The sequence below is a fragment of the Ipomoea triloba genome, chromosome 6 (assembly GCF_003576645.1).
Source record: "Ipomoea triloba cultivar NCNSP0323 chromosome 6, ASM357664v1".
NCBI classification, from domain to species: Eukaryota; Viridiplantae; Streptophyta; class Magnoliopsida; order Solanales; family Convolvulaceae; genus Ipomoea; species Ipomoea triloba.
In genome coordinates, this window is record NC_044921.1 from 4,826,895 (window position 1) to 4,898,983 (window position 72,089).

The 72,089-nt window shown below is 34.5% G+C and overlaps 4 protein-coding genes and 1 long non-coding RNA gene across 7 annotated transcripts in view; 3 read left to right on the plus strand and 2 right to left on the minus strand.

The window, feature by feature from the left end:
* Positions 1 to 111, minus strand: part of LOC116023765 — a 2,475-nt gene extending 2,364 nt beyond the window's left edge. The window contains exon 1 of the long non-coding RNA XR_004099420.1: positions 38 to 111. This is a non-coding gene — a long non-coding RNA (uncharacterized LOC116023765). The remainder of the gene's footprint in view (positions 1 to 37) is intronic.
* A 24,980-nt stretch (positions 112 to 25,091) lies between these two features.
* LOC116022386 (3-ketoacyl-CoA synthase 10-like) lies at positions 25,092 to 29,511 on the plus strand. The gene is made up of 3 exons (XM_031263097.1): positions 25,092 to 25,670; positions 26,324 to 26,949; positions 28,738 to 29,511. The coding sequence occupies exons 1-3, from the start codon at positions 25,257 to 25,259 to the stop codon at positions 29,291 to 29,293; spliced, it is 1,596 nt and encodes a 531-aa protein (XP_031118957.1). The 5' UTR covers positions 25,092 to 25,256; the 3' UTR covers positions 29,294 to 29,511.
* A 10,990-nt stretch (positions 29,512 to 40,501) lies between these two features.
* On the minus strand, positions 40,502 to 44,938 carry LOC116023391 (probable disease resistance protein At4g27220). The gene is made up of 2 exons (XM_031264389.1): positions 42,149 to 44,938; positions 40,502 to 40,581 (listed from the first exon to the last, which is right to left on the minus strand). Exon 1 carries the CDS (start codon positions 44,936 to 44,938, stop codon positions 42,527 to 42,529), a length of 2,412 nt encoding a protein of 803 aa, XP_031120249.1. The 3' UTR covers positions 40,502 to 40,581; positions 42,149 to 42,526.
* Positions 44,939 to 48,868: 3,930 nt separating this feature from the next.
* Positions 48,869 to 53,471, plus strand: LOC116021654 (disease resistance protein At4g27190-like). 3 transcript variants are annotated; one of them, XM_031262111.1, is made up of 4 exons: positions 48,869 to 51,898; positions 51,982 to 52,189; positions 52,838 to 52,979; positions 53,284 to 53,471. In XM_031262111.1, the coding sequence occupies exon 1, from the start codon at positions 48,900 to 48,902 to the stop codon at positions 51,852 to 51,854; it is 2,955 nt and encodes a 984-aa protein (XP_031117971.1). In that variant the 5' UTR covers positions 48,869 to 48,899; the 3' UTR covers positions 51,855 to 51,898; positions 51,982 to 52,189; positions 52,838 to 52,979; positions 53,284 to 53,471. The 3 variants fall into 3 exon arrangements, with proteins under 3 accessions (XP_031117971.1, XP_031117973.1, XP_031117972.1); XM_031262113.1 differs by lacking the exon at positions 51,982 to 52,189; XM_031262112.1 differs by lacking the exon at positions 53,284 to 53,471 and having other exon boundaries at positions 52,838 to 53,221.
* Positions 53,472 to 55,873: 2,402 nt separating this feature from the next.
* On the plus strand, positions 55,874 to 57,039 carry LOC116023392 (protein FAR1-RELATED SEQUENCE 5-like). The gene is made up of 2 exons (XM_031264391.1): positions 55,874 to 56,022; positions 56,537 to 57,039. Exons 1-2 carry the CDS (start codon positions 55,902 to 55,904, stop codon positions 57,037 to 57,039), a joined length of 624 nt encoding a protein of 207 aa, XP_031120251.1. The 5' UTR covers positions 55,874 to 55,901.
* Positions 57,040 to 72,089: the final 15,050 nt, after the last annotated feature.

Consider the following 72,089-nt stretch of genomic DNA (forward strand, 5'->3'; position numbering starts at 1 on the left):
CCCTAATAATAAGAACAGAATTGAAACTTGTTATTACCCCGATCATCGTCCACATTCCCATCCTCAACAGCCAAAATCAGGTTCTCTCCTGGACTTTGGGAGAGATGGAGGCCCGTTCTTATCGTCAATATAACCCTCAAACTTAAAACCCCGAATCTGGCCGCCGAATCAGGTGGGGAATTTGGAGGCGTCAAACCGATAGATGGCGGATGCCGCTCTCTCCCAACTAGGAGCTTCTCGTAGTAGGCGACCATGTCATTGCCGAAGACGGATACGAGCCCCATCCCGGTGATGCCGACGTGCTTCTTTGGGTCTTCCTCCCACTTGGGGCGGCGGAGGCGGAAATGACGCGGAGACTCCTAGGGAGCGGCCTGACGGAAACTCCAGAGGGGAAGTGCGACATCATCTTCCGAAGTGGGTCGAGCAGCGACGGGCGGAGCGCAGTGGAGTTGAGCGCTTGCATTTGTCGTGGCGGGAGAAGGAGAGATTTTCGATGTGAACGAGGCGGATCTTATAGTGGTAGTATGCAAGACTGAGATGCGTGTATCCTGGCCAAAACATGAAAAGACCAAAAAACTCCTATATTGGATGGCAACTTGATGAAAAATCTAAATGTGGACTAAATGTGAAACACGTAAAATAAGGAAAAAGTGTCAAATAGGCCACTGAACTTATAAAATAATAGTGGTTGCAATGTGACCAAATTAAGTAAGGTGGACTAAAATTTGACACGCCCTTATAACAATAGGACCAAATTAAAAATGAAATTCAGTCTTATTTTAATTATTAGTGGATCAGTTGTTAGTTAGTGGGTTAGTGGTATTGTTAATTAGTGGGTTAATGGTTATGGTTAGTGGTTAGTTTCTAGGAAATTTGTTTATGTATTGCACTATAAATAGTTGTACCTAGTATGCAAAATCATCAAGGAAAATTCATTCTGAATATTGTGTACTCAAGTTTTTCTTTCGTTCTTCTTCTACAACTTCGCGAATATATTATAGATATATCATATTTAATATACTTTTACATTTAGTATCAGAGTCAGTCAACCTTCCAACCTCAAGATATTTCTTGTAATTAAATATGACAACAAATTTCAATATTGTATAGTCGGATCCCAAATTGGATGGTACAAGTACTCTTAAAAAAAAAAGTAGTTGCAACATACAAGTATGACATTTACTGACAAAGTTACATACTGAATTTTCACAATTTACATATTGAATATTCAATAGGTAAATTGTGATTTACATACTAAACGTTCACAATTCAAATTATGAACATTCAGTACCTAAACTGTGTATTTTGAACACGAATTTATCTTACCAGGTGGACCCGAGTCCATGGTATAACTATTGCTTTTATTTATCAACTGTACTATGTATAGAGTTGGGTCACTTGCTTTATTTTCTTCTTTGTTATTCATCAACTGTACTATATATATAGAGTTGGGTTGGGCAATTTTAGTAGAAATAATATAATGAATATGATGAGCAGCCTTAGCATTGCAATATTTTGTTCAGCAGTTTTCTTGGCTTATTGGGCCTGGAAAACCTTGAGCTGGTTATGGTTTTAGCCGAAGAAGTTGGAGAAGAGACTCAGACAACAGGGTTTCAATGGGCCTGGAAAACCTTGAACTTATAAGGGAGATATTCTCCAAATACACTGTGTTTCAGAAGCCTCCAAGTAACCCAATGATTAAACTGCTATCCTATGGACTGGCCTCTTTTGAGAAAGCTAAGATAAATGGGTTAAGCACAGAAGACTTCTTAATCCAGCTTTTCACGCAGAAAAACTGAAGGTGATTTCTTATTCTATCAAATTCATGGTTAACTGTGCTAAACAGATCGTTATTTTGTTAGAGATATTAGATACTCCCTCCGTCCCATTTTATGTGTCTGGTTACCGAACGGAGCTTGACTGAAATTATTTTTAATCCAAATTTTTATAATATTAAGTTTAGTATTCATATATAAAATTTATATTTTTAGAAACTACACTAAAAGTACTATTAAACACAAAAAATCAAATTTAAAAATAAGTAAAGAATATTAAAGAAAATAAACAAAGAAGAATAAGTTGGTTTGACCAATGAATAGTAAGTATGACAGATAAAATGGGACAAAGAAAGTATATGTATGGCTACTGTTAGTTTGACTAGGCTGTAACTACTAATATATTGTATAGGTATAGATTAGCATTTCCGATGACGTTGTATTATCTATACTCTCGTAGGATTGAATCAAACAACTACCTTTTACAGATTCACTTGGTATCAGATAGCAATAGGTTTTTCCTCACCCTCTCCACACCACATCATGTCACTCACTCCTCTGAACACACAACCACTGCCGCCTCCCCACCGGCTCCGGCCACCACCACCCCAAATTATCTTTTTATAATTTTATTAAATTTTATTTAATATTTATTTAATCATGCAATAAATAGTATCTAATTATTACCTTGGGTAAGGTGAACGTACCTTTAGAAACCCTCATCTGCAAGATGGGAGCCGGGTTATCAAATTTCAAAATAGTGGTTATAGTTAAGATACGTTACTGATAAGAACTCATTTTTAACTTCTTAAGTATAGTCATTTCTTTTTCAACCAAGTCGTTTGAGACTAATCAATCACATCGTTAATTAATTAAAAGTTTGACAAATTGAGATACGGAGCACCAATTGATATACCATGGACCCAAATTCATATCTTTAAGTATAGTCATTTCTTTTTCAACCAATTCGTTTAAGACTGATCAATTACATCATTAATTAATTAAAAGTTTGACAAATTGACATGCGGAGCATCAATTGTTATGCCATGGATCCGAATTTATATCTTTAAGTATAGTCATTTCTTTTTCAACCAATTCGTTTGAGACTGATCAATCACATCATGAATTAATTAAAAGTTTGACAAATTGACATGCGGAGTACCAATTGTTATACCTTGGACCCGGGTTCATATCTTTAGTATAATCATTTCTTTTTCAACCAATTTGTTTGAGACTGATATTAAATTAATTAAAAGTTTGACAAATTGACATGCGGAGCATCAATTATTATACCATAGACGATGATTCATATTGCATTGTGAATCCTGATACAAAAATTTTGTACCTTTAGTTAAGACATTCTGTACAGCTAAGTATTTCTATACATGTAAACAAATAACTTGATAATTGTTAACACATAATATGATATTTACACACGCACAGAATCTATTAGCTACATGTACAATCGTACAAAATATATCAACTACAAATACAAAATTTAAAGGCTATGTTAGGATACAATGTAAAGTATACCGGTCCATGGTATAATTTGCGGCGGAGCACCATGATGGAATATGCAAAGAGTAGTTTATTCGTAGATATAGCACAGTAGTTGATTGGTAGATATAGCACCGTAAATATTAAAATTAAGTCGGAAATGAAAACAGTTGGATGGTGCAAGCTTTTATTCATAAATGTAGATGTAATATACAAGAATTAGTAATCTAATGCGGTAGTTCAAGTGACAAATAAACTCTTTTTGTGAGAAAGAATTAGTAACTTTTGCGGATAATTTCACTCGGACCCATAAAAGATTAAGAAAGAAACCATGAATACATCATATCCCTCTTATTTCAATACTAGTTTTTGTACATGTGATGCATAGGAGTAAATGTCCAATGAATTATTATTATATTAAAATAATTCAAAAAACAATAACAAATTAAACGACATATATAATTTATATTATATTCTATGTATATGTATTTACAATAGATAGATGTTTGTCTAGTTAAAATATTGTAAGCGACTAATTTATATGTGATGAATTATATAATTTTCTCCAAGTTTTCTTGTGTTGATTAGGTATATATTACAATTGGCGAATATATAAATAATAATTAATAAATGATAGTTCACAGGAAAATATATTTGGTTGAATATAGTATTTAATAATTAGGTATATTATTTTGGTAAGTGATGTATTCAAATGAAATTAGGTAATTGATTGATTGATTAATAATTATTTAACATAATACTTAATAGCTTTTCAAAAAAAAAAAACATAATACTTAATAGTGTAGGGGAAATTTTGTTCAAAATTTTAACATAATGTATAACTTGACAGTACAATTTTGTTCGAAAATATTAGGTAATTGATTGACTGAAACTACAAGAAAATTGTCCATTCGTGAGAGATAAAACCGTCACTAAAAGTTCAAAAATCATCATAAAAGATTTTTAATGACGGGAAATTTACCGTCGTTATATCTTCCGTGGATAAAAACAATTAATGACGGGATAATAGTATATTTACCGTCACTAAAATGTTTTTTTTTTGTGACAAAGAATCCCGTCACTAATACAACTATTTACTAACATAATTCTTCTCATATATTCTTTTAATGATAGAAAATCCGATCATTAATATTACTATATTTTGTTGTCGAATATTATTTTTTTATTTTTAATTTGTATATATTGTTGTTGCTCATAGGGCTGTTAACGAATCGAACATACACGAACGGAGGCTGTTCGTGTTCGTTTCTTAAGGATTTTGGAGCGTTCGTGTTCGTTTGTTAAGGTTTTTGAAAATCCTATTCTTGTTCGTTTGTTAAGCGTTCGTTAGTGTTCGTTAACGTTCGCGAACACGTTCACGAACATGTTCGTTAACTTTAACGAACAGTTCACGAACGTGTTCGCAGACATTAACAAACATGTTCATTTACGTTCATGAACATTTAATAACCAAACACCTACACATGTTCATGAACACAATTTGTTCGTGAACAATAAATAATCTACATTCACCAACAATTATATGTGTGTGTGTGTGTGTGTGTGTGTGTGTGTGTGTGTGTGTGTGTGTTTGTAAACATGTTCACGAACATTATTAAACGAACACTAAATGAGCTTGTTCACGAACACTACTAAACGAACACAAACGAGCTTGTTCGCGAACACTTAGCAAACGAGCTTACCACTGTTCAGACTATGTTCGTTTATTAACCAAACTCTAAATTTTGTTTGTTAATGTTCGTTTACCTTAATAAATGAACATAAACGAACGCTTACCGAGCTCGAACACGAGTAGTTTGTCGAAAGCTCTGTTCGCTAACAGCCCTAGTTGCTCATTAAATATTAATTCTTGTAATATATTTTTTGATCATCGACATTGTACTATAACTATAGATATTGTATTAGTACTATAATTTTAACAATAATACAATCAAAGTAAAGTTATCAATATACTAAAAGACTTTATCATCCCTACCAAAATGAAATGTTTCACACAACTTTGTAAAGACTAAAGACTAAAGACAAAGAAACTAATTATAACAAATAGCTATAGTAATGTATCTATTGGCTATTTTGCCTCAAGTCTTTTGCATTTGAACTAATTTTGCCTCAAGTATTGCAAGAACAGTGGTACGCTCAAACCCCTGCTTATCATCTCACTTCCAGCTTCGGAATCACAAGCCCTTGTCTGTTGACTGCCAACAAAACCCCAAAATGTTTTAGTATAATCTTAACACATACAATTTCCAGGCTTAGAATTCATCAAATGATCTATCAATACATGTAACAGAGTAAGGAGAAGGGTGACATCTACTATGGCATATGATTAAACAAAAATTTTATATTAAGAATAATAATAATCATATAATGATAATACATATTGCACTAAGAATAATCTACAATTGCACATCTACAAACCACTGAAGAACATCCTGCAAAATTTGCAGCAATTGAAGCAGAGAATAGAATTAGCATTACCAAAGACAAGAGCAACTAACATTTCTTACTGGTTTTCTCTTAAAGAAATCATGATTGTACTGACCTTATTAATGAAAGAGTGATACCCTTGATTGAGTCTTGAACTCATAGTGGCCTGAAACTTCAAACAATTTGCTCTTGTTCAGCAGTGATTCTCTTAGGGAATAGATCAACAATTCCCACATATTCATGTTCAGAGAATCCTCCACAAAGACTAATCTTTTCCATTCTACTAGCCAAGTCCTCACTGCCTATATCCACTAACATTCAAGAAAATCCAATCCCATCCTACAGACAATCATATAGTTATGTAAAACTGGTATAAAATTTTCATAACCATATTTCTTCCCCTTTTCATCAAAAAGCTATATGGAATCAGATATAAACAACTAAGATGCCTAAAATAAACCAACTTTATATAATCATATCTGAAGAACTACACATCATACCTTGACTTGAAAAATAAAATAAAACTATAGATGAGAAATGATAAAATTATTTCTTACCTGATCACCAGAAAAGATAGCCCATGCCAGGGGTTTGTTGAAGAGAACACTTCCTCTAATCATACTCACTGTGCACCTCACAACCTAAACCAGTGAATAGGTAGCAGCTAATCCATTAATCATAAATCATTATTCCCCTCACATCAATCATTAGTTTAACTTATTTCTTTCGAGTAATACTGCATGATGAGCTGTAAATAAGTATGAAACTAGGGTGTAATAACACTACGAAGACCATGTAAAACAAGCTCTATTAAAAGAGTGTTAGCAAGACTTGAACCATGACAAGAAAAACAAAGTAAATGAGGCTCAGGTTCATCTTTTCATTATCAATAATAACAGAAGGCTAAACCTGCCATAGCTGCAAGAAAAACCCTACCACGCCAAGATGCAAGTCAGCTCAAAAATCTGAACTTTTATTTCACAACAAAGATAATCATCACAGCTTCATATATAGGGTTTAAGGGCAGGTTCACTAATCATGCCAGAATTTCCATATAGAAATTAAGGGCCCGTTTACCTTAGTTGTCAATACTCCATCCATCCCATTTTCCATATTACACTTCACGTCTACAACACACTGAAGATCAGAAGGTTGAATCAGTAGTATCACCTATCCATCCATCCATCATCGTCGTCTTTAACCAACAAAGGTTGTTTTTTTTTTTTTTTTTTTGAAAACAACCAACCAACAAGGGTTGTTGAGTATATCATTTCCCATACTTTTTAGGGAAAATTGGAGAGATCATTGGCTTAATTGAACAACAGAGAGAGGGAGCAACCATCCTTAGAAACTCATTACCTCTTTCAAGAGTTCACATAAACCTTCAACATAAAAATTACCAAACCAATCCAAATATAGAGCTTGAGAAACTGCAACTGTAATAAATAAATAAATAATACTCTGTAATTAAACGACACGATTGGTTCGCAGAATGGAGGCTCAGACCATCAAGTTACGATCGGGCAAGGAGAAAATGCGAGTCCGCCATGGCTGCAAACATCAAATGCTCGTGAGATTCACGGAGCCATGACTGTTGCCCCGCCAATATACGGGTCGGGTTATCTCAAGCCCAGATCAATTAGCTCAGAAGATATCCGACCAAATGTCAATGACAGAAGACTAAACCCGCTGCAGCAGCTTCGTCACCCGTCGGATTAGTCAGCAGATAGACACAGTCAAAAAAAATAGAAAATAAGATAATAAGAAACACTTACCTGCGATGAGCCAACTGGTCGGCGGCTATCGCAGGGGAGGCGGAGCCCTCGTCGGCAGCAGGTTCGTCGTCCTTCGTTGGATTTGGCAGCATTGTCAATGAAGGAAGCGAGAAGTAGCAGACTAGACAGAGTTTAGGGTTTCAAATTTCTTTCAGAAGCATACTGGATTTGGGCGCCCAAAAACAAAGTTTTGGTGGGAATGAATTTTTAGTGAAAGAATTTTAGACATCAATAGTGAGAGTAACAAGTAACAACATCATTTCTACCAATGGTGAGAGTATAGTTTAAAAATAAATATAAAATTAAAATTTCGTCACTAAATTATAAACTTTTAGGTAGACTAATTTTTAACCGTCACAAAAACTATGCAAATTATATATTTAGTGAGGGATTTTTTACCTGTCACTAAATTTTTGTCACTAAAAAGTGTTTTTCTTGTAGTGTGACTAATAATTATTTAATAGTGTAGGGGCAATTTTGTTCGAAAATATTAAAGTACAAAATACTTAATAGTGTAGGGGCAATTTTGTTCAAAAATATTAAAGTACAATATTTTTAACATAATGTATAACTTGACAAGCTGATAATTGTTTAGTTGCATTTATTTCCATTATCATATTTATAAGGCTAAAGTGTCATCCCACACCATAAACTATATTGGATTATTCATGCTGCACCTTGAACTTTCATAAGGTCTATTTCGATACACAAACCATTAATTTTTTTTCATCTAGCAATTTTTACAGGTTACCTACAAGTTATAGGTAACCTATGCTGACTTGGACTTTTTTTTTCCTTCTTTTTTTTTTAATTTTATTTTTGTTTTCTTCTAAACCTTTTCATGCCCAACAACCGATACCGGAACCGTAAAATAATAATAAATAAAATTTTCTTATATTTAGGCATTTAGCTACTGGCAGTAGCTTAATATATAAAAAAAAAATTATATTTAGCTACAGTAGGCAGTAGCCAAAATAATAATAAAAATATATATATAATATGGTTTTTATAATAACAAAACATATTATATATAATTATATATATTAAAAAAAAAAAAAAGAAATTCCGGTTGGAACCGTGAACCGACGGTTCAGAACCGGAACGAACTGCGGTCACCCCTAAGCATGTCGCCGGTGGGCTCGGCGCACGCTACCGCAAGGGAGGGGAGGAGCAGTGGATTGTGGAGGGGCTGTGGTGATTTGGTCTAGTGAGCACTGGCCCGGCGGAAGGCACAAGGGAGAGGCAGCGTGAGGCGTTGATTTTTAGGGTTTACTTAAAAATTTTGGGTTGACTTAAAAAGAAGATCCACATAAGCTAATTACATGTGACATGTCATCATAGTAACCTGGTAACCTGTGAAAAATGCTAGATGAAAAAAAATTAATGGTTTGCGTATTGAAATGGACGTTATGAAAGTTCAAGGTGCGGCATGAATAATCCAATATAGTTCATGGTGCGGAATGACACTTTAGCCTATTTATAATTATTTTACTTACATATCATTTAGTTTGGTGGAATATGGTAATTAATTCATTAATATTTTATTTTTAATTTTTTTTTAGCAAAAAAAGCTAAATTAAATGTGTAATTTATGACACGTTGAGAGTATTTTGACTGACATCTCTTTCATATAAAACTTAACTACAGTTCAACCAAGCTTCGTGAGACATCTTTACAGCTCATGAATGCTTGGAATCAAGATTTTTTTTTTTTTTTTTTTTTTTTACAAATTAAGAGGGTTTTTTCTATGTTCTTGAAGTTCTTTATTGTTTTTTATTTTCGATTTTTTTTGGTTTGTTTTTGCCTCCATATTTAGAGGCTAAGCTCTTAGTACTTAAATGTATGTTCAATCCAAGGATGAAATCTTGTTCTTAATTGTTTTCTTACCTTAATACAATTGTTTATCCTTTGAATCAATCATATTTTTCATTATCCTTGGGTTAATAATTGTTATGTTTGATGCATATCCTTGCGATAGATATATCCTTTGTATGTGTATATATATCACCACACGATTGAAAGGATGGAATATAACCCTTGAGAATTGAGATAAGATAACATCAATCTTTTGTGTTATAGTCAAATCTTTTTGTAGAACTCATGAATCTTTTATAAAATTTTTAAAGGTTTTAATTTATAAGAGATTCTAATTAATCAACATGAAAATTAATTGGTAATACTTTTGAGAAATAATTGGTAATACTCGAGAAAGATATATTACCATAATTTGGAGGTTTCAAAGTCTCAAAAGATAAGTAATTCTTAAAAAAAAAAAAAAAAAAAAAAAGATGATTCATAGGTTCCAATAGCCTTTATTCACTGGTTTATTTCTTTAATTGTGCTTTAGATTCTCTCTGCTCTTCTTCATTGTTAATAAGAAGAAATTTAGCAAACAAGAAAGAGGAAGTTTTACTAACGAATAAGATAGAGGGATTAATTAAAATAATAGAAAATTACACTTTTGATCCTATGACTATAAACGTCTTGTTAATTGTAATACTTGACTTTAAAAAATAATAATTTAGTTTCTTAACTATGCATTTTTTTAACAGATCTTCTTAGTCAAATCATCGGCCAGATTAGGCCCGAAAAATATAACCCATTTTTAATTATTTATAAGTAAGGGCAAAATGATCATTTTACGAGGTATTCTCCTTCCTTGCACCTGCTCGCCGGCTACACACTTCCAATGGTCATTAGAGCGTAAACTTCTAAAGAGAAAAAATTTTAGAAACTTTGCACGCATAAGTTGCAGCCTGCTCACGTGCAAGAAGGTAGAAGGATCCGCCATCCATGATCCCTCTAAGAACGCCGGCGACCCTGGCGGCTCAATCTGCAGCTTCAGATTAAGTAGTAATGATGACACCCACTCATTTTCTATGCCTGATTTCCTTGGACTTGAGAGAACATCGACAGATCAACTCTGTGCTATAAATGGTAACCACATTATGTTTTTAAAAAAGGGAAAATCATGCGCAGTAGTGGGCGGTGGTGGATGGTGGCGGCGACCAGCGACCCTCACCCTCTTCTTTCTTCTCGAACGACAGCAGCAAGGTGAGGGCGGCGAGCAGCTTCTCGGCGTCCTCCCTCTCGGGCGAAGCAGCGGGCGACGACTGGCAGTAACTCCCTCTTGTTCTCCGTCTCTCTTCGTCCCTCTATCCTTCTCGTCTCCCTCCCGTCCATTGCGGCAAGTAGCAACATGGACCTCCGTCTTCTCCTCCGGCGGACCATCGAAGCACGACAGCCGAGAGGCAGCCACCTCTTTTCCTTCCGATAGGGCAGAGCAACGAGGGCAAGGGTGGCAGCTGGAGCAGTGGCATGAGGCGGTGGTAATGGGTTACGTTTTTCCGGGAGCTTGTTAGATTTTAAAGTTAAGTGTTGCAAACTTAGGACTAAAAGTGAATTTTTCTCTTGTTTTAATTAATTTTCTATTTTATTCATTAGTCAAACTTACTCTTTCTTCTTTGCTAAATTTCTTCTTATTATTTTTAAATTTAGTTTTGTGTGTCTAAAAGAACTTTTAATGTAGTTTGTAAATATATATACATTTTATATATTAATACTTAACCAAATGTGATAAAAAAAATTGTTGTAAATAACTTTAGTCAAATATCATTAACCAAACTAGATGCATAAAATGAGACCGAGAGAGTACATAATTGATTTGTGATCATATTTTTACGAATGGGTAATAAAATCACAATTAGTACTAGTATTTATAGTCCTTGTGGGATATCGCACTCACTATTGGACCTTTTATCCTCAGAAATGATAGGTGCACATGTCTTAGGAATGAGCATTGTATAAATTTTGATGATGTATATTATCTAATGTATTTTAGGAACTCATACTCCCCATTTCTTTTCTTTGTAACGGTGAATATATAAATTATTCTGGTCACTCTAAAAACAGCACTTCGGTGGACCATAGTAGTAAGGTGATTGAAATAGTTCTTGTAGGGTGAATTTGTCATTCTTAAAGGATTGGCAATAGATGCAAAGCTTATGCCTCTCAACTACGAAGTATACAATTTTCTTGTGGAAATATAACATTAGACAAGAACGGGATGATGCAAGTAATAAGACAACTGACAATTGGAATGAAAAATAATAATAGGAAAGGCGGAGATGAATATGAACTTGGATTAGGTCTAGGCAACGTAATTGAATCGGGAAGATGTGAAAGATTCAACTGGGTTGATGACAGATGACTTTTAATTGCAAGACAGAATTTCTTAAGATCATACTACACTCTTAAAACACTAATAAAGGGCATTTTCATGAGTCATGAATGTCTAAGATGAATTTCATCAAACACTTTGATCTTGAATTCCCATGCTTCCCTTTTCTCAAAGGTGACGTATGGTTAATTAACCCATTAATTCTAGATTAGATAATCACTTCCTAATTTGAATTCAATCATGTTAATTAACATTATCAAAGTTATGTCTCATCTCCCTCACTCAACCAATTCAAGGTCACACCTCCATAAATCTAATCTACAATTCTATGTCCTTCCTAAAAGAATTACTCACATGTGATCATAGTAGAGATAACAATAGATTCCAAATCAAAAGAGTAATCCATATAAATCCCAAAGTATGAAATCAAAAGAGCAAGAAAATAAGCAAAAGTGCAATAGAACGAAATTGAAATTGACTTATCTAATTGGAGATGAGAATGTAAATCCAAGCCTTCAATCCTTGCTTCCAAATGTAAAATAAAAGTAAATCTAACTAGATCTTGAAATGGAATTTTAATTGAAATTGGAAAATGAATTCTAGAGTTCGACTAAGAAGATGAAAGGAAATTGTCTATCTCTACTCTATACTACTAACTAAGCTAATACTTAAAATCAGTGTTGCAAAAATTTCACCTAGGCGCCGATTAATCCTCGGATAGGCGTTGGGCACTGGTCGACCACTTAGCGTATCACCTAAAATGGTGGTCTACGCCGCCTAAGTTGTCTAGGCCACTTAAGCACCGCCTAGGTCGCTTAGGCGCTGACCTCCTATGTCTCTTAGGCGCCGACTAGACCTCCTAGGCACCGACTAGGCCGCCTAGTCGGCCAATTAACTATTGTTCTTCTTTTTTTAATGGGTTATTTTACTCAAAACAACATCGTTTTGAGCGAAATAATCCTAAATTGTACAAACTCTATATATTTTTTAGGTTAATATTTAATATTTTAGTTTAACTATTAAAGTATTATATAATTTATAATTATTAGTCTTTAAAAAATTGAAGATACTTAAACTTCTAAAAAATAAAAATAAAAATATATACTGGCGCCTAGGCGCCAATTAATCCCCGCCTAGGCGTCCTAGGCGCTCCACCGAGAGCTCGAGGAGCGCCCAACGATTTTTTCAACCATGTCTAAAATGAAATTGACTTCTCCCTTTTATACCCTCATATAGTAAAACTCTCTGGATCCTTAAGCCTCTTCGACATTTCCTTGCAGATCATCATGGTAAATCCCTCATGGATACCCCCTCTAGTTTCATCTTGTTTGTGATCAAGTCCTTGAGGTATTTTGCATACTTGAGCACAAGTGACAGTAAATCAACAAATGGTAGATCTATGTGCATCTACGTGAGCATCTTCATGAATTTGGAATATTTCTCCTCATCACTCGGCTTCTTCAACCTACTAGCTAGGAAAGGGATGTCAGGAGAGTAAGTGGGAACTTTGTATACCTCTTTCCCTTTATCCTTAGTAGAACCCATATCGTGGAATGTGGCATTCTCCTTATCTTCATTATTTTTTCCATCTTCTTTCAGCTTTTCATCCTTCTTCAATCCAACTTTTTCTTTCACCACAACTTCATCATCCACAACAATATCCTCGCTAACATGTTCATTAGACCTCTCCTCATCAACCTCAACATTAACTTTCCCCTCATCAACCAAAGACAGAACAATCACATCATCTAGTTACTTACCACTACAAAGGGTGATGGCTTGACCCTCTCCCTCGAGTTGTTTTCTATGTTGCTCAGGAGGGTACCAACCGTTTTCTCAGTTAGAGCCTTTTGAAATCTCCCCAATTACAACTACTTGTTCTTCATCGTAGCCTTTGTATCATTGTTGTGTTTATCTTGCTCCATCATCCAAGTGGCCATGATTGTCTTGCTACATCATCCGAGTGGCCATGAACTCCACCATAGAACCCTTAGGTTTCTGTAAATTGTTTTTGCGACCAAATTATTCCGTCGTGTACCAAAATACGACAAGCTGATAGACAACTGAATAGATTTTGTCACAAAACGTGATTAGCGACGAAATTTTTCCTATTCGCGACAGAATTTTTCCGTCACGACTCGCGATTTTTCTTGTAGTGTACATTTGTCCTCAAACGTATTAATTACGTTTTCTCTTATAAGTAAAAAACACTTTATTCCTAATTAGTACTGTATTACAGTTGATAGTATAAGTACTACAGTTACATATTAGCCCGACCCAATTACCTGTCTCACAAATATGGATCCATGAGATGATTTCACATGAGTGAGACCCTATTTAAATACATCCATCCAACGAAATACTTCTAAATGTCAAACTATGCAACAGTGCATTGTGCAATCATTACAGTCCACATAGTTGTATGGACCACGGTTCAAAAACACATAAAATACATTATTCTAACACTAAAAATAAATTATTCTAACATATAAAACACATTATTCTAACTCATGAAATATATTATCTTACTCCAGAATTTTCATTATTCTAACACATAAAATACATTATACATTATTCTAACTCATAAAATACATTATTCTAACACATAAAATACATTATTCTAACACATAAAGTACATTATTTTAACTCATAAAATACATTACCTAACCTCAAAATGTTCATTATTTTAACACGCGTGCATAGTAAAAAAGAAAATATAGGACATCAAAACGACGTCGTTTAAAGCCGTGGTCCACGCAATTTTGTCGACCACGGTCGATACAATAATTCGCCTGCATTGTGCTCGCCAACAGGAAACATAAAACGTTTTTCACAGAAAAAATAATGATAGTAATAAAAACGTTTGATTCTTTGAATATAATAGAACATTCAAGAGAATTTTAGGTGAGATTTTTATAGGAGTAATACATTATAAGATTATAACTTTTTCATATTTATTTTTATTTTATTAAATTAAATGTTTAAAATACATAAGTGGTTAATTACTATTAACCTATAACATAATATTAATTAAAGAAAAAATATATAGGAATAAAACCTCTATTAATATTTGAAATTTTGGCTTTTACCTTCGAAGAAACTCACTATTGACTGCTAAGTCAAAAAAAAATTGTCTTTAAAACTTAAATTCTACTTTTGAGATAATAATATTTAAAGCGTAATTTATTAATTTATTAATTTTTCAAATTATATTATTTAACAAAATTAATTCTACAAATAATAAAAATGAAATGTAAGTAAACTAATATTTGAAGACTCACAATGTATATAAAATCAGCCACTTGTTGAATAATGGATGTCACAATAATCACATAAGTTATATAATTTGTTGTGCAACCATAAACCAATAGATATGATGATGAAGTAAGTTGTTGAGAAGCCGCTTTATTCAATTCTCATTTAATTCCTGGTTGACCAATCCTTTCAATCCACAATTATTTGTTCCTTTTTTTAGGTCAAACCAATCTTCTTGTCATGTCATGCTCACATGAGAATAGATCTAAGCCGTATTAAACAAAAGATCAATGATCATCATTAATCCATGTAATTAACATTCAAACAATAAAAGATTAGCATTTAGGTGCAAATTTGTCCTTTGTGTATATAGACAGTCTACTTACCTATGGGAAAATCTTCGATTCCCTCCTTCCATTAATTATGTTTTTGTTGGTCAATCTTTTTAATGGATTGATAGTGTATATCTATATATTTATTTTGGATTTTTTTCCTCAGTACTTATTTAAATGGTTGACTTTGATTTGTTTCGTATGTCATTGCGTCAACGGTGGTGTAGTGTGTCACTTTTATGTTCTATCGTGTGTGCTTTGGTATGCTTCTAACGAATGCACATTATTACCCATGTGTGCACTTGCGCTATACACATATAGGTTGTTTGTAGTTGTGTGCACTCATGTGACCATTTGTGTGTATTTTGCATGGGATGATGAGCATTTATTCGTACATTTAATCAATTTCTAGACATGTGTTTCATTGTTGTATTGTTGTTTCATTTATGTACATTTGAGTGTTTTTTTTTAGTGTTGTTAATCACTTAAAAAAACGCCCAAAGTACTATGTTAATCGAATGCTATTTGTCTATTTTCCCACATTGGGATGCTTTTGTCACATTACTTTTTTCCTAATAATACTAACATAAATAGAACAACGTAAAGGCATTCACCCATCAAATGACATACCAACAAAGCATGTTCCTAAAATGCACACAACAGTACAAACAAGTGCACACTATCCAACTTCTCTCAACCCCAAGCCCCGTCCGCCTTCCTTCGGCCATTAAGACCGAACAAACCACCGTACAAACATGCCAATAGACAACAACCTAAAATGCACACAATATTACAAATAAGTGTAAACTATCCATCTTCTCTCCGATCGAACCTTGTTAGCTTCTCCCTACCAACAAATCATGTACCTAAAATGCACACAACAATATAAACAAGTGCACACTACCCATCTTCCCCCTCCCACAAACTCCATTCACCTTCCCCCAGCCATCGCGAACCCCCCACCCTTCTACAATGCACACAAACGGCGAAACACATGCACACTAAACACCAACCACTCCACAACAACTCCACCAAAGACCCAACCACTGTAAAACCGCAACTCCACCAAAACTCTGCAATAGTAGAATGAACGCAAAACACAACAATCCATACAAATGCACACTAACCATCAAGCCAGTTCAAGCTTTTTCAAATTTAAGTTTTAACGAATTGGCTCACGAACATTTCAACTCGTTTGCACCCCTATAGCTTGCGCTAGCAAAGTTTCAGTTTTACTCAAAGAAATGTTTGACCAAAAGTTTTGCATTAAGATTCCACTTACCCACTTTTTCAATTTAATTGATGGGTTATTAAAAAAACCAACAAAAAAACTATAACTAAATAATCTCACACACAAATAATTTTTTTACTTGCCACTTTGACCACAAGGTCATTGGCTACATAAACATTATTTAATAGGTTTGAAAGTAGAACAAATGAAAATTAAGTATGCATTCGAATTTGTTTGTTGCAATCCTACCATAATTAAAACATCTACAATCAAGGAAGAGATATGTATAATATATTTAAAAGATATAAAAAGTACATACATTTACGATAAAACTATTGCTAATTACTTATCTGAAAAAAAAAAAAAGGAAAAAATCACAACCGTTAAAATGATAAGGATTAGAAGGTCTAGATATGTTCTTAGAGTAGGCACTAATATAAAAGCATTGGGTAACACTTATGTGAGACCGTCTCACGGGTCACAATTCGTGAGACGGGTCGGGTCTATATAATTTGGATCATAGTATTGTAACTAATTAGCTAGTTGGTCGCTGCGGAGAGTCAAACAAATCAACCTAACTGTAATTGCGTATATACTGGGCTTAATGCACGGCAACCTTTTTCTAAATTAATAGGCAATTAAAACTCATCTCACTTATCTAAGAATACAAATGCAAATTTTTATTACATTTTTACAAAATATAGTAAACTCGTTTATATTCATACATTTTTATTACATTTTACATTTAGACTACAAAGTATTGTATTTAAGACTTAAAGTATTAAATATATCTAACTTAAACTGTGCACTAAATTAGTGCTATGAAGCATTACATTTAGACTATAAAGTATTGTGTTTAAGACTTAAAGTATTAAATATATCTACCTTTAACTGTATACTAGATTAGTGTTATGAAGTATTACATTTAGACTATAAAGTATTGTGTTTAACGCTTAAAGTATTAAATATATCTATCTTAAACTGTGTACTAGATTAGTGCTATGAAGTATTACATTTAGGCTATAAAGTATTGTGTTTAAGGCTTAAAGTATTGAATATATCTACCTTAAACTGTATACTAGATTAGTGCTATGAAGTATTACATTTAGGCTATAAAGTATTTTGTATAAGGTTTAAAGTATTAAATATATCTACCTTACACTATGTACTAGATTTGAGCTATGAAGTATTATATTTAGGCTATGAAGTATTGTGTTTAATGTTTAAAGTATTAAATATATCTAACTTAAACTGTGTTATGAAGTATTGCATTTAAGCTATAAAGTATTATATATGAGCCTTAAAGTATTGATTATATATTTGTGCTATGAAATATTACATTTATGGTATAAAGTATTATATTTAATGTTTAAAGTATTAATTATTATATTTGTGTTTTGAAGTATTACATTTAAACTATAAAGTATTATATTTAATGCTTAAAGTATTAAATATATCAATCATTTCTTGTAATATGATGGGCTGAGAATAAGGTTTTAACTCAAAAAGTGAAACAAACACAAGGATATAAAAGTATTCATACACTGTACTGCAAAGCTGAGAAAAAATGACAAAGATCTCAATAATCTCTCCATTAATCCTCTTCACCACCTTCCTACCATTTCCATTAATGGCCATCTTCACCATCAACTTCACAAAAACTCTCAAGAATCCCTTCCCTCCAAATTCAACATAGAATCCAGAGCCTACCCAATCATCAGTTCCTTCTTCCCCATCATCGCCAATCGGCGTTGTCGCGTTCAATAGATTGCAGATGTTATCAACAGTAGCGAAGAAGGAGGAGATGTGAGAAATCCGAAGTCGATCAAACTGAGAAGAAATTGTCTATAGCAAGAACATAGGGAGAAACAAGGATCGTGAGATTGTGCATGGATGGCATGTGATTTACCCGTGTAATAAAAGATCCGACCCGTCTCACAGATTGAGACCCGTGAGACGGTCTCACACAAGTTTTTGCCAAAAGCATTTGAGAGCCTATAAGAGAATTGAACTACATTGTACAATTTAACTCATCCACCCACATCCAAGACAGAAGTTGTGAGGGACCCTTTAAGTTTGTGATTCAAATTTAGAATTTTTCGCAATTTTGGTCTCATGAGTATTTTGCCACTAACAATGTTGACCCACAACTTTCAAAACTTGCATAATTAATTTGTGAGTATCAAAATTTGTGAGTATCAAAATTTTCTAACAATTAATTAATAATCATGACAAAAAAATTCTATGTGCTTTACTCAATACAAAATCATCGATAATTGCATCGAAATTAATATTCTCTAACATATATCATTCTCAATACACAAAATTGTCAAACCATTCAATCTTTCTTATGAACATTATTATCACCATCACTCAAATTACCTATACCCTCATTAACATGGCATTGGTCATTTAAATTTTCTTTATATTATTTCAATTTTTCATTAGATGATTATGATTTTTTGAAAATTTTATTCATAACTCCTATTTGTGATATGATTCTATTAACTGATCTACTTTTTTTTTTTTCTTTTTTCTTTTTTAGTTCCAAATAAATGCTTTTTAGGTAGCATTATATTTTTAAAAAAAATTAAATTTTGTATAAGAAAAGAATAAAAGAACCTGAATTTTTTCAAAAATTTCTCCTCACGGTAAGTTGATAAGTCCAGTTGTAACACAAATTTCAATAGCTCCAGTGCCTTTTTATTCTTTTCATTCTTTCACTTCCAATCGCTTTTAATAAAATATATAGATTAGAGATGGATTAGATGGTACTGAGTAACTCAAGGTAATTATATATATAATTATAATTCAAAAATTATATATATACAAGAATGACAGAAGCCGCAGAATCCATTATCCAAATAAAGATTATATTACTCATTACAGGATTATAAATTTCTAGCAGCATAGATGTTCAGTGTAGGATAGAAAAATAGAATAACAGCTTACAAGTTACAACTGAGAACGGTGTAGGATACCAGGATCCAGTAGGCAACAGCCCAAACTGGCAAACAATGGTCGACCGTCCGTCAATGTCGATGCGGCGAAGAGGAATAGAGGATTGATCGAAATGGCGAAAAAAAAATCTTTAAGAAGACAATTGGACAGAGACATTAAGATAATGATTAAGAAATTAGTGATTTAAGTTATTTGATTACATTTAGTGCGTTTAGATTCTCGGCTTTTTGTAGTCTCACGTCGGTTAGGCTTTCATCTATTCTAAGTTTTTATTTTCTATTATAATTATATTTTCTATTATATAGGAAGAGGTTTGGGTGAGAAGAAAGCCGCATGTGAGAAATGAGAAAGAATCGCAGTCCTAGATCAAAAAAAATTCGCCACCTACGAACTTCAACAATATTGTGCATTGTAAAGCACAACAATGTGCTCTGGAAGAAAGGACAATGTGCACTGGAAAGTAAAAAAAATGCGAATTGGAGGCACAAAGATGTAAAACAATTATTGAAAAAATTAAATTTAATATAATTTAAGATCTTCAACACAAATCATAAACAACCATAAATAATAAACAAACAAATAATATTATTCAACTCAAATTAGTAATTAGTGGTCAAGATTAATCGATCTTTTTTATAAAAAAAAAATAATAAAATTCGCCATATACAATTTTTAAAAAAAATGCTCTGGAAGGCACAACAATGTGTTTTAAAAGAAGGAACAATGTGCACTGGAAGGCAAAAATGTGCACTATAAGTAGAAAAATATGAAACAACTATTGAAAAGACAAAATTTAATGCATGATCTTCAACAAAAAATCATAAAAGATCACAATATTCAACTAAAATTAGTAATTAGTAATTCATCATGATCAAATGCTCTTTAAAATATACATACATACATGCATACATACATACATGCATATATATATATATGTTCAAATGTGGCCGCGCCTTCCCGTGCCGCCGTGCGGTTTACACCACTCAATGTTAAGAAATGCACCACAATGAAAATGCATAAAAACACCTCATAATAACTCCCATGTTTCTAATTGTGCATTTCTTAACACTCTGTGGTGTATTTTTCATATGTAGTGGTGTGTTTTTGGTGATGTGTACCTAATAGTGCATATTTGTGTGGTGTATTTCTTAGCATTGAGTGGTGCATTTTTTAACATTGAGTGGTGTAAACCGCACCGACTGCATGGGAAGGCACGGCCACACCTGATTATGACCCTATATATATATATATATATATATATATATATATATATATATAACACCTATGATCTAAAAACTGGAAGACACAACAATGTGCTCAAGAAGACTCAACAATATGCACTCTAAGGCAAACAATATTCAGTACGAAGGCACAACATTGTGTTCTGAATTGCATAACAATGTGCTCTATATGGCATAACAATGTGCACTGTATGGCATAACAATATGCACTGGAAGAAGGACCAATGTGCATGGTATGGTATAAAAATGTGTACTGGAAGAAGGAACAATGTGCACTGTATAACATAACAATGTGCTGGAACAAGGAACCATGTGCAAAGGAAGGCAAAAAAAATTAACTTACACAAAATTACAATAATGCCACGGCGTGTTTTTTTTTTTTTTTTGTTAAATCTTCAATTTGGACCCTTGATCTGGACTCAATCTACGAATATAATTACATCCTATTTCTTACTTAAGACAATTGTTTCACATGATCCTTTATCTATATATATATATATATATATATATATATATATATATATATTGGAATTGAGCGTAACAGACTCGGTCGAGTCGAGGAAAGAAGCAGAGAAGATTGTTTTAATTCGGAGTCAAGCTCCAACCAACCAACCAACTTAGTGCTCATCTTATTTTAGAGAATCAGTTGCGTGCATTAAATTTGTAGCCAAGGTGACGGATGCCTCAACCGAGGGAATGTACGTGTAATTGTACATTGATTTAATTGATGAGAAGTCTAGCTTAAAATTTATTTTTAATAAACTGATACTGGTTTAATTTCTATAACAAACATTGGAAGCTTGAGTTTGAGTTGACTTCCTTATTTGTATAAGTGTACAATTTGGTGTTAAGTCTCAAAATCATTTCGACTCAATTTACCTCCTTATAGCTATTGAATGAACAAGTTAATAGAGTTTAGGATATAGTTCGGTGAAGTCGAAAAATCTTAGCTATAAAAATTAAATTATATATCACACTTCTGTATTACGTTCCATTACGCGTAATATTGCCACAATAGGACCACCAAAGACCTACGCATGCAATGACTTCAATTTTGAACAAACTACTTCCCATGAATGCAAGAATAGAATAAAATAAGAGGTCATTCTAGTCGAATTGGTCAAAGTGTTTGGATTAGTAACTACAAAATTTCAAATTTGACTTTTAGTAGGAGCGGTATATTGGCGTTTTTTGTTTGAGCAGATCATTTATGGGAAACATAGACTGCTTTATTGATCTCCTTGTGATCTTTTGTTGACTAGGGCTATAACATGAGGTTTACTCAATGCACACTTTTAGGTAATGGCTATGGGTTTCTCTCGTCACCCAAAAAAGTAGAATAATATAAAATAGGGTACGGTTACCCCAACCAAGTTAGTTGGGCTATTGGTTTGGTAACTGCAAAGTTCTAAATTTGACTCTCGGTGAGAGCAGTCTATTGGTCTTCTTAATTTGAGCCGGTTAGTTATGGATAACTTAGGCTAGTTTAATTACCTTCTTGTAGTCCTTTGTCGGCTACAGTCACAAGGTGGAGTTTATCCCATGCATAGTCTCGAGTAGTGGTTGCTGGTTTTCATCATCACTCAAACAAATGAAAGAATGAAATAAAATAAGAGCCCCATAATGGATATATAACTAAGTAGGTGAGACATGTTTTTTATACTTAAAAGTCACGAGTTTAATTTTTATCAACATTTTTTCTGTACGTTGAGTCTACCGCACATGATTTTTCTAGTGAAATTTACTTTTCTTATATGTGTGAAGTAGTGACAACTATTTTTCTCATCACTCATACAAAAAGAATAAATAAATAATACGAAAAAAAAAAAGGAAAGAAAAGAAAAGAAAGGAGGGCAGTTGACAGCATCCAACTACCTACACTTCATTCTTTGTTGTCACATTAACTATCCTGTCTATCCATCACCCACCCACCCAAGTAACCCCTTTATTATTCTTGTGCAAAACAAAAGTAAAAATAAATAAAATCATTGCAGTTGTAATAAATATTTTCCACATGTATACTAATAAATATGAAGTATATTGTGTTGTATATATATGTCTATCAGTTTTTTAGTTTGTTATTGTTTAGATTTTGATGGTTTTACCATTCATCTTTAAAGGTATAGTGTCAAAGTTTATTATTTTTCATAGAATTTCTTGATCGCTATTAGTTTATAAGAAGTTTAGTCAATTGAAATATTTGAAGATATATACTTCATACGAAAGGTCATAATAAAATTACATTTTCTTTTAATACTATTGACTCTGTTACAATGTAGTACTGTTTATGCATACTTTCTCAACCTATTGAAGCGCAACGAGCCAACGCAATAAAATTACATTAGTGAGCGAAATAATACGTAGTTGTGTATTGTTAACAAATAATAGTAATTAACTTGAGTGTTTTGTTGTTAAAAAAAAAAAAAAAAAAAAAAAAAAAAAAAANAAAAAAAAAAAAAAAAAAAAAAAAAAAAAAAAAAAAAACTTGTATGAAAATATTGTGTATAATAATCGATCTCTGAAATAGCATAATAATGGGTACATACAGATGAAATCAGATTCAAAGTACCATGTATGAAAATATTGTGTATAATAAGGTTACCTCGAAATACTAATTAACCACTTTAGATCATTATTAGAAAAAACTGTACTGCTCCAAGGAACACCTCACTTACCGTGTGCTATAGCTCTATGCGCGGTGCATTAATGACTTGAATGCTAAACAAACTTAGGCCACTATATTGGTTTAGATCTGCGAATATCTTTGGATTGGATAGCCTATAACCAATATTCCACCTATCTATTTTTTGGCTGGAAAATACTATATCCACTCTAGTCTCAATTTTTACTTCACACTTAAAATTTTAATATAGCTAACCCTATTTCAAGGACTATCAATTCGGAAGAAGTTGTGTTGTCTACTTATCACTTTGTATTTGTAACACAATATTTAGTTGAACCTCTTGGATTAAGGAGAAAAGTACAGTAATAAGTGTTTTTCGAACCACGATAAAATCTTCTGTGTCTTATTCTTATTTTCATTGCTCATTTATTATCTGTGAACCAATCCATACTTACACACACACAAACACGTACAAGTTACAAAAGTTACTTACAATCTTTCAGGCAAGCTAAAAAACTTTCGCTGCAAGAAAACACAGTTTCCCAGCTTTGAGTTCACATATTCAAGCTCACTTAGAGCTATGTTCAAAAGTTTTAAAAATTGTTAAAAGGCCTATTCAATCCCCCACCCCCATAGACAGGGACCAACAAATACTTTAAACCTTATATATAATAATAATTTATAACATAAATATACTACTTTATATAAAAACTGTAATAGACAGTTTGCAGGAAATTAATTAAATAATATATTAATATTAAGCTCATATACCATAAGACTCAAATTCTCCTGACCCAACCAGTTCATAGATTAAGATTCGTGAGGCGGTATCAAGAATTTATCGTTATTATTTGCTCTCTTTTTCTCATGTGTGACTTTTATTACTTATTCTTTAATATTTTATATATTTAATTCAGTTAATAAAAAAATATTTACAACGCTTTATAATTCAATTTTTATGTCAATTAATGCAGTGTTACTTACCAAAATTCGTATATCCAACAAATTGTATAAAGAGTTTTAAATAAATCAAATACATAAAATAAATTTATTTGGTGCCTTAACTATTGGACATGTATTAAATTTGGTCATTAACTATTAGTATTTTCAAATTAGGTGCACGACTATGTAACTTGTATTACATTTGGTATTTGACTATTAATATTTTCAAATCAGGTGGTTGACTTTGTAATTTGTATCACATTTGGTCTTACCATCAAATTTACCAACCAACTATTGCCTGAATTTCAACGAGAAAAATAATTTTTCTTGCAATTATTCGGCCGAAAATACTCTTTTAATTACAACATATATATTATTTTTCCGTTGAAATTTCAGCAATAGTTGGCTGGAAACTTGGTCAGAAAATTTTAACGGCAGGATCAACCGACCAAATGAGATGCAAATTACATAGTGATGCACCTAAATTGAAAATATTAATAATCATGGACCAAATGTGATATAAATTACATAGTCATACACATAAAGTTAAAAATATTAATAATCAAGGACCAAATTAAATTTGAATCATACGACGTATATAATAGTTCAGAGACCAAAAGCGAAAATTTTTTCTAAAGAAAATAACTCAGTAAAAACTAAAAAGGATTTGTTTGATTTTTGAACACTCACAATAAATTACATAATTTTAAATATACTACTTATTGTTTTATATAAATTTTTTTGTTCAAATATTATTTTACAAAAATAAAAAATTCCAATAAATAGCTTAGGCAAAGTATGTCACGCACCCTCCCTTATCTTCTCCACCTTCCAAAATAAATACTCTTCTAAACCCTCTGATCTGCTCCAAAGTCATCTTCTTCATCCTTCCAATATCAACACTATAAGTCTATAACCGTCATTGTTTCTGAGAAAAAAGCTTCATTCATTTCCCTAGCTACAAAAACAAAAGAAAACAAAAATCATTTCTAAAGCATGGCCGAAGAGCAACACCTCCTGTCGACGGAGATCGTGAACCGCGGCATCCAGTCGTCGGGGCCGGATGCCGGGTCGATGACGTTCTCCGTGAGGGTCCGCCGACGGCTGCCGGACTTCGTGCAGTCGGTGAACCTGAAGTACGTGAAATTGGGGTACCATTATCTGATCAGCCACGGGGTATACTTGGCCACCGTGCCGCTGCTTCTGGCGGTGTTCGGCGCCGAGGTTGGGAGCCTTAGCAGGGCGGAGATGTGGCAGAAGCTTTGGGATAGCACTGCTAAATATGATTTGGCCACCGTCTTGTCTTTTCTGGTGCTTGTTGTGTTTACCCTCTCAGTTTACTTCATGTCCAAGCCTAGACCTATTTATCTCCTTGATTTTGCATGCTTCAAACCTAGTGATGATCTCAAGGTAATATTTTAGGTTCTTTTTGCTATTTCAAATGTTATTATTATTGTAATCAGTTTGGTTGGTCTGAGTGGTCATGAACTCTTTTCTTTTAATTGGACTGATTAGTCTAAGTACACTTAGGGTATGCTCAAATTGTTTTGATAGTATTTGGTACCAAAACAATACTTTTATGATATCATTCACTTTTAGATGTACCTGTATGGAGAGTTGGTACAATTTTCTTTATAAATATGTATTCTTTTGCATAAGTTTTTAGATAGTTTTCATGATTTTTGTATAGGAGACATATGTATGTTTATGTATGTTTTACAATAAATGCTCTTTTTTTCTAAAATAAATATATATGATTATTTTTGTACTAGTGTATAATTAATTATAAGCATTTCAAAATAGACAAAAAGTTTAGAATTATTTAGAATTATGTTGTTTTGAATTAGAAAATGATTCCTACGATGGTGAGGATGACTGGATCCACACATGTTTTGAGTAGTATTGATTCTATTACAATGTAGTATTTGTTCAGCCTATTGAAGCACTAAAGAGTGTTTTCACTAGGCTCGAACCCATGACCCTCTGGATCCCCTGTTTCCATCCAACTTCCGAAAATTTATTATTATTATTAAGCATAACAAATATATGCTTATTTTCCTTAGGTAACAAAGGAGCAATTCATTGATTTAGTCCGAAAGTCGGGGAAATTCGACGAAGAAAGCCTGGAATTTCAGAAGAGGATATTAGAATCTTCCGGCATCGGAGACGAAACGTACGTGCCGAAGTCGATCGGGTCACCGGAAAACACCGCCACCATGAAGTTAGGGCGGGAGGAGGCGGCGACGGTGATGTTCGGAGCAATCGACGAGGTGTTCGAGAAAACCCGAGTCCGCCCAAAAGACGTGGGAGTTCTGGTGGTGAACTGCAGCATATTCAACCCGACACCCTCGCTGTCGGCTATGATCATAAACCACTACAAGATGCGAGGGAACATCCTGAGTTTCAACCTGGGAGGGATGGGGTGTAGTGCTGGGGTGATAGCGCTTGACTTGGCCCGTGACATGCTCCAAGCTAACCCTAATAACTATGCGTTGGTGGTTAGCACTGAAATGGTTGGGTTCAATTGGTACCCCGGCAAGGAACGCTCAATGCTCATCCCTAATTGCTACTTCCGCATGGGTTGCTCCGCCCTCCTCCTCTCCAATCGCCGCCGTGACTACCGCCGCGCTAAGTACCAGCTCGAGCACATTGTCCGGACTCACAAAGGCGCCGATGATCGTGCTTTCAGGTAATATTCCATTAATCTCCGCCCTCATTTTGTTTAATTTGGTTAATATAGGCCCTGTTTGGTAAATGGCTTTTGGCTGATTGGATTTACTGTTTGGTTAGAATGAATGATTTGTTAATAATATTAGTTGATTGTAGAAAGTTGTTTGATAAATTAACTGTTAGTGGTAGTTGTTTGGTATATTTTATTTTCTCAAAAAGCTAATTGAAAAGGCTGCTTTGAGTAGCCTTTTGAATTTTAGCATTTTGGAGTTACAAAAAGTTTATTAACCAAACAACTAATAGTGGTCAAATAAGCCAAAATTGGCTGATGGGCTGATTATTTATCAAACAGGGCCATAATCATTTTATTACAGTGTTGCTAGACATGTTCAATTTTCTGGCCAACCAAAAATTGTCAAAAATTACAAATTTTTTTTTGAAAACTTAAGTTCCAACGACTTAGGGTATTCGCAAAATCCTCCTTACATTAATTAATTGTGTTTAGTGATATGCATCAATTAATCAAGGAATTTATGAGACACAGTACCAAAAATATGCTAAGCTCTTATAAGAATAGTAGGTTCGAATCCTAGTAGTTCAATAGGTTGACATAGTATATATGGATAGATATACTAAAAAAAAAAAAATAACGCCCATATTTGAAAAGAAATTATAATAGTCAATATTTTTATCATTTAATAATTTTGTAAGAATTTCTACTAGAATTATACTTAATTCAGTACTTGTTAAAATATAAAAATAAAATTTCATCAAATACACGGTACTGTGACTATCATATAGAAGCTGTCACCATATTTGAAAGTAGATGGTGGTTGGGTAGAATTAAATGTGTACAATATGAAGTTATCAAGTAGCATGTGGTATGGTAAAGCCAATTTATTGATACTTATCACCATCCCAACTGTCCTAATTTATGACCATCTGTTTCACTGTGGGGTACTGCCACATCATGCATCTTGGTCTTCACTAATTCCTTTTCATGAAACAACTTGCACACTGCCACGTCAGAAGACCACAACTTTTACACTTACAAGCTAGCCTGTTTTTGCTACATCTATTAATTGGTGTACCTAGAGAAGAGGGCAAATTATAACTTGCATCATAATTCACATTGCAATGTTAAATCACTCATAAATATTTATTTTTAAAGTAAATACACAAATGGTCCATCAACTATAGTGAAATTCACAAATTGGTCATCGACTATCAACTTTAGCAAATTAAGTCCTTAATTATTCAATTTTTATTCAATAAAGTCATTAACGAGCGATTGATTTGTGAATTATTGAGTAATAATTGAATAGTTGAGGACTTAATTAGTCAAATTTATAGTTGATGACTAATTTGTGAATTATGACATAGTCGAGGGACCATTTTGAATATTTACTCTTATTTTTAGTATCTTGAATGTTAATTTGAGTTCAAAATATGGTTAATCAAATTAGACACATCAAAGGAAGTAAAGATAAAACACTAAGAGTGTGTTTGGTTGATAGGTTTTTAGAACACTACTATGGATTTTGATTACCCCTAATTGCAAAACCCATTCAATTCCCTAATAAAATAAGGGGTTTATCCCCTTCCTCCTCAACCTTTCCCCAACTATAAATAATCATTCTCATTTCACTCTATTACCAAACATACAAAATACTTTCACCAAAATTCATTACCATTACCAAGTATTTGATACACATCCCGATTCTGATTTCGATTCTCATGTGCGAACCAAACACACCCTAGTGCTCCATTAGATGTCTATTTCTAATCAATAACATTGCGCGTGCAGGTCCATCTACCAAGAAGAAGATCAAGAACGCCACAAGGGGCTAAAGATAAGCAAAGACTTGATTCAAATAGGAGGAGATGCACTGAAGACCAACATCACCACACTAGGCCCTCTAGTCCTCCCATTCTCCGAGCAGCTCTTCTTCTTCGCAAACCTAATTTGGACCCACATTTTCCCCTCCAAGAAAGCGCCCAACAAGCCCTACATCCCCGACTACAAGCTAGCATTCGACCACTTCTGCGTCCACCCCGCCGGCAAGGCCGTCCTGGACGAGCTCCAGCGCAACCTGGGGTTGAGCGACCACAACATGGAGGCGTCCCGGGCGGCTCTGCACCGCTTCGGGAACAATTCTAGCAGCAGCATATGGTACGAGCTGGCGTATCTGGAGGCCAAGGGGAGAGTGAAAGGAGGCCATCGCGTTTGGCAAATTGCCTTCGGGTCAGGTTTCAAGTGCAACAGTGCTGTTTGGAAGGCGATGAGGCGTGTTGGGACCCAAGGGGGGAATCCTTGGCTCGATTGCGTTGATAGATACCCTCAGGCTCTCTACTCCCCTTAGAAAGCTATTCATGGTAGCAAATTATAACGTCGTCAACCTTTCAACATGGAATTGAAGTGGAAGCTAGGCTTCATCTTGAAATTTATAATTTATAATAATAATAATGGTTACAAGTACATTGCAATTTCTATAATTTCGTGTGTAATAGTATTACATGTTTAGTGAAATTGTATTATTGCTCATCATATAAAATTTACTTGTGATATTGTTACGTATTACATTATAAAATTTTTTTATACGACTATATAGACTAAAACGCTTGTGCATGCAAGCTCAAAACTATTATCTTATTGACCCTGTCATCAGGGGCGGAGCCACTATGGAGGCTGTAGGGGTAATTGCCCCCCTTCCCACCCCACCCCACCTCACCCAATTTATATATATATATATATATATATATATATATATTCCGGATCGGGTGAGGACCTATCATTAGGTGAAGATCCAGTGGACTAATCCTGATCATCCATTTGGATAGATCTAACGGCTATGAATGCAATTGCACAACAAAGTGGGCAAGATGCACAGCATTCACACTATGAATGCACAACAAACTGAGATGGAATGCACAACACACTGAGACCGAATGCACAACACACTGAGACCGAATGCACAACAAAATGAGTACGAATGCACAACAAAATGAGCGCGAAAAAATTAAATCAAAGGATCAGATAAGTCCACAGGGTCCTCACCAAACTATAAGTCCTCATTTGATCCTTAATATATATATATATATATATATATATATATATATTTATTTATTTATTTATTTATTTATTTATTTGTGTATGTACAAATTATTAATTGTTTGAGTAGCTTAGTTAGTTGAACTATAAATTTGATGTTAAATTGCTTATATCATAGGTTCGAATCTCAGTAGCAACAATTATCCTTTATCTTCTCTATTTTATTTTGTCTCTTTCATTCCTTCGCAAGGTAAATTAAATGTTTTATTTAGTTTACTTTTTATGAATCATTCAATTACAAATTAAAATGTTCTTTTAGTCTACTCTTTCAGAATCAATTTGATTAATGTAATATACAAGTTTATATTATACTTCATTCTATTCTAATTAATTTAGAAAAACTTAAAGTTGATCTAACTAAAAGAAATTAAAATTAAAAAGTATTTTTGAATATAGTATTTTGTTTCTATTCAAATTATTTTATCTAATTGATTATGTTTCATATTTTGTCATAAATATTTTTCACATTTTCATCCAGTCAAGTATATTTTTGGCTCAGCCCATAACTATCATGTAATCTATCAAAACATTATATTGTAAATTATAATGTATTTTGTATTTGAACCTTATTATATTGTAAATTATAATGTATTTTGTATGTGAACCTGATATTTTATCATTGACATTTTTAATGTCATTTAAACTTCGCCCTGGATCCGCCCCGCCTATCATAATTATATATGTACATCCTGGCATGTTTTAAATATTATAATATATTATTTGCGAAAAGAAAAAGTTATGACATGAAATAATTAAATCAATAATGTTGTATTTGCAAGACAGCCACCACCCAAACACACATGAGAGTCAGAATGAGAATCAAATAACTGTACAGCATGTTTGGTTCACGGAATGGATTTAGAGGAAATAGCAATGGAAGATTTTTGAAGACGACTTGGTCAGGGCGGTTCACAATTTCTTTGCTTTGCTTATTCCAATACTGGGATTGGGTTGGCTTGGCCATTTTATTTATAAAACCCATTGTTTTTAGGCCAGCGCGAAGGAACAAGAAACTTTCACTCCACTTTTCCTTCACTCCTTATGGAATAAGTAAGGAATAGAACAGAAAATGTATTCTATTGTTTAGTTCGCTGAAAGAATAGACTTTAGGAATTGTATTCTAACGTTTGGTTGGTTAAAGGAATAGAAATGGAATATATATTTAAAAGACATAAATACCCTTGTACAAAATTTTATTATTATTATTATTATTATAAATATTATTATTATTATTATTATTATTATTATAAATAATAATAATAATAATATTATTGTTATTATTATTAAAGATATTATTATTATTATTATTATTATTATTACATAAAATTTTTATATAATATTATTCTATAGCAATTACAATATTAATAAGATGATCTATAAATTATGAAATAAAATATTCATATAAATAACAAAATTTTTTAAAGAACATTTAATAATATTTAGTAGAAGTGGTTATGAAGTCTTCAGGAAGTTGGTTTGAGATGTGTGTATCTCCTTATTTCAAGGAGTCTTCCTACAACAAATGATCATATTCAATAATCCTCCTGCAACAAATGATCATATTCAATAATCCTAATATTACTATAAAATGTAATGAGATTATCTTATGGAGAATACAAGCTCTATACGCCATTTGAAGCAGCCAAAAGGATGCAAAGTGGCTACTCACTTCTAGTGCAGCAAGAACACTAAGAATGCAATCACTCATGGGCATCTTTCCACCAGAAAATTCAAGAAGATATCACTTGACTGGAAATAACCAACAAATGTTGTATTATGAATGAACCAAATGGGATTTTAGATTCCTGAGCTAAACCCGTACTTAGATTACATTTCATTTTTATATTTATTTATTTAAATGTGTATATTGTGAATTATTTAGAAAGAGTTATTTATTTTTGGTATAAAATTTAAAAAATTATACCCAACAGTTGATTATTTGTATAATATTTAATTAATCTATATTAAATATTAATCTTGTTTTAGTCGTCTTGATGAGATGATATTATTTATGTTTAATAATATAAAATATATGTATAAATATTTAACAAAAATATATAAATATATTTTAAGTTTAATTAAGGGTAAAATATTAAATAAGAAAATTTACCTATTCCTGAGAACTCAGCCTCTCAGGAATAGGTTAATACCAAAGTGGGGTCTGGTAATAGCTATTACCTTTGCAAGGGTAATAGCTCATTCCCAGGAACAATGTTCCATCCTAGGAATAAAAAGCATTACCAAACAAATGAATAGGCCTATTCCGCGAATCAAACATGCGGTTATGTTAATAGGTTTTGGTGAAAGTATTTTGAATGTTTAGTAGTATGGTGAAATTGGGATGATTACTGTAAACACAAAATTCTGAATAATATATTGGAATTCAAAATTGGGTTACATGTTAAGTATCAATATGGATGTGGGTACAATATCTCTGGATAGATCATCTGATTCTTCAATTGATGTCTTGACGCTCAATTGAAGGGTTCCCGAATTTCTAGTGGCTTGATCTTCAAAGAAAAATGTATATGTTTGCTCTTCTGAAGGGGTGTCTTGACGCTCCATTGAAGGGTTCCCGGATTTCTAGTGGCTTGATCTTCAAAGAAGCACTTATATGTTTGTTCTTCTGAAGGTCCTCTGGGTTCGGCTTGATCTTCAACTAGAGGTTTGGATTGATAGGCATGGAGAATCTTGGGGCTTTTACTTTCAAGATTATGGGGCTTTTATTATGATTTTCCCAGGATGATTACATAGAAATAAAAGCTCATATTTATAATTGTATGATAGAACAGTAGTTTTGATAAATTCAAACTCTTTTAATATTATCTAATTAACAAATTAGATAATATCAATATTATCCAAAATCTATTTAAATATACTAATATAAAAGATAATCAAAATTAACAAATTTTTAGTGTCAACAATTACCAATATTGATGTTTGGTTGTGTATGTATAACCTTATATATAATAAGAATAAAAGTTTTAAAAATATAAAAAAAAAAAAAAAAAAAAAAACAAACAAAAAATCAAGGCAATTGATCCTAATATAATGATGCCCAAAGCACCAATATGAACAAAAAAAACCGAAACAAAAATCTAAAAACACTAATCAAAACTTAAAAATCAAATTACAAATAAGATGGAATGGTATCTGTTTTTAATTAGGGAATGAGGTTTTTAATTGGAGGGGTAATCAAATCCATAGTTATGTTTTAAAAAGTTGTTAATCAAACACGAACGATGATTTTGATTCTCATTCCTAATGTGTAAACCCATGAACCAAACACTCCCTAATTGTTACAATTTAACTATATGCATGCTTACCTGGCCTCTTTTGATTTCATTTTTGTGCAAGGTTAATTTTTTGTGCTAAGAAGCAGTTGAAATAAAATATTGTGTTACAATACAGGTTTGATTGCAGACCTATGCTCGTTTGATGAACGTGAAGTAGTAAAGTAGCAGGAAACAAGAATTGTAAAAAACAATAGAGGAGGTTTCTTATTCAGCATTCCATCCATTACAATAGTGGGGAAGTACATATATATAATAACTAACAACTTCAATAACCATACTAAATATGACCGTTACAATGGTTACAACATAATGACGATACTTAATATAATTTATAACACTATCCCTTAGACATTATTTGTTCACGATCTTCCCTGGTTAAAAACTTGCTAGGAAAACCCTATGGGAAAAACCTAGACAATAAAAGGTACATGGTACATGAATGGTATATTCAAATACTTTCATGCCTCGTTAAAAACTTTACTAGGTAGGAAAACCACGTGGAAAAAAACCTATTTGAAAAAAAGAAGACATGATATATATAAAAATCATGTATTGTATTGGTTGCCTTATTTTAAAAAAACTTACACTAAGGAAAAATCCCGTGGGAAAAACTTATTAGTTAAGAAAATGAGTACAACCACAAACTTTTGGATTTAATATAATCTTCAGGATTATAAGAGTTGTTAGTCTTTTGGAATAATAATTTATGCATACTAGGATGTTGTTGCTCCCCCTGAAGAAAACATCATTCATGATTGTCTCGTTAAAAACCTTAACTTAAGAAAACCATGTGAGAAAAACTTAATTAAGGGAAAAAGAGTACAATCATAAGCCTTCAGGGCATAATCTTCATGATCTCGGGGTTCGTTTATTTAAGTATTTATTTGTAACTTTCTCCTATTTATTACATCATACTCATGCCTCGTTAAAAACCACACTAGAAAAACCCAATGGGAAAAAACTAGTGAGGAAAAGAGTACATGGTGTGCGTGTGTGTGTGTGTGTGTATATATGTATGTATGTATATGTTACCAAAGTACAACTGTTGGTCCTTTTAAGATCCCAATCTTCAGGATTGATTTAAGTGTATTCCACATCTCCTCCTGAAGATAACAATCTTCAAGTTCTACATTTCTTAAAGTAGAATAATTGTTTCAAAAAGGAGTGTAGAGGAGATGATATGGCAATCTTCATGATTGTCACTATACGTTAACATTTTATACAATGGTTCTCGTGACTCTACTGGAGCTTATGTGGGTTGAATATAGCCAATATTCCTTAATCATACCCACTTAAAAACACACTTTTATCGTCCTCCCATAAGTCAGTGGCGGTAGAACACACATAACTAGTTTGGAATTTAGTATCATGGAGATCAAAAGGTGTCAATACCAAGTGATCTATGAGAAACACACATTGATTTATCGCATAAATTTTAAATTGAAGATACTAGAGGATATTTTGAGCACTAGGAGTTATAGTTGAAATATAATCATAGAACTTCTAGTTCTACAGTAGTGCTCCAATAGTAATGAAGTAATGGACTTCAAGAGATTATTGGACAAATGTTAGTGTGATAAGTCAATCATACCTATCCATATGAAATGCGTTAAAAATATCTTTCTAAAAATAGACTGATTGGTGTATATAATTCCTTTTAAGGAAATACTCGATCTGCAGGTTGAGGTAATACTTAGTTTTTCAAGTCTTTTTATTTCTAAAATTCATCTTTAGAGCTAATACGATTAAGCTCTTTATGATGTTTATAATACCAACATAGGTTGAGATAACGATTAGTAGCCCCTCAATAAGTACTAATGGTATATTTTGATTTTTACATTTTCCTACTTCAGGAGGGAATTACTTAGTTAATTGCTTTACTATTTCAAGTTTAAGTAAAGCCTTTATATTTCAACAACAAACATGGTGTAATGCTTATCGTTGTGAATTATAAATTCACCAATGATACATTAAATTTAGCAATTCTACAATCATTTACAACTCAATAAAGAACACTTATAGTACATATTATCCCTTCTAAATGAAGGTAATAACTCCATTCGTAATCCTTTAAAGAATTCATAATGACAACGCAATTCCTTTTTCAAAAGGAGAATTACTCAGTCAATTATGATATGTATTAGGTCATATAAAGACCATATCGTCCAATGACCCATTATCATGTAATCATGACAATTATTAGCTGCATATCTAAGTTTATTCTGCCAATTATCTTGTATAGCCGAACTTAACATCATCATACATGGGAGATTTGATTAAAATTAATCAAGGGTATCTGCGTGAACCCATGTGTTACAGACACTCGCTATTATACCATCTCATAATTTTTATTTCTCTTTCGCACAGACACCCATTTATAGTCGGCAGGGTTAACATTCAATGGTGTTTATGTTATAAAGAGAATCTATTTTAGCGAGTAGAGCTATGCCTTAATTGCTCCTTTAAATATTAAATAATGAGGATGCATCCGGCACCTCACCTGGATCCAGTTTATTTAAATGAGCAATTATATAGACGTGTGTTGTCGACAACTATAATATATAATTTTCTCCCAAATTCATGATAATTTTAAAATTAATCAGATCGTTGACATTTTCCAAATATTAAGATTTGATCGTTCCGCATCCCTAGTATTATGTTTGTTTGGTGTATCTTACTAGGGTTTTCGTCATCTGGACGAATGTCTTCAGGACATAATTCTTTTTAAGACAAGAGTGTCAATGCTTCTTTACTAGATCTAGTATTATGTTTCATATCTCTTAAACTGATAGATCTCCTACACTTCTAGTGTCAAGGAGTATCGAGATAAATATATTTGGTCCATTTTGGGAATTATATATGGGACCTTGCCACTCTTTTCTGATAAACATGATCAGTGTATATATACGTTATCGGTATATATATTTGGCAGATTATCTGCTAATATAGCAAATAGATTATCTTCTGAACTTCTAGTTCAGTCTCACTAGTACGTGGATTATAATGAAGATCATTCCATTTAATGGGATTTCTCACCATTTAAATTTGGGTATATCTCCCCCTAATGCCGTGAACAGATCTTAAGGATGCAGTCAGCGTATCTATTGATTCCCTATCATGGGCTCTATGTAAATAGATAGAGTTTTATAATCATATATATATATATATATATATATATATATATATATATATATATATATATATATATATATATAGCCCATAAAGATACGCAATGGCGGTGATATAATAATTGGACTGCACCCTAAGAATAGGAACGCAGATTGAAAAATGTTTACACATACTAGGTTTATGGGGACTTATATGCAGTTAGCAAAAAATATATCAAGTATGATGTCCCCAAAATCATCAATTTAATTTGTTGCACCTTACAAGTATTACAGGGTAGTTGCCAAGTTTGTAAAAAACGCTAGGCGCCCCTTAGGCGCCCGACTAATTTTTATTTATTTTTTATTTTTTAATAAAAATCCTCAAGCCATTAATGAGTTCAGACCTTCACATCTGACATCTCCCACTTTCCCAGACTTCCCTTTCCCATGTGATTCCATTTCCCAAAACTCCCCCAAACTTCCCTCATATCCCTTCCCATTAAATGATCTCTCTCCATATTACAGAACTCCGAAGACAATTTGATATTTGATAACCCACATTACAAAACTCAGAACACCCACATTAAAGGGGGCGACTGGCTGAGGCGATCGGCGGAGGTGGGGAGGCGGCCGCGTGTGGTGGCGCTAGCGAGTGTGGGCTAGGCGAAGTTGCTACTCAACATACTGCAGAAGTGTAGATTGGCGTGGGGAGTGGGGATGCTTTTAATTAACTTCTGAGTTCTAAAAAACAAAACTGCTTCTAACTTCTAATTAACTTATGAGTTCTAATCTGAAATGCAGATTGGCGTGGCGTGCAGAAGAAGGCTGAGACGGTTCCTCCTGCTAGGCGGTCTAGGCGGCGCCTAGACCGCCTAGCCGCGGAGGAGGCCGATTCTGACTTTCCTCGCCGCGGCCGGCCGCCGCCTAGTGCCTAGATCAAAGTACTTTCTTTGTTAACAAATTCTTCTCAAGTAGTTAACATGATTGACGTCAAACAATTTTTTTTTATTTTTTATAGTATTAATAAAATTCTTAGTAACGTAATTAAATATATAACATTCATTACCTAAGGCACCTTTTATTTTCCTTCGTGACAATATCGGACTCCATTCACACTCCATCTCCAACTTGAAGGGGGTTGATAAGGAAGAAAAGCTAATTGAGGAAACAAAATATTTCACACAAACAATGGAAACAAATATCACTACAAGAAATTAAGAAAATATTCAATGGAATCATTCTCATCAACTCATCCTATAATCAAGGAGTTTATATATATATATATATATATATATATATATATATATATAGTATACAGCTTGTATTTTGTTATCTTACCGGCCTTTCTCTTTATATAAGCCTCCCATGTTTTATGAAAAAGACACAACAATTGAAATAAAATATTAAGTTTATAAGAGTTTTTCAGCTACAACACATAGTCAAGGTATGAAGAAATACGTCATATATGGATAAATTGATTATTATTTATAAGAGAAAGTAAAATATTTATTGTAAAAAATGTAATGCTTTTGAATTAAAATTTAATATTTACAATAAAAATTATAATATTTATGAGAAGAAATATACTCCATAGTATTTATAAAAAATTTGACTTCTATGTGCATTTTTTGTTTTGGAAAATAATCAATATAATTGCATTAAGTACTGTAATAAAGCAGAGACAAAATCAGTGGGACGGGAGTCCCAAAATAGAGAGTTAGCCTGGGAATAGGTTGCTGTAGGCAGGTAAAAAGTGAGCTAACATATTAGAGGTTCTAGAAACTAAAGAAATAGAACAACTATATATGAAAAGCACGTAAAAAATTCCTAGAGTCACTATTGGCAATGCCAACATATGATCGGAGCTCGATCAGGAAAGGGATCGGAGAAGTGAAGAAACATCGGTGTACAAACGAATTGAGTTCACGCTGCGATCCTTCAGCCAATTAAGATAGCGCCATTCATAGCAGCCAAGAAATCACCAGCTGAAGAGAGAAGGACAGCTCCGATCCCACCGTTGCCTTGTTCATCGTGTGCTGGTAACCTGCTCAGTAAGGACCCAACAAATCAGGATTTCAACATTGTAATATGGGTTGTTGTGTCTAAAAATGCAACTGTAGAAATCATGCGATCAAAAATTGCTAAGTGATTGCATTTGGCAATGAATAAAGAAGAGAGTGAAGAGAGCGCATTTGGCAATCAGGCTTTTGGGTTACCCTAACGTCCTTCTTTCCAATCGTTATACCCTGCACCACAGTGCACATAGCAATGTGCACCACGTACGTAAAACGACGTCGTTTCGGTGTTAATAGACGCGGATGCGAATGACTCAGGGAATTCATTATCTATAATACACATAATCATTATCTATAATACACAGAACGTTTGCCTAGAATACACAGAATATTGACACAAAATACACAGATGTTAGTGGACGCGAATGACTACAGGGAATTCATTATCTATAATACACATAATCATTATATAGAATACACAGAACGTTTGCCTAGAATACACAGAATATTTGCCCATAATACACAGAATATTGACGCAAAATACACAGAACTCATCCTCCTAACATTCGAATGCACAAACACATCACAACTTGTGTTAATAACATGAATACACATAATATTTACACAAAATACACAGAACTCATCCTCCTAAATATTCGAATGCACAAAGACATCACAACATGTGTTACTAACATGAAATCACAACATGTGTTACTAACATGAAGTGTTACTAACATGAATACACATAACGGTTGCATATAATACACAGAACGGTTCCCTAGAATACACAAAATGATTGCCTAGAATATACAGAATATTAACATAAATACAGAGACCGGCCGAAACGGGAAACATGATTTTCAAAAAAAACGGACGATTAATTTACAATGTTCAAAACGACGTCGTTTAGGTACGTGGTGCACATTGCTATGTGCACCGTGGTGCACAGTATAATTTCCCCCTTCTTTCCCCTTGAAAAGCATCCATTATAATCAACAACTAATATTGTATAAATATATCACAATATTAATCAATAATTAATCCGTAAATTTAGAGTGAATAATCATATAAATCACTCAAAAACTCATATTATTCAATAAACAATATAAACATAGAACATGAGAGCAAAGACACATATCAATACACCCATAGCTATATACATACATCCAACCATTAAAATCCACTAATACACACATAAAACATAAGTATAAGAATAAAATACAAAAACACTGAAAATTAAGAATATGGAACAATTGAAAATCCTCAGTAAAATAATCGAAAACATTCTCAATCGTGTCAACTACTATGACTAGATTAGCCTTAGCAATTGCAATCCTATGCAGTCTGCACCCTCCACTCTTGTTGTAAAAGCATAGCTATGTACAGAGTAAAAGGTCTATAAACTTAATTTGTTTTCCTGTAAAAATCAAAGAATATAGTTAACTACAGAATAATGCAGTATCACATACGACACTAGGACTCTAGCTAATTAACGGTCCATTTGGAAACTTAAAATATATTTTTTGAATTTTTTTAAATATGACTTAGTTTTTGAAAAATGTTTTAATTTGCTGGCGTTGGACGAAAAATAAAAAATTTGTTTTTCTTTTTGGCTGAAAGTAAAGAAATTGTATTTTTTTGTTTGATTCATTTTTTTCTGAAAATGAACATATTATTTTTTATATAATAATAATAATAATAATAATTAATGTGGTGATGATAGTAATAATTATTCGGAAACTAGCTTGAAAAAAATGTTGGAGACCAGAAAATAAAAAAAAAATGAGAAAAATACATTTCTACTAAAAATCTAAAAAGACATTTTTCGTTGACCAGAATAAATAATTTTCTTTAATTTTATTTTCTTTTAATACCCGAATGCCCCAAAATTTGAAAATTAATAAATTTCAGAATTCATTTCTCAGGTTTCTAAACCGAACATAAATGTGAAAATTAGATACAAAAGTTGAATATATATTCTTGATAATGTGACAATTAGATACAAAAGTTGAATATATATTCTTGATAATTATCCACCGGACCGAAACTCCCGCTCCTCAAAAGCCCACAGGAAAGGAGTTGATGCTCCCACATCCATACCGCCACTAAGTGTCCAGTTTGCTGTAATGATAATTGTTAAACATTGTTTCAAAATAATTGAATAAAGTAATCATCCCAAAATATTCTTGATAATCATCAAATATTTTGACCAAAACCAGATTTTATACACTTCCATGAAAATGAAATATGAATAATAATGTAAATCATCAACTTTAGTGAAGAATCCTAAATAAATAGTAGGAAAAATCTAACTTTTGACTCCTCAATAGTATGGAAATTTCGGATCCCGCTTTTGATTTTTGTAAATTTGTTCCCTCAATTATTGCTAACATTAGAGCTCATTTTTTTTTTGAAAATCGAGCTTTAACTCCTCTTCATATCAAACTTGTTATCTTACTAATTTAGTTGAAAGGCTTGGTTATTGATAGTTACTTTAAAAATTTCAACTCTATCATTAATCGAGTAGGAGGATTTAACACGTGACCTATAATTCATTCAATTGGCTATCCATTCAGAGTTATGCATATTTTAGACGATTTGAAACAGGAGAGAAGTAAATGAATTAGGTGTTGCTATTTCTACCCCCTTAAGTGCAAATATTCATTCAGATGAAGTTTATTTTTTTTTTCTTTTTATTCAAACAAAATTAATATTTAAAAGTATATTTTTAAAAATCTCTAATTTATATCTTCAAAAAAAATCTCTAATTTATATCTTCAAAAAAAATCTCTAATTTATAAAAATTTGTAAAATGAAACCATATTAATATATTTTTTTTAAATACTACTAACTCCATTAGAATGCAATGTCTGTGAGTCAGTATTGACTCCACTGAGGCTCAAACCCACCACCTCCCGTATAAAGGAAAGGGTTTGATGCCACTGGACCACAAGGTTCTTGGCAATAATTTAAATTAATATACTACTCCGTATTACATTAAGTCATCACTATATTAGGTTCAATTCGTTTTCAATATACTAGTGGTTCATTTTTAAAATACTATAGGTTTATTTTTAACATACTAATACAAATATATCATTATACTGATAAACATTAAATAAGTTCATTAGACAAAAACGAAAAGTTCATATTCACAATACTACAAGTTCGTTTTCAAAATATCACATGTTCATTTTCACAATTGTAGGTTTTCACAATTGACATGTCAAATAGATTCATTAATGAAACTTTGTAGGTTCATTTTCACAATATTGGTTGTTCATTTTTACAATACTGAATGTTAATATTTGTAATAATAATGCAACTACATCATAATACTAAATCTAAAATAGATTAATTAGAAGAATACGCATTGGAGGTTCATTTTCATAATGCAGAAGGTTCACTATATCAATATTGTCAGTCCATCAATGAATAACTAAGACCCAAAATATATTAATATGAGTATCATTCAAAAAATCTTAATGAGATATTTTAAATAATATATATTATAACATCGATTTTATTTATATAAAAAAAAAAGGAATAATATACGCAAATTAATGTCAACTCCATGAACTTATCGGATTATAATAAAGAACATGATCAATACTATCTCTTAATGAAACAATAGTATTATAATAATGATGTATGATCCCCAAAGTAAAGTGGAGCATGGTCAACATACCTTAGCCATGTTGAGGTGTTTTAAAGTGTGGTTGTAGATGCTCTTTGAAATTTTCAGAATCCCATTCTAGTGCATCCCACCAATGTTGGTCACCCAATATAGACTCAATACTTTCTGCACTTTGCATACCAAGAGGCAGTTTTCCCAACATATTGCACTCTCCCACTTCAAGTTGTTCTAGACTTTTCCATGATACATTTGCATTGCATATTCTCTTTAGTGCGGGAAGAGTAAGCAATTTCAGGGTCCGAAGGTTTGGAACAATGTTGTCCATAAGTGTGTTCTTGAACACTTGTGTCAATTTCATACATCCATTTATACTGATTTTTTCCACTTTATCAAGCTTTTGAAGAGTTCCATCCATTACTAGTAGACTCTTCAAATCCCAACAGGAACTAACTTGAAACCTAGTCCAAGAAAATTGTTGAAACTTGAAAGGCTTTCCAATCCGCTCACCCCACTTAAACTAAGGAACTCTAAATTAGGTAACAAGTCTATTTGTTCATCGCATCTCCCCAAGGACAATGGTTTCCCAAATATGCAACAATATATGATACTTAGTTTCTTCAAGTTAACAAAGGGACCAAGGCTGGCACTATTTCTTACCAAGCTATCAAGCATGAGATCCACTTTCTCACAATGCACAATACCAAAGGAAAGAGCATTTAGTAACAACCACCCAACCATTTCATCACCTGAGAAATGAAGGCCTTTCAATAACACTTCATTTTCAATTTGACTAGGCCAATATGCACTATGATCATTAACATGAAATCTAAACTTTTTAATTCTCTTGAACCAAGAAGTATGCTGGGTTGTGAAACAACGAATGCTTTTGAAATGTATGTATAAGACAATTAATTGGTTTAGGCATAGCAAATCTTCAATTGGTGCATTTGCCTCAATTGTATCCCTAGTTCCCCATCGGATACCACTGCCTTCCATACTAAGAAACTCCAGCTTATGTAACTTGCAAAATATTCCAGTAGGAATTTCTCTCAACTTAGGAGTTTCTTCTAGGAGTAATATCTTTAAGTTTGCCAACGTTTCAAAGCCGACTGGCAATTTAGCTATAGTAGTAAAACTACAATCAAGTATTTGCAGTTTTCTCAGAGCTTCAAGGGGAGGCAACTCACGTATTGACTGGCAGTGTCTTAAAATGAGAGCTTGAAGTTCACCAAGTTGAAGAAGAGAGTCAGGTAATAACATGATATTAGTTTTACTTAGGTCCAAAGTTGTTAACATTTGGAATCCTTGTAAAAATGGGTTAGGAAGTTCATGAAGGCCCCTATTACCTTGCAGAATCAAAGCTGTTGTTTCTGGACAATGTATGCTGCAGTCTGGCAAAAATGCTATTTTGCTATTCATAAAAGATACTCTCTTCACTTTGTCAGAACAACTCAATAGTTGCTGTGAGATCTGCATCTCGGTAATTCCAGAATTGATAATAGATTTGCACCAGTCTTCTGAAGATTTTGCTATCCATACCCCAACATCACGAACTACATCATGCATCTTCACTTTGTCAATGCCCACTGCACACTTTTCTAACAAACAAGAGCCTATTAAGCAGTCAACAATGCGTTTAACATCATTTTCTAATTGCTCATAGTTTTGTTGCTCATCAAGTAAACCTTCAGCTAGCCAATAATGAACTAGTCTACCAGTATCAATTTCAAAGTCCTCTGGATACAAGCAGCAAAACAAAAAGCAAGATTTCAACTGCTTAACTTTTAAAGAATCATAGCTCCACTTGAGGGGTTTATACACCTTTTCTTCAACACCATGAATATGAGTAGGCTCTGATTTCTGTAAGGCGTATAATGCACTTTTCCACAGTGCAACCTCTGTCTTTTTCCTCAATGATGCCCCTATAATGATTAGTGCTAGGGGCAATCCATCGCATTCCTCAACAATGGCCTTTGCCGACGCCTTAATTTGGTCATCATTCACCACTTCTTCCCCCACTTTCTCAGAAAATAACTTCCAAGCTTCTTCATCACTCAAACGACCTATTTCGAACTCAGTATCAGTAGACATTTCTTGGCATACATGGAAATTTCGAGTGGTTAGTATGACCTTGCTATCATGGTCTTCAAGTGGAGGAATACCTACATCATTCAGATCAACTCCTTCCCATATATCATCAAGAATTAAGAGAAATCTTTTTCCCTTAAGTTTGTTGTACAAATAACTGGCTGCGCTCTCTTTGTTTATTGTCACTTGCAATCGCGTAGCAATTTTTGATTGGATGATTTCTACAGATGCATTTTGAGACACAACAACCCATATTACAATGTCGAAAACCTGATTTGTTGGGTCCTTACTGAGCTCATTGTTCACATTCTTGACTAAAGTAGTTTTCCCCGCTCCTCCCATGCCCCATACCCCAATCGTCTTAGCCTTTTCATTTCTCTTCAGCAAACCCATCATCTTGTCCAGATTTCTTTTTGCTGTTGGTTGAGCTTCGACAAATGGTGCAGGAATATACTCAACTGCATTAGGCACAGGATTAACCCCCACTATTTTGTCCTCAAAGGCTCTGCCATCTCCAATCAGTTGTTTTACTTCCACAAGCCCTTTCACTATTCTGTTGCTCAACCGAAAACCAAGTGAACGCACGCAACCAGAGGCACCAGTTGTATTGTCATTTGTTGTTATAGTTGACTGCACAGAATTGAATTCATTCTGCAACTTTTCATTTTTTTTTTGAACTGAAATTACAGAAGAATGATTAAGCAAGAATGTTGATAGGAAAGACAGTTTGTGGATGTCAATTACAGTCTGCATTTCTTAGCTCTGTCCTTTCGGTTCCGCGTTTACACCAATAATTCACTCCTCCCATTCAGTTGATTATTCAAAGCACGGTGGGACCAAATGACCAATTTGCCTTAGAGCATCCACATTGATTATTAATAATTCACTTGGCCAACACCAGAAGGAGAAAGCTAAGCAAAAGTCTACAATTTTTTATTAAAATAGTTATTGGTTTTGTCTTGTGACACTATGGCCTACCCTACTTTAACTATATTTAAAACAAATACAAATATAGTAATACTACAGGTTCTCCCACATCCTATTCTATTTTTTACTCCATGCTTACATGTCATCTTTTGATTCATTCAAAATAATGCGGTCCACCATTTTTTTTTATCTTCCTCTAATAAAATCAAGACACATGACGTGAGTTTTAGTGTCTTTGGACTACATATATCATTTTCCAAACAAATATTCCACTTGGGATGGAATTATTGAACAACTGCAAAGCTCGAAATCAAACATTGATATTGTTGTCGGCCATGATTACGTGGCAATTTACTTTTGCCTAAAATAGAATTTCGTGAAAAGAATTATAGAAAGACCAAAAGTGTTCAAAGAGTTAATTATCGAAATTGTGCATTGACAATAACGAAATTATCGATTTGATCGTTAATTATATTTTTTTGAACAATTAAGTCCATCAATTTTAAAAATTTTAACCAATTTGGTTTTCCGTTTGTTTTGCCGTTAGACATCCGTTAACTCATGACCAAATTGGTAATTTTGCTATAGCCAAATGACCATTTCAGCCATCACATGCACCATTTTCTCCAAAAAGTTAATTGCTGAAATGGTTCATTGACTATAGCAGAATTATCAATTGATCCCGAGTTAACGGATGTCTAACAGCAAAACAAACAGAGGATCAAATTGGTTAGGATTTTTAAAGTTAAGACTTAATTGGTCAAAAAAATAGTCAAGGACCAAATTGTTAATTTCGCAATAGTCAATTGACCATTTCGGTAATTAACTCGTGTTCAAAATATGATAGTTTGAGGTGTTACATGAAAAAACTAATAATATGTGACTAAATGTAAAATTGCCACAAAAGTATCTTCGTCATTTATATTGCCTCTATCATTGAAATATTGTCCACAAGTCTTTTGTTTTTTCGTCCAAAATATATGGCCATATAAATTCATTCATGTAGATTGAAAAAAAAAAGTATTTTGAAGAGAAATTAATTAAATCCCAAGTGCCAAGCACCTTGTGCTCAAATGGCATGTAGTGGCCTCCCTCAAGTGAAATGTCATGAGTTCGAGCCTCAGTGGAAGAGATATCGAAATTGACTCTTTGTGCTTCAACAGGCTGAGAAACGTATAGATGACCATCCCAGGTCGGCAAGCCCCCCTCTACCTTCGTGCGAATATCCCAACGGCGGGAAAAATGGCTTCTTTTTCGTCAAACCCTCCGACCCCCAAGATGCCTTTCCTTTTCCTCTTCGTTGGCATCCGAGCTTTTATCGCTTGGATGGGAAGCCTGACTTGGTGGCGGACTCGCCTTTAGAAATCGTTGTAGTGGCGATGAAGGGCTAGCTCGTCCCGGTCGACACATGGTCCAGCCTAAAGGCCCAGGTCGGCAAGCCCCCCTCTACCTTCGTGCGAATATCCCAACGGCGGGAAAAATGGCTTCTTTTTCGTCAAACCCTCCGACCCCCAAGATGCCTTTCCTTTTCCTCTTCGTTGGCATCCGAGCTTTTATCGCTTGGATGGGAAGCCTGACTTGGTGGCGGACTCGCCTTTAGAAATCGTTGTAGTGGCGATGAAGGGCTAGCTCGTCCCGGTCGACACATGGTCCAGCCTAAAGGCCGGCTAGCTCGTCCCGGTCGACACATGGTCCAGCCTAAAGGCCCAGGTCGGCAAGCCCCCCTCTACCTTCGTGCGAATATCCCAACGGCGGGAAAAATGGCTTCTTTTTCGTCAAACCCTCCGACCCCCAAGATGCCTTTCCTTTTCCTCTTCGTTGGCATCCGAGCTTTTATCGCTTGGATGGGAAGCCTGACTTGGTGGCGGACTCGCCTTTAGAAATCGTTGTAGTGGCGATGAAGGGCTAGCTCGTCCCGGTCGACACATGGTCCAGCCTAAAGGCCTTAGGCCGGGCTAATTTGCTTCCTAAAGGCGCAGCTCGCGTGGGTTGCTTCTTTACCTTTTTCCCATGTTTATCTTTCCCCGTCCTGGTTTCTTACGGACTTACGAATAATAATATCAATAGGAAAGGTTGTAAATAAATCATTAATCCTGAAGATTATGTCGCGAAAGACTTATGATTGTACTATTTTTCTTTAGCTAAGTTTTTCCCCACTAGGTTTTTCTTAGCCTAAGTTTTTGAGGCAACCAAAACAACACATGCATTATTCATATATCGTGTACTCTTTTCTCGACTAGGTTTTTTCCCATAGGATTTTTCCTAGTGAGTTTTTAACGCGGCATGATAATAGCAAAATAATGTCCAAGGGGGAGTGTTATAAAATTATTATTTATGGACATTATTATGATGATTATGACATGATTTGTAACTGCTAGTATTTATGTCTTGATTTGTAACAAGACTACTACAAAAATACCTTTTAACTTCGGTTATTTTAGACATACGATGTCGGTTTTTTTCCGACGTAGTTCTGGCGAACGTTATAAATAAATTATACAACGTCGATTTTAAAAAAAACGTCATATATTATTTTTAATTTTTTAAATAAGTACATACAACGTCAGTTTTTTCACAAAATCGACGTTGTATGTCATTTTTTTTAAATAGAGATACGGCGTCGGTTTTTTTCAAAAAACTGACGCCATATGTCTTTTTTTTTTTTTTGTTTTTGTTTTTAAACAGAGATACGGCGTTAGTTTTAATTAAAAAATACTGTAAAAAGCTTTCGAAAACGGTGGCTGCTTCCGTGGAGAGTAGGAGATTTGCAAATATCCTGAGACCAGTAAACTAATGGCGGCATGCCAACATTCAATTCATTATATTCGCAAACCGGTAAACTAACGGCAGCTACATATTTGTTATTCTTACGAGAAGGTGGGTAATATCCGGCGTCTTGGAAGTTGGAACCATCGATCGACGACAGTCCAGCTTGGGAAGGAGACTCCAGTCGAGTGAAATCAAAGAATTGAGGCGCATCAAACTCGTATACCGAATCAATCTCCGGCGATGACGAAGGCTCATCATCATGCAGCTCTTCTTCAATGGATATGGATTCCTCCATCATAAATATATGTAGCTAGCTTCCACTGCAGGTCGCAGAGGTTTTGAAGGTTTAAATCCTACCAAGAAAAGAGACGAAAGAAGTTACCTACGTATAGTTTTGCAGAGGCGGTGGTGCTGAACTTTGAAAATGATCTGAGGTAATCCGGTTGCGAGCGATTATAGAGAGAAGGAGATTTGAGAGCGGCTATAAACTGAGAGAAGGAGATTTGTAGCGATTATAGAGAGAGAGAAATAAGGAATGATATGTTTTATAAGGAATTTAGGAGATTTTGACTTAAATTTGAAAATTTCAGAGATAATAACATACGGGCATCGGTTCTATATAACCAAAGATCTTGTGGTTTAGTATCATTTGGTTGCACTCTCACATGACAGAGGTGAGTTCAAGTTTCAGTGAAGGATTGATTATTTCTACTTTATTTGATTGAAAAAGTAGTTTTGAACAAATGCTACGTTCTAACAGAGTTAATAATTAAAAAAACAAAACACCAATATTTTTCTGGTTGACTTCTTTTTTAATTTTTTTTTTTTCACAGCGGTGTCGCCCAAGTAAAGTATTGGTAAAGTATTAGGAAATGCATTCTTCAGTAAGACTACTGCAGTCCGGTACGACTTTGTCTTGCCCCTCAATATTCTATTCTCCGGTGAGTTTCACTAAAAAAAAAAAGTCTCTCAAATTTTTCAGTAAATCTTGAATTTCTTTTGTATTCGGTAATTTGACATGGAAGTGGTGGGGGCAGTTGTTGGTTCAGCTCTAACCGAGCCTTTTAGATTTCTATTCAGATCCATCTATGTTAGGATTAAGAATGTTTTGAAGATCCATTCAAATTACAAGGATTTTGAGAAAAACATGGAAGCTCTATTGGAACTCAAGCAGCTCCTAGATGATGATGAGCTGCAGCAACACTTACCAAGAACTCAAGTGCGAGATTGGTTGAAGAGGGTTGAAAAATTGCAGAATGAGTTTGATTCTGTGCGGTCAACTATTACACGGAATGGCAATACTAATGGTGCCTCTGGTTGCATGTGTTCACTGGATTGCCAATTGAGCAAAAATATAGCGAAAGGGCGGGTGAAAGTTAAAAAACTGATTGGAGATGGCAGAGCCTTTGAGAACAACATAGTGGGGGTTAATCCTGTGCCTAAAACAGTCGAGTATATTCCCCAAGCAACATTATTCGAAGGTCAAGCAACAGCAAAAAGAAATTTGGAGAAGCTGAAGGGTTTGCTGATGAGAAATGAAAAGGCTAAGATGATTGGGGTATGTGGCATGGGAGGTGTGGGTAAAACTACTTTGGTCAAGAATGTGAACAATGAGCTCAGTAAGGACCCAACAAATCAGGATTTCGACATTGTAATATGGGTTGTTGTGTCTCAAAATGCAACTGTAGAAATCATCCAATCAAAAATTGCTAAGCGTTTGCATTTGGCAATGAATAAAGAAGAGAGTGAAGAGAGGGCAGCCAGTCGTTTGTACAACAAACTTAAGGGAAAAAGATTTCTCTTAATTCTTGATGATATATGGGAAGGAGTTGATCTGAATGCTGTAGGTATTCCTCCACTTGAAGACGATATTGGTAGCAAGGTCATACTAACCACTCGAAATTTTCATGTATGCCAAGAAATGTCTACTGATATTGAGTTCGAAATAGGTGGTTTGAGTGATGAAGAAGCTTGGGAGTTATTTTCTCAGAGAGTGGGGGAAGAAGTGATCAATGATGACCAAATTAAGCCGTTGGCAAAGGCCATTGTTGAGGAATGCAATGGATTGCCCCTAGCACTAATCACAGTAGGGGCATCATTGAGGAAAAAGACAGAGGTTGCACTGTGGAAAGGTGCATTAGACGCCTTGCAGAAATCAGAGCCTACTCATATTCAAGGTGTTGAAGAAAAGGTGTATAAACCCCTCAAGTGGAGCTATGATTCTTTAAAAGGTGAGCAGTTGAAATCTTGCTTTTTGTTTTGCTGCTTGTATCCAGAGGATTTTGAAATTGATACTGATAGACTAGTCCAATATTGGCTAGCTGAAGGTTTACTTGATGAGCACCAAAACTATGAGCAATTACAAAATGATGTTAAACGCATTGTTGACTGCTTAATAAGCTCTTGTTTGTTAGAAAAGTGTGCAGTAGGCATTGATAAAGTGAAGATGCATGATGTAGTTCGTGATGTTGGGGTATGGATAGCAAAATCTTCAGAAGACTGGTGCAAATCTATTATCAATTCTGGAATTACCGAGATGCAGATCTCACAGCAACTATTGAGTTGTTCTGACAAAGTGAAGAGAGTATCTTTTATGCATAGCAAAATAGCATTTTTGCCAGACTGCACCATACAATGTCCAGAAACAACAACTTTGTTTCTGCTAGGTAACTGGAGCCTTCATGAAGTTCCTAACTCATTTTTACAAGGATTCCAAATGTTAACAACTTTGGACCTAAGTAAAAGCAATATCATGTCATTACCTGACTCTCTTCTTCAACTTCTTGAACTTCGAGCTCTCATTTTAAGACACTGCTATTTACTACATGAGTTGCCTCCCCTTGAAGTTCTGAGAAAACTTCAAATACTTGATTGTAGTTTTACTCCTATTGCTAAATTGCCAGCCGGCTTTGAAAAACTAACAAACTTAAAGATATTACTTCTAGCTAGCACCCTTCAGTTGAGAGAAATTCTGACTGGAAAATTTTGCAAGTTACATAAGCTGGAGTTTCTGAATATGGAAGATAGTGGTATCCAATGGGGAAGTAGGGATACAATTGAGGCAAATGCACCATTTGAGGATTTGCTATGCCTAAACCAATTAATTGTCTTATACATAGACTTAAAAAGCATTCCTTGTTTCACAACCCAACATACTTCTTGGTTCAAGAGAATTAAAAAGTTTAGTTTTCATGTTGATCATAATGCATATTGGAGTAGTGAAATTGGAAATGAAGTGTTGTTGAGAGGCCTTCATTTCTCAGGTGATGAAATGGTTGGGCTGTCGTTACTAAATTCTCTTTGCTTTAGTATTGACAAATGTGAGGAAGTTGATCTCATGCTTGATAACTTGGTTAGAAATAGTGCCAGCCTTGGTCCCTTTGTTAACTTGAAGAAACTAAGTATCCAATCTTGTTGCATATTTGGGAAACCATCGTCCTTGGGGAAATGTGTTGTACAAATGGACTTGTTACCTAATTTAGAGTTCCTTAGTTTCTTTGCGGTGAGTGGATTGGAAACCCTTTCAAGTATCAGCAATTTTCTTGGGCTAGGTTTCACTAAGCTAAAAGAAATAGAAGTTTATTACTGTGATGATTTGGAAAATCTACTAGTAATGGATGGAACTCGCCAAAAGCTTGAAAAATTGGAAACAATCTATATAGATGGATGTGAGAAATTGACACAAGTGTTCATGAACACACTTAAGGACAACATTGTTCCGAACCTTCGGACTCTGTTCTTGTGTGAACTTCCTGCACTAAAGGGAATATGCAATGCAAATGTATCATGGGAAAGTCTAGAACAACTTGAAGTGAGAGAGTGCAATATGTTGGGGAAACTGCCTCTTGGTATGCAAAGTGCAGAAAGTATTCAATTGATACAGGGTGACCAAGATTGGTGGGATGAACTGGAATGGGATACTGAAAATTTCAAAGAGCATCTACAACCACACTTTAATGCATGGAAAAGTTAGAGATGCAAAAGCTTCAGAGTTCAGATTACCTCAACATGACTCAGGTATGTTTGTTGTTATTAAATTAAGATTATTTTACCTACCTAAGTATACTTCGGGGGTTTGGGCTAATTTATATACAATATAGGTATTCTTCCTCTCTCCTGCTTCCAATCATCTAAAATATGCATAACAACTCCGAAAGGAGTGGCCAAGTGGGTGAATCATGGGTCACGAGCTCAATTCTTGCCAATACCATCTCGATTGAGTTAGTCGCACACAAGAGCAGGATTTACCCCACACCCTTGGATAGTGGTTGCAGGTTTACCTTGTCACGAAAAAAAATGCATAACAGTGTAAGAAAAACTTGATACAAATGCTATTTTTTCCCATTCGAATCACTATATTTATCTTACTAGTATTTAATTAGGATTCTTCATTAAAGTTGATTTACATTATTATTCATACTTCATTTTCCTGGAAGTGTATAATATCTTGTTTTGGTCAAAACCTTTGATGATTATGAAGAACATTTTGGGATTATTATTTTATTCGATTTTTTTGGAGCAATGCTTAACAAATTTTTTGAGTGATGAGGGTAGGGATGGCAACGGGGCAGGGCGGGGGTGGGGAGTGCCCCCGCAACACTGACCCCATCCCCGTCCCCCGCAGGGAATTGGAAATATTCTTCATCCCTGTCCTCGGTCAACTCCTAGTCAAATTAAAGGGTTAAATTAGTGCAATTTTTAATAATAAAAAAAATTAAAAACCTAAGTCCTAATTTCAAAAATTAAAATACTCAAGTTTATATATATATATATATATATATATATATATATATATATATATAAAATTTTAAATTATAATAATTATTCGGGGATGGGGATCCCCGTTGAGGACGGCGCAAATTGCCATCCCTATAATAGACTTTTCTATCTAATTGAGTTAGCTAGTTATATGTCATACTGCATTATTTTATAAACTATATTCGTTGATTTTTACAGGAAAATGAAGTTTGCAGACCTTTTACTCTGTTTATAGCTGTGTTTTTACTACAATAATGGAGGGTGAAGAGGATTGCAATTGCTAAGGCTAATCCAGCCATAATAGTTGACAAGATTGAGAATGTTTTCGATTGTTTTACAGGTAGGATTTTCAATTGTTCCATTTTCTTAATTTCCACTATTTTGTATTTTATTCTTATATTTATGATTGATGTGTGTATTAGTGGATTTTAATGGTTGGATACTTGGATGTATGTATAATTGTATATAGCTATGGGTGTCTTGATATGTGCCTGCTCTTATGTTTTATGTTTACATTATGTATTGAACAATATGAGTTTTGGAGTAATTTATATGATTATTAACTATCGATTTACGGATTAATTCTTGATTAAAAGTTTGTGATTTATACACATTAGTTGTTGATTATAATGGATGCTTTTCAGGGGGAAAAGAGGACGTTACAGCCTTACAGGTAATCGCAAAAGCCTTCCATATTTTAAAAATTCTTATAGAATACCGTAGAACAAAGACTTTTTATTTTTTTTTATTTTTATTTTTTGTTTGTATAGTTGCCATGTTTAATAACATAAGATAATAAACCTATTAGCTCGTTTATGAATTTGATTTATTATTCTATAAAATTGTAAACCAATTTAACTTAAGTTGGATTTTATTTATTTATTTTTTGTATAAAGTTAAAAAATTGACTACATACATCAATAAGTTTTATACAAAATTACATGAAATTTTCAGTTTTGTAGAATTGAATGTGAAGAAGTTATCAATGACTTGGGCCATTTATCTTTTTTGTGATATTATTGGAAAAGAGTTAATACCACAAATAGTCATTTAGTTATTAGGATAGTATCAATTTTGGTTTTGGACTTTCAATTTGCCTAAATATGATACCTTGACTTTCAAATTTTTGCCAATAGTCCTCTATTAGAAATTTTGTAAAATGATCATCCAAATCTAGGGCATTATTGTCGATTCATAGCATTGGCACTCAAAATTGGTACCACACTAGTACTTAAGGGACCATTTGTAGTATTAACTTCCTTTTTTTTTTGGGGGTGGGGGGGTGGGGGTTGGGTGCATTGGAGGGACCATAAGGCCCCAGGGACTATCTCATCCTCATTGGCGCTCCTACCACTTCTTGAGCTAGGAGGTACTCCATTCTTTCAGGTGCCTGCTCCACCACCGTTGTACCCCACTCACGCACTTGGCCCAAATTGACTAAATAGTCCGTACATTAGTTCCCTTCCCTTAGGACGCGTGAGACCCTTGAGCTCCTGATCTGTTTGAGGAGCTCTCTACATTCAACTAGCAGCGCCCCCGTCTCTGATCTCACTTTCGTTGCCCCCATTACCACGTTGAGGAATGCAATGGATTGCCCCTAGCACTAATCACAGTAGGGGCATCATTGAAGAAAAAGATAGAGTTGCATTGTGAAAATGTGCATTATACGCCTTGCAGAAATCAAAGTCTACTCATATTCCAGGTGTTGAAGAAAAGGTGTATAAACCCCTCGAGTGGAGGCTGTGGAGCTATGATTCTTTAAAATGTGAGCAGTTGAAATTTTGCTTTTTGTTTTGCTGCTTGTATCCAGAGGACTTTGAAACTCATAGTCAGAGACTAGTCCAATATTGGCTAGCTGAAGGTTTACTTGATGAGCAATTAGAAAACGCATCGTTGACTCTTCTTAATAAGCTGTTGTTTGTTAGAAAAGTGTGCAGTAGGCATTGATAAAGTGAAGATGCATGATGTAGTTTGTGACGTTGGCGTATGGATAGCAAAATCCTCAGAGGATTGGTACAAATATATTTTCGGTTCTGGAATTAACGAGATGTAGATATCATCAACTGCTGATCGAGTTGTTCTGACAAAGTAAAGAGAGTATCTTTTATTGATAGCAAAATAGCATTTTTGCCAGTCTGCAACATACAATGTCCAAAAATAACAACTTTGTTTCTGCAAGGTAACGGGAGCCTTCATGAAGTTCCTAACTCATTTTTACCAGGATTCCAAATGTTAAGAACTTTGTGAACTTCCAGCTCTCATTTTGAGACATTGCAATTCCACTACATGAGTTGCCTTCTGTTGAAGCTCTGAGAAAACTTCAAATACTCCTATTGCTAAATTGCCAGCCGGCTTTGAAAAACTAACAAACTTAAAGATATTACTCCTATATTGAACTCTTGAGTTGAGAGAAATTCTGACCAGAAAAATTTGCAAGTTACATAAGCTGGAGTTTCTGAATATGGAAGGTAGTGGCATACTGGCATCCATTGAGGAACTAGGGATACAATTGAGGCAAATGCACCATTTGAGGATTTGCTATGCCTAAATCAATTAAATATCTTTTACATAGGCGGCTTAAAAGATATTCCCCGTCTCACAACCCAGCATACTTCTTGGTTCAAGAGAATTAAAAGCGTAAGCTTTCGTGTTAATTTTACTACCTGTTTGAATAATCCAATTAGAAATGAAGTGTTTTTGAAAGGCTTTCATTTCTCAGGTGGTGATGAAATGGTTGGGTTGTTGTCCAAATGGCGCGCGGAAAGTATTCAATTGATACAGGGTGACCAACATTGGTGGGATGAACTAAAATGGGATTCTGAAAATTTCAATCACACTTTGAAACACGTGGTTAAGGATGTAAAGGCTTCAGGCGACCTCAACTTGGCTGAGGTATGTTGTTATTAAATTAAGATTTCATCTCCCCAAATATATATGGCAAATCATATCATGGACCATAGTCCACTTTGCTTCGTGATCATGGGTAATTATTATAATACGGCAAATTATACCATGCACCGTGGTGGACGTAGCATTGTGCACCAGGAATCAAAACGACGTCGTTTTGTCCATTAGCCAGTAAGTGGGCGTTATTTTGGGAATCACGTCCGTTTCCTCCGTTAACTTCCTAATATATATAAAAAAAAAACAGTGAATTTGAATTGTTTGTGTTTTGGCGGTTATGGCGATTTTCTTCTCCGATTTGTGAACTCACGAATAACAAATATACAGTCGTAGCTATTGGATTCTCAAGCATTAGGATATGCAAGGCGTCAATTCGCAGCAGGAGGTGGTTGCGACTGAAGAACTCGATGATCCGGTTGGATTGGCTATTTCAGGCGATGATCCGGTTGGATTGGCTCTTTCAAGCGATCGTAATCCAGGTTTTTTATGTTTGATTTTGTGATTTTGTTTGTGTTTTATGAAAATCATTGAATTCGTATGCTTTGATTCGTGTGTTTTGATTATTTGATACTGGTTTTAGGATTGTTTTATGATACAAATATGCGATTGGAAGGGTAGAAGATGAGTTTTCTGTATTTGTGTGGATATTATGTGTATTCTTTTAATGAACTGTGAGTATTTCAGGCAATGTTTCTGTGTATTCATTGTAGTTGTATGTAAAAACAGAGGGTTTATTGTGTTTTGTTTATCGAATGTCATTCTGGTGGATTTTTGTGTGTTTTTGTGAATATTTTGTGTATTCTTTGAATTCAATGTGTATTGTGGTTAGAGAGTTTTGTGTATTCATGTTAGTTGTAATGTAAACACAAGGTGATGTGTGTTTTGTGTTTTGGGGTTCCAATATTCTGTGTATTCTAGTTATACACTATGTGTATTGTAGGCATGTATTCTGTGTATTGACTGTAGGAGTACTTAAACACTGTGTTTTTGCAGCTGATCAGGACTTGTTAGGGGTGTCAGTGAGTTCTATTGATGAAGCATATGAGGTTTATAATGATTATGCTTTCAGGCTAGGTTTTAGTGTGAGGAGGGGTAAGCAAAGATATAGTGCTGGTACAAAACAATTGAAGATGAAGGAGTTTAATTGTTCAAAGTCTGGGTTTAAAAGGGTTTTAAGAAATGGAAGTTATTTAAAAGTTGATGTACGGACAGGTTGTCGTGCATCTGTTCAATTTGATTTAGATGGGAATGGGATGTGGACTGTGACAAAGCACCAGAAGCTTCATAATCATGAGTTTGTTCCAACGACCAAGAGTTATCTTCTACGGTCACATAGATCAGTGTCTAGAAATCATCTTTCCTACATAAAGGATTTGAAGAAGAGCGGTGTTTGTGTGGCTGATGGTTTACGGTTTCTTAAAACACAATCAGGGGGTCACCACTCGTTGGTTTTACAAGCAGGGATGCATATAACTCGCTGTGCATTGATGTATTGAACAATTTGGATGGAACCGACTCAAATACATTAATTGAAATATTTAGACAAAGGCAGTCAAGTGAAAATGATTTTTTCTTTGATTTCGAAGTGGATGATGAGTCAAGGTTCTGCAACTTTTTTTGGAGAGATGGGAAAATGATGCGAGACTATGAATTGTTTGGAGATTTGTTAGTTCACGATACGACGTATCGTACTAACAAATATGATATGATTTGTGGTCCATTCGTTGGTATGAACCATCACTGTATGAACGTCATGTTTGGATGTGGTTTTTTGTTGAACGAGAGGATTGAGTCGTTCGTATGGTTGTTTAGGTCATTTTTAAGATCAATGAATGAGAAAAGTCCCCAAAGTATAATGACCGATCAATGCGCTGCCATGGCTGCTGCTATTTCCCAAGTTTTTCCAACCTCAAGACATCGCCTATGTATATGGCATATCGGTGAGAATTCAAAGAAGCACATCAAGGGACTAAGAAATCAAAAAGATTTTCTCGACATATTCAATTGTCTGTTGAAACATACTGATACGAAGGTAGAGTTTGAGCTTTATTGGACAATGTATGCTTTCATTAAAAATTCTGTGTATTGGTGATGGTATTTATGTTTATTTAGTTATAGTATTCTGTGTATTATATTTTTCCAATTGCTTGCATTAGTGTACAGAGTTGGCAATTCTCACCCAGATTATGTGTATTCTCTTGATATATTCTGAGTATTGTAGTGTTAGAGTATGTTTATTCTATTGATTCTGTGCTTTCATNGTTTGATTTTGTGATTTTGTTTGTGTTTTATGAAAATCATTGAATTCGTATGCTTTGATTCGTGTGTTTTGATTATTTGATACTGGTTTTAGGATTGTTTTATGATACAAATATGCGATTGGAAGGGTAGAAGATGAGTTTTCTGTATTTGTGTGGATATTATGTGTATTCTTTTAATGAACTGTGAGTATTTCAGGCAATGTTTCTGTGTATTCATTGTAGTTGTATGTAAAAACAGAGGGTTTATTGTGTTTTGTTTATCGAATGTCATTCTGGTGGATTTTTGTGTGTTTTTGTGAATATTTTGTGTATTCTTTGAATTCAATGTGTATTGTGGTTAGAGAGTTTTGTGTATTCATGTTAGTTGTAATGTAAACACAAGGTGATGTGTGTTTTGTGTTTTGGGGTTCCAATATTCTGTGTATTCTAGTTATACACTATGTGTATTGTAGGCATGTATTCTGTGTATTGACTGTAGGAGTACTTAAACACTGTGTTTTTGCAGCTGATCAGGACTTGTTAGGGGTGTCAGTGAGTTCTATTGATGAAGCATATGAGGTTTATAATGATTATGCTTTCAGGCTAGGTTTTAGTGTGAGGAGGGGTAAGCAAAGATATAGTGCTGGTACAAAACAATTGAAGATGAAGGAGTTTAATTGTTCAAAGTCTGGGTTTAAAAGGGTTTTAAGAAATGGAAGTTATTTAAAAGTTGATGTACGGACAGGTTGTCGTGCATCTGTTCAATTTGATTTAGATGGGAATGGGATGTGGACTGTGACAAAGCACCAGAAGCTTCATAATCATGAGTTTGTTCCAACGACCAAGAGTTATCTTCTACGGTCACATAGATCAGTGTCTAGAAATCATCTTTCCTACATAAAGGATTTGAAGAAGAGCGGTGTTTGTGTGGCTGATGGTTTACGGTTTCTTAAAACACAATCAGGGGGTCACCACTCGTTGGTTTTACAAGCAGGGATGCATATAACTCGCTGTGCATTGATGTATTGAACAATTTGGATGGAACCGACTCAAATACATTAATTGAAATATTTAGACAAAGGCAGTCAAGTGAAAATGATTTTTTCTTTGATTTCGAAGTGGATGATGAGTCAAGGTTCTGCAACTTTTTTTGGAGAGATGGGAAAATGATGCGAGACTATGAATTGTTTGGAGATTTGTTAGTTCACGATACGACGTATCGTACTAACAAATATGATATGATTTGTGGTCCATTCGTTGGTATGAACCATCACTGTATGAACGTCATGTTTGGATGTGGTTTTTTGTTGAACGAGAGGATTGAGTCGTTCGTATGGTTGTTTAGGTCATTTTTAAGATCAATGAATGAGAAAAGTCCCCAAAGTATAATGACCGATCAATGCGCTGCCATGGCTGCTGCTATTTCCCAAGTTTTTCCAACCTCAAGACATCGCCTATGTATATGGCATATCGGTGAGAATTCAAAGAAGCACATCAAGGGACTAAGAAATCAAAAAGATTTTCTCGACATATTCAATTGTCTGTTGAAACATACTGATACGAAGGTAGAGTTTGAGCTTTATTGGACAATGTATGCTTTCATTAAAAATTCTGTGTATTGGTGATGGTATTTATGTTTATTTAGTTATAGTATTCTGTGTATTATATTTTTCCAATTGCTTGCATTAGTGTACAGAGTTGGCAATTCTCACCCAGATTATGTGTATTCTCTTGATATATTCTGAGTATTGTAGTGTTAGAGTATGTTTATTCTATTGATTCTGTGCTTATTGTAGTGTTAGAGTATGTTTATTCTATTGATTCTGTGCTTTTTGTAGTGTTAGAGTATGTTTATTCTATTGATTCTGTGCTTTCTGTAGTGTTAGAGTATGTTTATTCTATTGATTCTGTGCTTTCATTCGTGTTAGAGTATGTTTATTCTATTGATTCTGTGCTTTCATTCCTGTTAGAGTATGTTTATTCTATTGATTCTGTGCTTTCATTCCTATGCCTTCATATCTGATAATACTCCCCTTATATTCTGTGTATTCAATTGAATGATCCTGTGTATTTGTATATGAGAGTCTGTGTATGCATTATAGTATATGAGTAGGTGTAGTTAATATATATGTTATGGTATTCCACGATGGTCACAACATACAAATGCCATAATAATTCTTGGATTGAAAAGCTGTATCAATGTAGAGAAAAATGGTGCCCTGCATTTAACAAAGATTATTTTTCTGGTGGTATTTTATCTTCACAAAGGAGTGAAACCACAAATCACTCTATTTCTAGAAGGTTATCCAAGACTGCTGGGCTATGTGATTTCTATAGCTCATTTGTTGGTGTTGTTTCGGAGTGGAGGAGTAGAGAGAACGGGGAAGATGTCCGGTGTTCCCAAGGTGTACCTACAATGGCTATGGATCACATTAAGATTCTTTCACACGCTAGGGATATTTATACGATTGAGATATATTACTTGTTCGAAGAGCAGTTTTTGAAAGGGGCATCATGCTATCAAGAGTGTGTTCAATTTGAAGGTGGTGTGTATAAGTATCACGTCTGGAGGCCGGAGGTTGATATTATTAGGCATGAAGTGATTTTTAACGTTAGAGAGTTAGATATTTGGTGCAGTTGCAAGCTGTTCACTGAAACCGGGATCTTATGCTGTCACTGTTTACGCATTTTAAACGTGCATTGTGTGTCTGAAGCTCCAAATAAATATATTCTGAAGAGATGGACTAAAAGAGTTTTGGAAGACGAGAATGCTGGTATTATCCCCCCATCTCAGTGCTTTAATGTTCCCTCTTCTGTTTGGACTTTAGAGATCACTAGGAAATTTCAGAAGTTGATTGTTTATTGCCAAGAAAACAGCGAAGCACGCAAAATTTTTGAGCAAGCAGTGTTAGATGCCAAGAGAAAAGTTGAACATGAGTATGGCCCTATTTTCTTCGAAGGTGAAGACTGTGATGTGGAATCGTCGAGCGGTGTTATAAAGGATCCATCAAACAGGCGGTTGAAAGGGGTACGCAATAGGAGGGTGACTAGTGTGATTGAAAAGAAATACAAGAAAGCAAGGGGTCGAAAGCAGCTTGCTCATATAGCTGCATCTAAAACAAAATCGGTGGGGCAGTCTCAAGTTGAAGATGCTATTTCTAATATTGCTGGTAATGGATACTTGGTGCATCCGATGTATGGAGGTTCAACTTTTTGTCATTTTAGGTCAAATTCAAATCAAGAGGACAATTAAAGTGTGTCTTAATGTTTGTTAGTTTTGTTTTTTCAAGACATGCAGTTGTACTTTTTATACACAAAACTATTACAAGTAATACACAGACTGTTTCCGCAAGATACACAGAATTATTTACCAAAACAATAGAAACCATTTGGTGTTATTTCTTTATATTGCACTCTGTAATACACAGAGTGATACTATGTAATACACAGAATAGTACTGCCGAATACACAGAATATGAATTGCACTCTGTAATATGTTTTTAGAGTTAGAAGACAGAGGTGGAAGCCAGGGTTTAGCATTAGGGTTTAGGGTTTAGCACCCAGTACTATGTATACAGATATATTGTTGAATACACAGAGTTGAAGTCAATAATACACAGAATATTACTATGTAATACACAGAATATTATTATGTGTTATGGTTTTAGGGGTTAAGGTTTAGTCTTAGAGGTATGGGTTACCATTAACTAAATACACAGAAAGACAGCATGTAATACACATAATGTTACCGCGTAATACACAGAATATATAATTGAAGTCATTCTTGGAATAAGTTTTGTAATCAACAGAATAAACTTAATAGATATGGCACCCTATAATATAAGATGTGACAAAAAACTTTTTTTCATTTCAGAGTTAGAGTAGTTTCCAAAATAAAGAACACATCTCAGATACTTGTTTCAATTTCAGTTTACAGGAATCAACATCTTTACAAACATGGTCACTTTGATTGTTTGTAGATTTCTTTGGCTGCATTTGTCACCTCTGGTAGAAGGGTATTCCATTCTGACATGAATATGGTTGCGGCATATTTAGCTCTCAGTGATGTGAGGAATGTATTCTGCAAAAATAGAATGCAAAATTAATTAGAAATGAATTGTTAAATATTTTAATATGGAAGAAAGTTGAAAGAATAGTTTTATACTCACATCTTCAGGGCCTCCAGTGAGTTCTGCATTCCAGTCTTCTATTGATGTGCCTGTGTAAGTTTGCATATGCCTCATCGAGTATATGGCACAGTCTACAGCATTTTCTTCATTTTGCCAAGGCATTTGCATGTATTGCACTCTCATTGTTTTCATCTTCTTTGCAAGTGCAATCTTCTTTGTTGTGAGATACTTAGTGAAGGCAATCAACTGTAGAATATCGATATAGTTGTGTGTAATTAGTATGACAGAATACACAGAATCACAGCATGTAATACACAGAATATGTAGTCTAAGTCATATACAGAATATACTTTGTAATATACAGAATACACAGAATGAAATGTTAGAATACACAAACTCACTCAGTAGGATACACAGAATTTAATAGAGACAAGATTTCTTACTAGTTTCTCCGGGCAACCTTCATACTTGTCTTGTGCTTTAATTCCTTCAGGAATAGGCCTGTTGTCAATTATTTGAAGTCTGGATGTCAAGAAATTAAAGCACAACAAGTAGAAATGTTGGTGCCTGAGGATACTGAAGAATACCTGTTAAGAGTAGTCAGAAAAAACAAATCAGTTTGTGTTATATGGACAATTCAAATGAATAATATACAGAATTTAAATAATTAAGGTATAGTTATTTTGTACTTACAAGACTGGCATCACTGATATCAAGAGAAATCGATTCGAGTTGGTGATCAATTGCTCCGCAGAATTCTTTCAAAATCGCCTTTGAGGCAGCACTTTTACTATGCAAATTTGTTGCACTTTCCAACGTCATCTGCAAAAATTTGTTTTTTTTTTCTTGTTATACAATGCATTGGTATGAATAAAGGAAAGAAAAAAAAAAGTTTAGAGTAAAATGTTTACTTACAAAAACAATTTCTGAGAAGAAAACCCTTTTTGGCTTGTCAATTGATCTTCTCATATCCAGTAAACTCATCAGTTGGCACCAAATTTGCACAATGTTGGTAGATACATAACCGGATGCCAATGACATGAAATCCTCCCGGTTAGCAACCAAATTGTTCCCTATGTAGAGCATATCACTACACAAAGTAAAATATAGATTAATCATAAGGAAATAACATGTTAAGTAATATGATGTATGTCTAGTAAAAGTTATCAAAATGGAACTTACTTCATTGAATATTGACTACCACAAGACAAGAATGCGTAGTCTGAAAAGATTTTTTGTTTAGCTGAAATGTTTGTCAGCTTTGTTCTGTTTTGTGCCCAATATGGTGAGCGTAAGGCCAGAGGAAGTTGTTTCAACTTTCTTTGTGGTCTTTTCTTTGTGTGGACATCTTCAATTTCCTCTTCAGACTCTGCAAGGATTCTGTGTATACACAGAAATATAATAGTCAATACACAGAATGATAGCATGTAATACACAAAATACTACCATGTAATACACATAATATATAGTCTAAGTGAATTACAGAATAAAAATTTTAGTATACAGAATACACAGAATGAAATGTTAGAATACACAGACTCACTCAACAAGATACACAGAATATAAGCACAAGTATTAGTAAATTATAAAGTGTTATAAGCATAGGTGTATACCTTTCAAATTCAAGTTCAGCTGGTGTTTTTGGTGTTGTTGGTGTTTCTGTCAGCAATGTTGTAGCAGATGGTATTGAAGCAGATGAGGCTACTTGCTGTTGCTCTGTAGGCACTCTAGAAATATTTTCAACCAATGATTCCAGCATGGTTGCTATCTCGGGAGATTTTGGAGACGCTGTTGCTTCTCTTTGTTGTTCTCTCTGTGTTGTTGGTTGTGGGGTCTTCTCCAGTGTAGGCTGGGCTGATTTTCCTCTCTGTGATCGCCTTCTTGGGGATGGGGTTGCTGTTGGTGGTGCATGCGACGTTGCTGCTGTTGTTTCTGGTGGTGCTGCTGCTGTTGGTGCTGCTGCTGTTGTTTCTGGTGCTGCTGCTGGTGCTGGTGCTGTTGTTTCTGTTGGTGATGTTGTTGCTGCCTGTTGATCTTCAGAATGTGGTGGTGATGGTGTCGGAGTTAACAGCTAGAAAGAAGGTGCATGGATTTCAGGAGAGATGTTCCTCATGGTTGCATAGAATGCAGCTTCAAGTTCAGCGACTGCCTCTAAGAAGCTTGGCTCATTGAAGACATCATCATCCTTTAGCAGACTCTCGGGTGGGACCGGTGGGCTTGGATTTGGACTTGGTGTTGGATTGACAGTGTGGGAGAAGTTGACAAAAGTGTTCTTTATGATTTCAGTTGCTGAATTGTTGGTTCCAATTCCAGCCATGACTTCTCCAAACTCTGCAATGCTAGAACTCATTTTCTTCAGGGAGTCAGTAACTCGTTGCACAGTTTCAAACTCAATTGGTTTATGAGTCACTTCCTCCTCAAGCATTGGCCTTCTGTCAATCACTTTTCCTCTACCATACTTCCCTGTCTTCCTATGCATTTTAAGCGTTGCTTTAAGGTCTTTTGTTGTCCATTCTCTAATTGTTGGAGGGTTTTGTGTGAGAACAAGCCCTCTGATCTGGACTCCATCAAGGTAAGAAAGCTTCAAAGAATTAAAAAAAAAAAAACAAAGATTAGAACAAATATTTTGTGGTTATGATCTATGACTTATGGTTTAGTATTTAGGATCATGCATAGAGATATATAAGTGAATACACATAATGAATAACTACAATACACAGAATATTACTCAGTAATACACAGAATGTGAACATGAATACACAGAAATCTTCAACAGAGTACACATAGAATACACAGACTCAAGTAAGGCATTTTATTCAATAATTTATAGAATTATAAGAATAAGTTAGTATTGCATACCATCAGGAAAGTTGCAGGGCCACTGTATGAGGAATCATTGTTTGATTTCCAGGCCTCTGCAGTGTCTAGCAGGCTCTTTATGGTGTAAGCACACCAATTCAGTTCTTTGATTTTACTCACATCTTGCAGTGAGTATAGAATCCTATAATTGCAGAAGGTGTTCTTGTAGCCCCTTATCAGTGTTGTAACCACGAAGATGACAAAGTCACGCTTGAACATGTCACCACTGTCTTGTCTCTCGACAATCTTGTTTAGCATTTCAGTGGTTGTTGGGGTTCCCTTCTCTACCCCCCATCTCAGTCTCCAATCCCTGACCAAAGCATTGAATCCTTCAGTCTCATTACTGGAAGTGCCCTCGACGACAGGGATTTTGCCACGCGGGAGTCCAAGTGTAGACTGTACATCATCCTCCGACAAACACAGCTCATCATCACCGTCTCCAATTTCAATGGAGCATCGTTCTATGTCCATCTTCTTTAATATGTGCTTGATTAGCACACCATCACAGTGAGTCAGCTTGATGTCCAGTAGTGGTCCAAATCCTATATCCTTTACAGCTTGATGCTGATCCTCGGTTAAACTACTGACAAGGGTGAACAACTGCTTGGGAGTTGTTCGAACAGTAAAGTATTTCATTTGTTTTGGTTTGTCTTCTACTACTTCCTTCCCCTTCTTTGTTTGTTTTGTTGCAGACTTCTTTCTCTGTTTTTTTTTTGCCTGTCTTCTGTTTGTGGTTTTGACGTAGCTGCACTATCTCTCTTTCTCTTTCTTCTTTGTAAGGCAGTTGCCAGGACTTGATCGCTTTTATCAGAACTTGACATTGCTGTCACATAATAGAAAAGACAGAATTAACATGCTAGAATACACAGAATGACATGCTACAATACACAAAGTCTTTAACACTAATACAGAGAATCTAAGCCCTAGTATCAATAACCTCAACACAACAATGTGGATAAAATGCTATAATAAACAGAGTCAGTAAGAAGAATACACAAACACATTAACAAGAATACACAAACTCATTAACAACAATACACAGAATATACTTCTCATTATTATCAATCACCAAGAATCACAAACACATTGCTAAGGACAATGTGGGATGGTAACATTATTGTATACACAGAATGACATGCTACAATACACAAAGTCTTTAACACTAATATAGAGAATCTAAGCCCTAGTATCAATAATCTCAACACAACAATGTGGATAAAATGCTAGAATAAACAGAGTCAGTAAGAAGAATACACAAACACATTAACAAGAATACACAAACTCATTAACAACAATACACAGAATATACTTCTCATTATTATCAATCACCAAGAATGTTGGAAACTTTGGAATCAACAATGTGGGATGGTAACATTATTGTATACACAGAATGATATGCTAAAATACACAAAGTCGTTAACACTAATACACAGAATCTAAGCCCTAGTATCAATAATCTCAACACAACAATGTGGATAAAATGCTAGAATAAACAGAGTCAGTAAGAAGAATACACAAACACATTAACACAAATACACAAACTCATTAACAAAAATACACAGAATATACTTCTCATTATTATCAATCATCAAGAATGTTGGAAAATTGGAATCAACAATGTGGGATGGTAACATCCTTGTATACACAGAATGATATGCTAATATACACAAACTTGTTAACAATAATACACAGAATATAAACCCTAGTTTCAATAACCCAAATTCAACAATAATACACGGAATACAAACATTATGTTTTTTTTTCCCCAATGTCGTTGATCAACAATGTTTGTTAATTAAATATTTACCTTTTAGTTCCGTGTGTTCTTGATAGTCGATGAAGATGTGTATTTGTTGTTGATCAATGCGTATTTGTCCTGATATTCTTGAGTTCTGGTGTGAATCGTTTGTGTTTTGCTTTTGCTTGAGAGTGTTGCTTACTTGGTCGAAGTGCAGTGGGAGTGCAGTGAGTGGAGCGAGAGAGTCGGAAGCTTGTTAAGGAAGACTCTCCATCGCTTATATACTTTAATTAAAAACGGTAATTGGATGGACTAAACGACGTCCATCCCATCACTTAGTGGAACGGCGCCGTTTAGTCCCACGGTGCACATTGCTATGTGCACCTTGGTGTAGGGTATAACAATTGTTATAATACTATTGTTTCATTAACATATATCATTGATCATGGTTTATTATTATAATACTATAAGTTCATTGAGATGACATTAATTTACATAATATCATTCAAATAGATTATTCTATTTTTTTATAAATAAAATCAATGTTATACTAAAAATATTCCATTTAGATTTTTGAATTATAAATATATTTTGAGTCTTTAGTTATTTATTAATAGACTTGCAATATTGATATAATTAACCTTTTTCATTGTGAAAATGAACTTCTAGTATTCTTCTAATGAATCTATTTTATGATGCAGTTGCATTATTATTGTAAATATTATAATTTAGTATTGTAAAAATGATCAACTAATATTGTGAAAATGAACATGCAATGTTTCATTAATGGTTCTATTTGAGATATATCATTATAATGTAGTTGCGTTATAATTGTGAAAATTAACATGTGCTATTTTTAAAATGAACTTGTAGTATTGTGAATATGAACTTGTTGTGTTTGCTGAATAATGGATTTGCATTATTATTATAAAAATAAACCTATAGTATTTTGAAAATTAATCAGTAATATATTGAAAATGAACCTAATATTAATTTAAAATATCAAAATAGGTGTCATTTAAAAAATCTTAATTATAGCTTTCTATTGATATATTTTTAAATATTAATTTTGTTTGTATAAAAAGGAAAAAGGAAAATAAACTTAAGTTAAAAAAAAAAAGAGAATTTAATTTAATTTATCTTGCATGGTCGACCATAGTCACTAATATAACAATCCCCAAATATACTTTTGTGCTAATTTATTTACTTCTCTCATGCATCAAATGATCTAAAATATTCATAACTCCGAAAGGGAAAGCCAAGTGAGTGAATTATAAGTCACATGTTCAATCCTCCTAGTGGATTAATGATGAAATTGAAATTTCTAAAGTGACCATCAATAACCAAGCCTTTTAACTAAGATAATTTGAAATTTCTAAAGTGACCATCAATAACCAAGCCTTTTAACTAAGATAATAAGTTTGTTACGTAGACGGGTTAAATCTCTAATGTTAGGTTAGCAATAATTGATGGAATAGATTTACAAAAATTAAAAGAGGGATTATGAATTTTCAAAACATAAACAATTGAAGGGGCAAAAGTTAGATTTCTCCTACTATTTAATTAGGATTCTTTAGTAAAGTTGGTGGTCTAACACGCCACTTTTGTGATTTAACGTCAGGCTGAATTGGAAGACGGAGATTGTCCCACTTTCGCGATGCTACCAATTCCCTCAATAATGCTCTAGCAATCTAGACCCTTAAAATTCCCTAGTTTTGTGGCGGAATCTAAGGATAATGAGATAGGTCTAGCGGAACATTGACGGTTGTGAGATGGGTCATGAAGATTATTGATCCCTTGTCATTAGTTGTTAAATCGATCTCAAACATATATCACATCACGTATTATCCACACTCAACACTTCTAGGTTGTTTGGGGGCACTACAACATATTTAAAAATTAATTAAAAATAAAATAATATCATTATAATATGTAATATTTACGATTGTGAAATACTTACGTCACAAGGAATCCTGTCCGGCTCTTTTAATGAAAAGGTACAGAGAGAGGCCTCTGCTTGCTGAAGTAAGAGTGAGAGGCCTTCCGCACATATAATGAAAAGGTACGGAGAGAGAAGATCACCTTGTCGGATGCCCCTAGTCGGGATAACAGTACCTACCGACTCACCGTTAACCATGACGTTGTAGCGAATCGTGGTAACACACATCAACACTGTCTGAATCCAAGTTTGATGAAAGCACATAGCTGCTAACATGCTCTCCAAGAAAGACCACTCCATCTTATCATACGCCTTGGCCATGTCAAGCTTCATCGCCGCCCAACCACCAACTCCCTGCCGTGATCGCTTTAGGTAATGCCCAACTTCCCCAGCCACAATAATATTGTCAGATAAGAGTCTATCTTTCACGAACGCACTTTGACTCGGGGAGATATGATAAGCCGTTAATTAACATATAAATATGCTTTAATTGTACTAATTTCTGAGTGAATATTATGTGTGCAATAAAGAAGTGTATTTAAGGTATTTACGGCTCAATCATTGGAAACCGGGACCTAGGCATGAGGAAGCGTAAAATAAAGACAAATCGGGATGAATTCAAGGCAAAAATTGGTCAAGAATGAAGGGTCCAAACCATAGCAAAGTTCAACGGAGAATTGGAGCAAAGAAGAAGCCAGAAAACGCCACCGGGAGGGTGTCACGCTAGAGGTCACGCCGTGACCTGCAGCGTGACACCGTGGTTAGCTTTCAGATTATCTATGTCACGTTGCAGGTCACGCCGTGACCCGCAGCGTGACCAGCACCATCTGAAAGTGGCCTGTGTGGTCACGATGAAGTGTTAGATATAAATAATCTAACTATATAGAATGGTTTACGAGAGACCTGACCTCGTAATAGCGGACCTCCATCGTGACCTGCAGGCCACTTTGCGGATTCAAGGCGTCACGCTGCAGGTCACGCCGTGACATGCAGCGTGACGACCTGGAATCCGCGAGGCTCAAGTCTGGTCACGATGAAGGTCACACCGTGACCAGGCATCCTGGATGTACTTTTTTTGGCGCAATTTCATTAGTATCATGGTTGAAAAAATCGCTAGGCGCTCCCTAGGCGCTCAGGGAGCGCCTAGCGGCTAGGACGCCTAGCCGGGGATTAATCGGCGCCTAGCCGCTCGTGTATTATTTTATTTTATTTTTTATTTTTTAAAGACTAATAATTATAAATTATATAACACTTTAATAGTTAATACTAAAATATTAAATATTAACCTAAAAAATATCTAAAGTTTGTACAATTTAGGATTATTTCGCTCAAAACGATGTTGTTTTGAGCGAAATAACCCATTAAAAGAAAAAAGAACAATAGTTAATCGACCGACTAGAAGGCCTAATCGGTGCCTAGTCGGTCTAGTCGACGCCTAGGCGGTCAGCGCCTAAGCGGCCTAGGCGGAGCTTAGGCAGCCTAGGCGGTCGCCTAGCCGGCCAGCCGCCTAGACCACCATTTAATGTGATACGCTAGGCGGTCGACCAGCGCCTAGCGCCTAGGCGGGGATTAATCGGCGCCTAGGCGGAATTTTTGCAACATTGATTAGTATAAATAGGGTTAGACTTTATTTTGAACTTATCTTTCAAATTCTTTAAGCCTCTTTTTTTTGTTTTCTCTCCACCAACACTTTAGAACATCTTTTAATTGTAAATCCATTAGTTTTTGGAAGATTTGAAAGAGGTTTATCATTTGTAATTGCAACTTCCATTACCATTTTAGATTCAACATTTATAAATTCATTCAAGTAAGGATTTCAATTTCTTCTTTTTGCAATTCTCAATTTCCTTTTGCATTTAAATTCCTTGCTTAGTATTCCAATTGTTTTAATCTTCAATTCCATTATGAGTAGTTAAATCCTTCAGGGATTTGAATTGAATTGCCTTGTATGAATACTTACATGAATTAAATTGATTAATCTAGGTTTTGCATTATTTTTAGTATGAATGTGATTGTGATTTTAGGGAATTATTTGATAATACTATCAAGCACCTCCTTCATTCGATTAGCCACCATTTTAGCCAACACTTTGTAGGCTACGTTACATAGGGCTATCGGTCTCAAATTAGCAACTCTTTCAGGCACCTTCTTCTTCGGAATAAGGACAATGTTCGTGTCATTCAAACCCTGCGGCAAAGAACATGTGTGTAGACAGTTCAAAAAGAAAGAGGACAGACCATGTCCCACCACAGACCAAAACCGCTGGTAGAAGGCAGGAGTCATGTCATTCGGTCCGGGCGATTTTTTTGGAGCCATATCAAACAAAGCCAACTTGACTTCCTCGGTTGTGAAGGGTCTTAGTAACTGGTGTTCATATCCTCCGAAACGCGCCCGTGCACATTATGGAAAAACGGAACATTAGGGGTAGCAGATGTGAAGATATCTGCGTAATACCTCAGAACCTGGTCATTAAGGTTAGAACCTTCCACCTAAACACCGTTGTGATCCTTTATCCTTAAGAGCTGATTGTGGCGTCTCCTAGCCGTGGCCGACTTATGAAAGAACTTCGTATTATTATCACCCTCTCTCAGCCACAGCTGCTTCGACCTCTGACGCCAGAAGGTTTCTTCCTGAGCGAGTAAAGATAGTAGTTTCGATTCCAGCCTCAAATACTCAGACAAGGCTCTAGGCAACCGACTTTCACGAAGAACATCCAACCTGCAACGAAGATTAGAGATACAGCGACCGAACCTGCTAAAGTGAGCCCCTCCCCATTTCCATAACTGTTGACCGCAACCCAAGATACGTTGTTGAAATGCTAGACTGGAGCTAAGACCCCATGCACGCTCAACAAAAACCTTGCAGCCTTCATCATACAACCAAGCAGACTCAAATATGAAATTACAGCGGACAATCCACCGTGGGGAAGAAACCAAGTCCAGGTGAATAACTGATCCGAAGTTAGAGTCAGTATATTATACATCGTCGCATCCTCGAATAACTCTAACCATTCCAACGTGGCGACCCTGTCTAGACGTTCTTCCACCCACGCTTCCGAACCCCGGCCAAGTTCCCATGTAAAGCGATTACCAATCATACCCAAGTCCATGAGACAACAATCATGCAATGCATCTGTGAAGCCATGTATAAGGGTGTTCGGGTGTAAATGAGAGCCTCTCTTCTCAGACTGGCAAGTTAAATCGTTAAAATCACCAAGAACAACCCAAGGCAAGGTGGATTGATCCCGAAGATGACGAAGCAGCTTCCAAGACTGTGTGCGCCTTGCCCGTTCATGAAAACCATAATAACAAGTTAACCGATAAATTGGTGTATTGGGTAATGTCACTTCCACGTCAATATAGTTCTCTGAATACCCTAGGACCGATGCTACATCCCTATCTCGCCAAAATAGAGCGAGTCCACCACCCATGCTAGACCTCTCAACACACAACAAGCCTTCGAAACTCAACCTAATCCGTAAAAACTCAACCACCTCAGCTCTAGCTTTAGTCTCAATAAAAAACACGAACACGGGGCGTTGTTTGGACACTAAGCCCAATAACTCATGAACTGTACGAGGACTACCCAACCCTCGACAGTTCCAGCTAATAATACTCACGCCGCAAGCAAGTTTTTTGAA

Bases quoted from the DNA above. Each gene is read 5' to 3' on its own strand.
- LOC116022386 (XM_031263097.1), top strand. From the start codon at position 25,257: ATGGCCGAAGAGCAACACCTCCTGTCGACGGAGATCGTGAACCGCGGC. The intron at 25,671-26,323 runs GTAATATTTTAG...TATTTTCCTTAG, and splicing joins AACCTAGTGATGATCTCAAG to GTAACAAAGGAGCAATTCAT. The intron at 26,950-28,737 runs GTAATATTCCAT...TTGCGCGTGCAG, and splicing joins GCCGATGATCGTGCTTTCAG to GTCCATCTACCAAGAAGAAG.
- LOC116023391 (XM_031264389.1), bottom strand. From the start codon at position 44,938: ATGCAGACTGTAATTGACATCCACAAACTGTCTTTCCTATCAACATTC.
- LOC116021654 (XM_031262111.1), top strand. From the start codon at position 48,900: ATGGAAGTGGTGGGGGCAGTTGTTGGTTCAGCTCTAACCGAGCCTTTT.
- LOC116023392 (XM_031264391.1), top strand. From the start codon at position 55,902: ATGCAAGGCGTCAATTCGCAGCAGGAGGTGGTTGCGACTGAAGAACTC. The intron at 56,023-56,536 runs GTTTTTTATGTT...GTGTTTTTGCAG, and splicing joins TTCAAGCGATCGTAATCCAG to CTGATCAGGACTTGTTAGGG.